Source organism: Cololabis saira, chromosome 5 (assembly GCF_033807715.1).
Source record: "Cololabis saira isolate AMF1-May2022 chromosome 5, fColSai1.1, whole genome shotgun sequence".
NCBI classification, from domain to species: Eukaryota; Metazoa; Chordata; class Actinopteri; order Beloniformes; family Belonidae; genus Cololabis; species Cololabis saira.
The window spans coordinates 36,596,721-36,668,809 of record NC_084591.1 but is presented as its reverse complement, the minus strand read 5'-3'; the positions used below and the strand labels follow the sequence as shown (position 1 = coordinate 36,668,809).

At 41.1% G+C, this 72,089-nt stretch overlaps 2 protein-coding genes across 2 annotated transcripts; both read left to right on the top strand.

Moving 5' to 3' along the window:
- Window positions 1–3,823: 3,823 nt before the first annotated feature.
- On the top strand, window positions 3,824–6,894 carry si:dkeyp-59c12.1 (Ras-related and estrogen-regulated growth inhibitor-like protein). The gene is made up of 4 exons (XM_061722648.1): window positions 3,824–3,937; window positions 4,022–4,075; window positions 4,176–4,252; window positions 5,654–6,894. Exons 1-4 carry the CDS (start codon window positions 3,889–3,891, stop codon window positions 6,077–6,079), a joined length of 606 nt encoding a protein of 201 aa, XP_061578632.1. The 5' UTR covers window positions 3,824–3,888; the 3' UTR covers window positions 6,080–6,894.
- Window positions 6,895–43,736: 36,842 nt separating this feature from the next.
- Window positions 43,737–62,056, top strand: gnrhr4 (gonadotropin releasing hormone receptor 4). Its single transcript, XM_061722646.1, has 3 exons — window positions 43,737–44,255; window positions 61,285–61,489; window positions 61,593–62,056. Exons 1-3 carry the CDS (start codon window positions 43,737–43,739, stop codon window positions 62,054–62,056), a joined length of 1,188 nt encoding a protein of 395 aa, XP_061578630.1.
- The last annotated feature ends 10,033 nt before the right edge of the window (window positions 62,057–72,089 follow it).

The window sequence follows — 72,089 nt, the reverse complement described above, 5'->3', positions numbered from 1 at the left end:
AGAAAAGCAAAATGCACACACGGTTTCTCCATTTTGCTTTTGATTTTGCCGTTTTTGTTAAATGAACAACAGCAAAGGGTAATATGTTATTTATTGTAGTGTCCTGAAACACGAATAAAAGAGCGTGCACTCTTTTTCCCACAGTAAAGTATCACATGCATGGTTCAATGAGCCACATTGTGACTTTAGTTGTGCAAAGCCTTCTGGGCAGAAAATTGAATTTTATTCGTAAATTCATAACAGAAAAAAAAACATTGCATTTATTTTAACATATGAATTCTTGTTGAAGCTTCAAGTCTTAGATTAAAGACATCAGATAAGACAGAAGAACCGTGCGTGATCTGTTTTCATTGTTGCAGCTTAACAAAGAGGCCATTGTCACTGCTTTAAAACATGTTTTTTTAACGTAATAAGAAGCAGAGGCTTCAAAATATGGTTAAATACTACATCCAGGTGTGATCAATTTGGCAGGGAGGGAGGCACTAACACTGTTGCAAAATGTTCACAAGAAATCAGGTTACAAGAAAGATAAGAGCAGGAAACTGTAACACCCAGGGGAGTAAGTAGAGCTGGATAAGATAAAGACAAATAACTCACACACATTAGGGCCTTTATCCCCCTCCCCTGACTATTACAGCTAAATCCCCAAACGTGGTTACAAAATGAAGTCTTTATTCTCAAGAAAGCTTTTGAAAGTGCATATATGGACAAATATGAACTAAATTCCCACATTTTAAAGCTTCAAACGAGTCCTCAGAAAAGTGTGGACCCAAACAAACAGGGAGGCGGGTGTTACACTAGTTCTGAGCCAATTAGACGAGGAACGTTTTCTGATCAACCAATCAACGCGTGTCCTTTCTCCCTTGCCTTTTCCGGCACAGGAAACAAAATAAAGCTGTTGTAGGAGGCATTCATGAACCTCTACCGCCATCTCGTGGTTGCTATGACTGAAGCAAATTAAATCTCCTATAACAAACGCAATGTTCTTAATGTAAAACCTCAAAGACTGATGGTGGAAAAACAAAAGGTCTTTGTCTCTTATTTGGAGTGTGCATTTTCAGTATTTAACAGCGTTTATGTGTCATTTATATGATTAATAACAGCAGCACGTTAGTGATTATGCGCCCCTCAGACAGTTATTTGTTTAAACTAAATGGTGAATCATAAAACAGATAAATCAGAACTTGGGAGTGATATACTTGAGTTTAATTGTCTTCACTGGGATATAACATACAGTGCTGCTGTGATGTATCCCAGTCTGATTAGTTGATAAGATGCAGTGTCTAATCAGTAACTGATATCACAGGGATATCATTTAAAATTTAAATTTAATGTTTTTTATGTGGTTTGACTGCTGTATTTTGAAACCTCCTTAACACAAAGTTCATGTCATTCAGGTGTGAGGATGGAAAGAAAGAAGAGAGGAAGAGAGAGAAAGAATCAGGACAGGCAGGGGAAGCCAACAGGTTGGTCTAATATTATGTGGAAGTGTAGGAACAGCCACTTGATACTAAGTGATTAATATCTAAATATGATTTAATAATAATAATAATAATAATAATAATAATAATAATAATAATAGTTATTATTATTATTATTATTATTATTATTATTATTATTATTATAATAATAATAATAATAATACATTTTATTTATAGGGCGCCTTTCAAGGCACTCAAGGTCGCCGTACAACATCAAATAAAATCAATAAAATAATTAAGACAGACTCATAGAATAAAAACAGACTGCACAGAACCCGTAGCAGTGGGATTTATATTGAAAAATTGCATAAGCAAGATGTGCAATTTATTCAAAGCTATTAAAAATGCCTGTTGCAAAAACCTAGATGCCCAGTATGGTTTGAATTTCTGCTGACCAACAACCTGTATCCTTTATCATGAAAAGGAACCTGAGAGGCACTTTAGGTGCATGCTTTTTAATATCATTGTCGACACAGTTCTGCAACAGTTGTCCGACAGGTTTTCCAATCTTCAGCTTGTGTGTGAGAAATTTAAATTCATCACTAAAATGGAGCACATGACAAAAGCTGAGCTGGAGGAATCAGTTACCAGATGCCCTGACTACCTGATGTTTCCAGAGATAGTACTCTAGAGGTATACCCAGAAAGCCGTCTACTGAAGGGTTACAAGGTTCTTGAGAAGTTTAATTTCCTCATACAGGACTAATGCCCCCCCACATCTGGCATCCTGGTAACACCACTGTCACAATGACAAAAACTACCCTTGACAACAGCCCGGTGCGTGGTGCTGCTGGACCAGCGGTACCGAGGTGTCGTCAAGGCTGATTTATGGTCCGCGTTACACAAACGCAGAACCTACGGCGTATTTGCGCGGCGCCGCGTACCCTGTAGCTCTGCGTCGATTTAACGCGGAACCATAATTCAGGCTTCACTCCAGACCACCTGAGTTTTTACTCCCAGTGTGAAGGTGAGTGTGTAGGGTTTTGTTTAACCACATCTAGCATTTAAATGTGACTTTCTTTTTTTTATTTTAAAGACCCCGATGAATATTCAAATGCAATAAGATTGTTTGCCTTTTTATCATGCCTCAGATGTCAAAACTTAATTATGTACCGGTAGCTATTATTTTTTTTTTTATAATTTGGGGATTTTCATAGTTTCTTTTTTCTTTTTGCTACATTATTTCAGTGTTAACAAAGCCTCCAAATAGCTACGCCATATCTTTACCAATATTTGTATGTCCAGCATTACAATTAAATATGCCAATTATTATTATTATTATTATTATTATTATTATTATTATTATTATTATTATTATTATTATTATTATTATTATTATTATTATTATTATTATAGATTTTAAACAAGTCCCCAAACAGGGGTCGAGATCAGTCCATTAAACACATTATATGAAAGATTGTAGGATTTTTGGCTGAATTAACTTTAACTTCACATAAACTGCATATTTAGCTAAAACTTAACATGGTTGAAACTTACTTATTTAACTTTAGTCTGCATTTCAAAGCCTCACAAAACCTCGTAAATGGGAATCTTACCAATCAGAACTTAATCTAGCTCTAATTACAAATCATCATATTATCCATCCATCCATTATCTATACCCGCTTTATCTTTGGCAGGGTCACGGGGGTCTGCTGGAGCCTATCCCAGCTAATTTCAGGCGAGAGGCAGGGGTACACCCTGGACAGGTCGCCAGTCTATCGCAATCCTCATATTATTCTGTTGCATTATCGCTTTTAATGGTGTATTTAGTGCTATAGATGGTTCATACATGGCAAATAATCCCCTCATCAGCTTTTATTTAACAACATAATACTGGATGCATTAACTGTAGAGAACTTTAATATAGTTTTCTGTATTTGTCAGATAAATTCAGACAAAGTGCAGGAAACAGTGTGTAGTGGTGTAGAACTGAGAAGCAGAAAGCTGAACTATATATATGTATATATATATATATATATATATATATATATATATATATATATATATATATATATATATATATATAAACATATATATATATATACATATATAAACCAGCTGTGGACACCACAGAAGGGAAGCCTTTATACAATATGGTATTAAAGGGGTGGTGCTGCTCTGCAGGAGCAGCAATGCCACAGGGAGAGCAAGTATGGACCTGATCCGTGACTTTTCTTCATCTACTGTGGCAGCTCTCCATGGTCCATCAGTCAGACGCCACGTGACAGAAACATGATGAAAGAGTGTGTTGCAGTTGTGGGTGTTGTGTGTTCAGCCCGCCCACCGACTCCGTGCTATAACAGCTCCCTGCAGCCGGCAGCACCCTCACAACAGCGGCTGCAGCCTCATCATCTTCCTCTCCACATGGAATTGAAAGACTCCACGCAAGTCTGCTACTAGATAAAAATGGATGCCAACATTGTCGTCTTGGGGACAGAGAGCGTTGGGAAATCAGGTAAAGGCTCCTTTAGAGAAGATCAAAGTTTCTTGTGACCTGTTTGCTCCCCTGCATGGGTAACTGACATTGACTCTGTTTCAGCTGTGACTGTGCGCCTCTTGACTCGGAGATTCATTGGAGAATACGGAGACATTGGTGAGGATACAGTTTTATTTAAGCAGGATGTCATTTTGCTTCACTCAGTATGTCAGAATTATGTAAAAATGTATTTTGTTTATTTATTTCTTCCTTCTAGAGTCCATCTACAGTCACAGTTTTATTGTAGACGGGAGGGATGTCACGTTCAATATCTGGGATTCACCTTACTCTCAGGTAATAACTTACAATAAGACCTTCAACAATGCTTTTAAAGCTGTTTTATTTAATCTTCATGCTTTTATACTGCCAGTAAAGATGTCAGACGAGGTTAACAGGTCCTTCGTCAGTTACATAATAGTTGATTGTACATAATGTAAACAGTAATTATCAGACTGGTCTCAATGATATAGCGGTTTATAAGGACTTACACCTTGGAAGTCAGAACCCAGCTGGATATATTTGATTTACCACAACATGATAATGTCGGAAAAGCAAGATGGATGCATTTAGGAAACCTCCTGTTGTTCTGCATTATGTAGTATTTTCATGGATCGGTGCGGAATGAAAACTATTATGCACAGAAACATGCTAGAATAACATTAAAACACAGTTGTTAGTTACAGTTGTTGTTCTGCCAGCGTTTATACGTGGGTTGCAAAAGGCGTTCTCTCTTCTAATGTGGTGCACATGTTGCTAAAACTATATGGGACCCACAAAATGTGCCCTTTTCTTAGCCAATACTCGCTTGTATCCCTCTTGAGCCCAATATATTTAGCCCACATAGACTTCCCATCTGGGACCTCACAATGCGGGAACCATATGAGACCCATGCCATCGACCCATTTTAAGCCCAATCACACTCTGGACCCCCCCCCCCCCCCCCAAAAAAAAAAGAAATCGTGCTTTCAATCCAGATAGGAACCTACGACGGAGTATTAGGGCCAAACCAAGACAAAAAAAAAGGAGTCATAATAATATGAGAATAAAGTTGTATAATTACGAGAATAAAGCCGTAATATTTTGAGAATAAAGTCATAATATTACGAGAATAAAGTTGTAATATTAAATATATTATAAATATATAAATATAACTTCACAGGATGCTCAATATTCCTAATTTTAACACAGGGAGAAGACTGCTCTTCCTGTTAGGAAGTTCTCATAAATGATATTTTCACAATATTACGACTTTATTCTCATAAATTACGACTTTATTCTCGTAATGTTACGACTTTATTCTCGGAATTTTACGAGTTTATTCTCGTAATATTACGACTTTATTCTCATAATATTACGACTTTATTCTCGTAATGTTACGACTTTATTCTCGTAATTTTACGACTTTATTCTCGTAATATTACGACTTTATTCTCATAATATTATGACTTTATTCTATTACGACTTTATTCTCACAACATTACGACTTTATTCTCGTAATTTTACGACTTTATTCTCATTATGTTATGACTTTATTCTCGTAATTTCCAATTTTTTTTTGTCTTGGTTTGGCCCTAATACTCCGTCGTAGGAACCACATGGACATGCTGGGACAAAACTGAGTGTCTCATATTTGTAGTTAAGTAAATGTATTGTTTCTTGTTACCAATGCATGAATGCAAATGTCTGATTTCACAGGATTTTTCGGGGGAGACGTCACTCTTCCATAAGAAGGTCCAGTGGGCCGACGCCTACGTCCTGGTCTACAGCATCTGCGACAGGGCCAGCTTCAACGCCGTCAGCAGGCTCATCCAGAGCATCAAGTCCTCTAAAGACTACCACGGTGCAGAAAAGGTGCCCATAGTGATCGTGGGTAACAAGCGGGACCTGCACCACAGACGGACAGTGCTGAGCGAGGAGGCCCAGCTGCTGGCTCTCAACACGAACTGCCTTTTCTACGAGGTGTCGGCGGCTGAGAACTACCACAGCGTGATCACTGTGCTTCACGGTCTGGTGGACAGAATGAAGGACGCCAAGCTGACCACAAAGAGGCCTCTGAGGTTCAAGGGCATAGTGAAAAGCATGTCCGCCGTGTTCGCCAGGAGACGGACAGACTCGCTTTAGTACGAGCATTCGATCGGATGGATATTACAATCTTTCAATGAAAGTGAAGAGATGGATCTGCTTTCACAAAGAAAGCAAATACGTTTAACGTGAACAGAAAACTATTTCCCAGAAGATGCAGACGTTCCTCGCACTTCAAGCTACACAAGTACCCGATAATCTAATTCCACACACTGGTGTATAAAAACAACACAATGCGGTAAATCACAAGGTTTGCTATGTATTCATTTTGAATGTGTAACAGACGTGGCACCAGATTGGAAAGTATGCTGCTTGTACTTCATTAAAGATGCATACGCCAAGGATATTGTCCTATGAATAAAATAAATATTTTCAATCAGTCAATCATTGACTGTCAAGGGTTCAGCCTAAGGATTCTGGAAAACTGACAGAAACACGTTAAAAATTGAAAACAAAACCTTGATAGCGAAGACAAATCAAGAAATCTTTTTTCTTTTTTGCTGCATTTTCTTTTTTTTTAAATAACGTCCCTCTTTTATGTATTCAGAGCTGTGAAATTCTGTGAAACTGTAGCGCTGCTTTGGTTTTGTGTTGTTCTGTAAGTCACTATTTGATGATATTGCAGTGAAGGTTTCAGAGAGGAGAGAGGAACATTTATGTTTATTTATGTCAATATGGATCTTGTAGTCTGAAATAAAGATTGATTGATTATGTCAAGCTGAGGGGTCGAATCGACCTCAAAAAACTTTTGCCTCGTAGAAGCAAAATAACTGAAACGTTTCCTGCTGAAATCTCCAAAGGTTCACGGAAGTGAAACATGCAGGATGTTTGTACTTATTAAAGTATAAAGCTGAAACCACTGCACTTGTTTTCCTGCTCTGTTTTATCTTTTGTCACATCAAAAGGAAACTTGTATTAAATCTTATGGCTTGTGAGGTTTCTGAGTAAAGTTTGCTGAGACCTGAATGAAGGATGGTTTCCTTTCTGCTGGCAGGATCCTAGAACGTGCCTCTGAACCCTACAGCCCATCAGTGCTTCAAAAACACGCCAGAGATGCTCACAAGTAATATCAAGCAAAATCAAAGTCAAGTCTAAAGCCTTTGATGGCTGTAATGATGTCATCCAGATGCTGTATTGGTATGTCAAAGAAATTCAGCAGTGTTAACGTCACGTATGGCATGCTGTGATCTGATTTATATTCCCGTCTCCTCTGAACCAGCGTTACAATAAGCTGACGAGGTCATGATGTCGACTGGGTCGACAGTAAATGGGTAGGTCAACCTGCCAACCCACTCAAACTAAGGTAGCTGTTGTCTTACAGGCTGCTGAAAGTCCACAGGTTTCCGAGAATGACGCAACCAATGCATTCAGATGGAGGTTTTAGGATGAGTTCAAACTAAACATGACTAATGCAGTATCTTTGATCCTGAAGCCACAGATTATGTGGGTAAAAAAGTATTGACGACTGGACATGAGACTCAAATCAAGGGTCACTGGTGAGTGCAGCTCGGGCTGACCTCACGCGTTATTGGCTATTCAAAGATCATATAGCAGTAAATATAATGTAAAGCAGCTGGGAGTTCAGTGGCCCTGATGCATTCTGGGAGTTTATTCCACAGGTGAGAAGCATGAAAGTTGAGCGTTGCCTCGTCCCCTTTGGTTCTAACCAAGCGCCAACCATCTCATGCGGAACTAAGTTTCGTTGCAGTTCCTTGACTGACCGCTGGCTGCAAAAGTGAGTCAATCTTCATTGACCTCCTTCTATGCTAAAAATTCCGACTTTAGAGCAGAAATAAACATATTTACAGCGTGGTTCAAAAACCATTTTGGTCTCAATCGTTTGAGTTGACACCCATGACAACTCTGAGGGGGTGAATTTTTGATGGTCGTTATCACTTCCTCATCCATAATTGTCGTGCTACAGTGCTCGCGAAGCAACCCCCCATTTGTATTAAGCCAATGTCGACTAAATGGAATGGTTATTTTGGATTTAGCGGTGGGCGTGTTCCCGTCGGCTTGCTGAGCAATATGGCTGTGCTCAGTGTTGGGGGTAACGCGTTACAAAAGTAACGCAATTACAGTAATGTATTACTATTTGCTGTAACGCAGTAATATAACGCATTACTAATACATTTTCGGTAATATTTTACTCGTTACAATCTAAGTAACGCGCGTTACAACGCATTTTAACCCGTTTAGCTGTTGTTTTTTAAAGAATTCACCAACACCGCGTCCGCGAGACATCCCGACAACAGAAAAAAGCGTTGGGAACGCGGCGCGGCGGAACGTAGCGCCGCTGGACACTGTTTGTGTGGGGACTGTTCAGTGAGCAGAGCCGGCAGGGAAAAGTCAACAGTGCGGCGTGTCCGCGTGTAACTTAAATCTACCATGGTCTCAGCGTTAGGGCTCGGCCAAGTGAGGCTTTATTAATATATGGGCTTTATACATTTATTAAATATATATGAGTGCGGAGTCGGCGAGGAGCTGCGCCCGGCGAGGAGCAGGAGCCGGGCTCACAGTGAGTCGCGCTGTGAGAGCGGATTTATGGTTCCGCGTTAAATCGACGCAGAGCTTTCGCCGTAGGGTACGCAGTAGTTCGCGTAACCCACGGCGTATGGCCTGCGTTGGTGTAACGCGGAACCATAAATCAGCCTTAAACCACACCTGCAGCCCATCAGGAGGAGAGGTTAAAACAGCCGCGAGTTGTTGATTGCTGGTTCGTTTGGTTAACTCTGAGAGCTTTATTGGTTTGTTTGTTAGCTTGCTGGTGTTTTTTTTCTCTCTGGGAGTTATTTATGAAGAAGTTCTGAGTTCCGTGTGAGCAGTCTTCGAGTTGAGGGGGGATGAGGGGTGATGTGATGGCACCCCCCCTGAAATTAAAACGGTCCAAATCACCCCCCCCCGAAATAAAAACGGTCCAAATCAACCCCCCTGAAATAAAAACAGTCCAAATCATCCCCCCTGAAATAAAAACGGTCCAAATCATCCCTGAAATAAAAACGGTCCAAATCATCCCCCCTGAAATAAAAACGGTCCAAATCATCCCCCCCTGAAATAAAAACAGTCAAAATCATCCCCCCTGTAAAACTGCCATCCCTCCTTTCCATCCCTTATGTCATTTCATCAATGAATGTGGTTTTACTGCTATTTCAACATTTAGAGTCATCACCAGAAAAATAACACCAGAAAAATAACTTATTTGACAATTTTCACCTGTTTCAAGTAAATTTTCACTTGAAATAAGTAGAAAAATCTGCCAGTGGGACAAGATTTATCTTTTTTTTGCTATTTTGTTGAAAGTAACTCAAAAGTAATACACAAGTAGTGTAACGCATTACAATTCAGATATAGTAATATTGTAATGTAACTAATTACTTTCAAATGACAGTAACTAGTAATATATAATGTATTATATTTTGGATGTAACTTGCCCAACACTGGCTGTGCTTCAAAACCGGTCTTCAGAAACCAATGGGTCACGTGACCGAATGCTTCATACCTTGCTATATACAGTCTTTGGATCCTATGACTGAGGATTCTGGTTGGTTCATAAGAGACCAAGAGGTCAGAGATGTATTTTGGCTCTACACCATTCAGATACTTATAAATCAGGTATAAGGTGGCAATTGGAGCGAATCAGATCAATCTGTTCCATGTCTATGTAGTTTAAACATGTAATGTAATGTGTTGTGTCATGATGCAGTTTGTGTCAACAACCAGTTAGAAGTATTGTCCTTTGGTTGCAGTTATGTAAGTACTGACAATGCAACAGCTCCAATCTTTGCAAAATCTCTGCACGGTCTTGAAACTCCTCCTGCAGATTTTGTAACATTGTCTAGTTAGTTTTATATAGTGCTGTGGAACAACAGTTTACACAAGGAAAGACTACACTCTTACAATTACATTGAGCACGCTTAATTTTGTCCAAATGTCAAAAAAAGGATAAGATTGCCACTGATTTGCTCCGAATTCAATCCCCATACAGATTGTTGAAAAGTAAGGTAAGGTCTCCATGTCTGCAACATACAGCCTGAAGGGAGGCTTTACGTAAGAGAGCTGGGGCCGCACCAGTCTTCTAATTCTTGTTCATTTATCATGCATTAGTGTTAACCTCCATGAATTTAAACAGAGATTCTTGGGAAAAACCTGCAAAGAGTAGCATCTGCATGTCTTTGTTCTACGACGGAGTATTAGGGCCAAACTAAGACAAAAGAAAATTGGAAATTACGAGAATAAAGTCATAATATAATGAGAATAAAGTCGTAAAATTACGAGAATAAAGTCATAATGGTGCGAGAATAAAGTCGTAATAGAATAAAGTCGTAATATTACGAGAATAAAGTCGTAATATTACGAGAATAAAGTCGTAACATTACAAGAATAAAGTGTTAATTTATGAGAATAAAGTGTTAATTTATGAGAATAAAGTCGTACTATTACGAGAATAAAGTGTTAATTTATGAGAACTCTAACAGGAAGAGCATCTTCTCCCTGTGTTAAAATGAAGAATATTGAGCATCTTGTGAAGTTATATTTATATATTTATAATATATTTAATATTACGACTTTATTCTCGTAATATTACGACTTTATTCTCAAAATATTACGACTTTATTCTCGTAATATTACGACTTTATTCTCGTAATATTGCGACTTTATTCTCACAACATTATGACTTTATTCTGGTAATTTTACGACTTTATTCTCATATTATTATGACTTTATTTTCGTAATTTCCATTTTTTTTGTCTTAGTTTGGCCCTAATACTCCGTCGTATTGTTTCGGCTTTAAATCAGATTAAAAATGTCCTCTTGATTGCCTCTTTTTTCTGTAGCTTGAGTAATTACATCTGCTCTAATAGGGTAAAAACGATATGATATAAAGAAAAAAAAATAAGTGAATGAATAGATAGTTACAAGGATTGTATATAGTGATTATGTTGCTATGAAAGAATCAAAAATCGTGAGTTCACGTCTCCAGTTTCCTCCCGATCTTCAGTTGAACTTAAGACTTTCCACCTATGCTCTTTTACACTGAGGGGCCTGCGATTTCCACTCAGCAACCACGAGACTGTTAGCCCAGATAAAAGCCCTCTAATTTGCCTCAGGTCTCCCCTGGTTAGCCAGATCTGTCCCTGGAGATTAAGCAGAGGAGATGTCTGTTAGTCCTTCTTTCCCTCCAGTTTCTGTCGTCAAGCGCCGGGAACACGTGAAGCTCCCCGGCTGCCGACAGAGGCAGAGGAGGGCAAATGGCAGGTAAACCGGTGCCGCTCGTCTTCCCTTCTCATTGGGTACGAAGAAATCTGACAGGAACAAGGCAGGGGTCAACAAAGCCAGACTCCGGCTGTCTGGCCCCAGCAGATCATTGTCACAATCTGTGACCCCTGAAGATTTTCACAACGAGGCTCGTACCAAACACCAGCCCGAGTAACACGTTTCACCTGCGAGAGCTGCATTCAGCTTCACTGAAGCTGAAATAATCCCACTCCACATGGTGCCACAATTATTTTTAAAAGGAAAATCTTTTTGAAAATGAACATACAGCAAAGGATGTACAGGGTTGCAGCTGCTCATGCTGTGGACATGAATTGAGAGTCATTATAACAAAACTGTTATGAAGTAGAAAAGGCTTTTTGCAACTTGGAGAGCATTTTTGCGACACAAAAGACACAAAAAAAAACAGCATAATATTCATTTTGTGTACAAGAAGCTCTTTTATCAAATATTCAGGGCATTTGGATATTTTTGGTATCTAAAAAGTATTTTGGGTATATCAATTTGGTAAGTGTAATTTATAACCCATAATAAATGTGAATATAAGAGCATGTTGAATGCAACACATAAAATACCCCCTGAAAGCTTCAAAGCTTCAACATAGAAACAAGAACCGTCCTGAATAAATTGCCTTTGAGTTTTCTTCAAAACTTTCATGCTTATTTCTCCAAAATCTGAAACAGTCTTCCATGACACAAATAAATCCTGCTGGAGGAGATGTTGCGCTGCCACCTCGGTTCGTGGTTCACCTGATGGTGTCCAATCAGCTGCAGAAAACAGGAACCCGACGCCTTAAAGGTCAGACGGGTCAGCAGAGAAAGAAAAGGCTAAAAATAATTCAAGTTTTTGTGTAATTATGCACTTCTTGAAGAGAAACAGTTAAAGGAGCATGAGGCAGGATTGAGGCAGGATTTATGAAAAAAATTCGTATACATTTTAAGTTTTCTAGTAATAATGTCAGATGAAGCGTTCCAAACCAAAAAGAAGGAGCCCTCTAGTGTATCTCTCCGTCGCCTTGAACAGGCTGTGTGCTGCAAAATGTGCTGCAATTGTGGGGCAGAATTTCCTGCGCTGTCCTGCGGATGTGACGTCACATGACGCTGCATGCGCGTTTCCCTGTTCTCCCGTGCCGGCTTCACTGTTGGCTGCAGTACCCCCGACGGCCGTCGTGGTGAAGGGTGGCGCTAGAGAGTCTCATTTCTTAAAAGGAGCCTCATGCTCCTTTAACACTGAAGACTAAATGTCTTGTTCCTGAGCTCAATTACAAAAGGGTGCAGTAAAGCGTACACAAAGTTTAATTTACTAATTCTACCACTGACGCTGGGTTAAGTTTGTTTGCAGCAGAGTCTGAATTTGCTTTCGGCAGGTTGTAACACCAACTACAGTATGATTCATTTTAGTTCCTTCACAGCAGGGTTGTTAAAAGACAGCTGGAAACCAATTTGCTGTGGAAAAAGCAGTTCAAGACTTGAGGAAAATGCTTCTTCTTGGACATTCATCTGGATGTCACTGGCATCCGGTGGATGTCCGACTGGCTGTCATCGAGTTCACCTCAAACGGCTTTTATCTGTAAAAGCCTGTTCCCTCACTACATTTCCGCTGGATGTGTTTGTTTGCAACAGCATTTTAGGAAATTGAAACCCAGAACTGTGGCAGGTGATGCTCTGATCGCTCTGCACTGCAACTTGCTGAAAATTCTCAAATGCCACTTTGACTCTTATCTTTTAGCATTTTGTCAAACAGTAACCAAACCGCTGAAGCCTGACTGAATACGTTAGGAGTAAGTCATACAAGAAGCTCCGAGGGGGAGATGTGAGTTCACCTACAAGGTATGTGCCAATTAAACAGTAGGGTTACCAGCGGGGACCTTTAACTGCCCGGCGTTTTTTGCTGCAGAGATTTAAGGGAACGCAAAGCTTTCAGGGGATCAGACCGTCTCTGTCAACTGTGACTCCAGCAAAATAAAACCTTTGAGAACATAAACTGTAAATCAAATCTCAACGTTCAAGAGACATAAGTGATCAATGTAAAATGCACTTTACTTTTAGGTAATTAAATGGAAACCGGTCTTATTTCATTACAGGGCTGCTAAACAACTTATATGGGCTTAAGAAGGTCAGCAGGTTCAGTCACCCAGTAAAAAAGGAAAAAAAAGGATGGGAAGACTCTGGAACTCAGCACCCTACGTACATTTCGAGGGTAGGATGATGAACCTTTTTACATTTCCTTCACAAATAGCAGGCAGTCAGTTCTGATTGAATCTTTCCAAGACAGAGAAAAGTTCTTTGATCAAAAATGACCATGTTACATTGCATGGATGTGGTTTTTATATAAATGTGTTTTGTTGCCTTTGAAAACAGGATGCTGCATTCTACTGGCAGGATCCAAACATAATCACAGAGACAACACTCATCCTCGTATGAATCGTTCATGCTACTAAGCTTACCCAGCAATCAGCCGTTTGTAGTTACCCAGCGGTGGCTAAACGCAGCGGTAACTTTTGATTTCACCATCAAATCAACACATGAAATGGTATAATTATCTGTAAATGTCTGCTGGCAGCTATTTCAGCAGGGATCAGCTGAAGGAGCTGGTTGCCACAGCTAACTCTGAGTGACATACTGTAGACATAATCTGCTGGGTTTCCGGGCAACAGGGGTGTGCACAGTACAAGGCAAAAGAGGCTTCAAAACCACTCGTCAGTAACCTATGGGTCACGTGACTAATAGAGATGTGAGAACGGCTGACCGGACAGGGATTTTCAGCTTGACCGATGACCGGCAGGTTGGCCTCACTGTTTTACAGATTACATTGCAGTCCATTTTACACATGCAGCATATAATGTACGCAGCACATTAAACTTAGTAGGAGCAACATGGTCATGTGGACATGTTTACTGCCCATGGACTAAAATACTGAAAAAATGGGCAAACAGGCAAATGAAGCCAACTCAAACGCACCCACCTTTTTTTTTTTTTCCAATCAATGTTCACTGTTTTGGTGGAGTAATCATATATCCATATCGAAATATCTAAATATCTCTCTCTCTCTCTCTCTCTCTCTCTCTCTATCTCTCTCTCTCTCTATATATATATATATATATATATATATATATATATATATATATATATATATGGGAGTAAAACTGTGGAACTCTCTACAGAATGATTTAAAGGAATGCACAAATTTACTTGTATAAAAATATATATATAAATATATAAATGTATAAAGATAAAATATTTAAGTTATATGATCATGAATAGGCTGGGACTTAAACAGTACTATTGATATATGTGGTTGGTTTCTATTTAAGTGTATATTTTTGTAAATATTGGTTACATTGACTGTTCTTTTTGTTTTGGTATTGAATAAGGGGCAGGTAAAATAAGACTTGTCTTAATCCTGCTCCTTTTCGGTCATGGGTGTGTAGATTGAAGTGTACAAATGTACTACTGAAGTATTGTCAAACTATGCACTACCATGCACGAAATAAACAAATAAACATAAACAAACTTAAACAGATTAATATATATATATATATATATATATATATATATATATATATATATATATATATATATATATATATATGTATGTCTAATACTTACTTGATGTGCATAAACACTAGGAACTCAATGTCCCCATTTTCAGCTGACTCAGGTTCACCTGGATTCTTGCATTCTTACCTTGTAGCATTAAAACCTGTGCCAACCTTACTTTTCTCTTGCTAATTAAGTATTTACGCAGGGGGGTATGGAATGTGTGGACTGTAAAACAAACTGCATGTCCACAATGAGCTTTTTGTTGCCAAGATTATTAAATAAAAAATGTGTCAACCGTCCAAAAATGTCAACTATTCCTCTACCCGTGGCCTTTTGTCTCTGTTATGCTCTCCCACAACGACTTATCAGACCCCCTGCAGCGCTGCGCCGCTCTGCAGCTTTTCAAATAAGGACTCGATGTGTACACAGTAACCACGACTGACCCCCAGCAGTGAATGCAGTGTAAGTGCAAAGTCCAGCAGCACTTGTGCTTTTCCATGTTAAGACTGAGTATGTGTTGCATTTGAGCACTTTTTGAACACATGACATTTCTTGATATAAATAACCTCTGCGTGTTGCTTTCAGCATACATTAACAATGGTCTGAAACTTGATTGAAAAGGTTTATAGTTTTCTGTTGTTCTACAGATCAAGAAAATGATAGCCTCTCTGAACCTTGAATAACCCAAAACTCCATACTAATCAGTTCTGAAGGGTTCAGCTGATAATTTGATCCAATAGAAAAAGTGAATGGGTTAGAAAAACATTTCCTTTCACCTGGGGGGATCACATGGAGGGTGAATGACGCTGTTTGTAACACGTGAGCGACTAAATGACATCAGGCATATAGGCAATTTACTCTGTGTTGCTCTGTGGGAAACAATGCCCTCTGTGACCGTCCATAAGTGGCTTTTTGGAGCTGCAGCCAACTCGTTAAAATGAAAATTAAACACCTCCCTATATTTTATGATGGGCAGTGTTTCTATGTGAAGGGCAAAAAATTCTAAGAAAACCAGCTGGTGCTGGCCTGGATAGGCACCCACGTTCTCCCCACAGACCGTTGACCGTTGACAGTATATACAGTACTGGAGTTGAGGGGGGATGAGGGGGGATGGCATCCCCCCTGAAATAAAAACGGTCAAAATCATCCCCCCTGTAAAACTGCCATCCCCCCTTTCCATCCCTTATGTCATTTCATCAATGAATGTGGTTTTACTGCTATTTCAACATTTAGAGTCATCACCAGAAAAATAACACCAGGAAAATAACTTATTGGACTATTTTTACCTGTTTCAAGTAAATTTTCACTTGAAATAAGTAAAAAAATCTGCCAGTGGGACAAGATTTATCTTCTTATTACAAGCAAAAAAATCTTGTTCCACTGGCAGATTTTTTTTACTTATTTCAAGTGAAAATCTACTTGAAACAGGTGGAAATTATTGTTTTTTTTCAGTGATGAGTCTTGTTTTAAGTGTAATAAGATCTTTTTACTAAAATGAGACATTTTAACTAGAAATATGACAAATATTCTTATTTTGAGTTTTTGCAGTGATCCATTTTACTTATCCTGTGAAGGACAGAGTCATATTGATAAATTCAGAAAAGTGTTTTTTATTGTTGTGTTTTGATGTATTTGATGTAAGTCCAGTGGATATTTAAAGCTTACAGAAGGCTGCATTTAACTGCTGCTATGTCATTCCTGCAGTATTTCTGCAGGTGTTTTGGTCACTGCTATTTGTAATATATTATATTATTTGTAATCAGCACAGATTATCTGTCCCCATATGATAAAATCCACCATCCCCCCTGATTGTTTTTTACAACTCGAGTACTGAGTATATATATATATGTGTAAAGGACCATATTGAGTCAATTTGTTTAGTTGATACATTTTTCTTTATGATACCATTGGATTTGTTATGAGTATAATTTCAGTTGGTTATACTTTATATGATTTATATTCTTAATATGATTTGTATTGACCGGAAATCCGCCCACATTATTTAAAAGGTCCGGTGGGCGGCCCCGGCGGTTTTTGATGATCAGCTGGCTTCATGGCAGCCGGGTACACCTTAAAACTTCCCTGGGCCTTTCATACAGGATTGGGTCTTTTTTGTCATCTGTGGCTCTGTCCCGGTCAGTCCATACATTTTTGTGGTGTTGATGGTGACAAACGGACAATCACCTTTTGATGGTCTGCTTTGTTTGTGTGAGAGGAAAGGAGTTCCTTTGTTTCGCATTCCTAGGAGAGCGCAGCGAGGTATAATGTTTTCTTGTTGTTTTTTTTTAACCTGTAAAGGAACAAACTGACTCAATATGGTCCTTTACAATATGTATAGAGAGAGAGAGAGAAAGAGAGGGAGAGAGAGAGGGAGCGAGGTGGAAGTCGCTGACATCAAGACAATGAAGCTCCTCACAATGAGACTCTACATGAAGCAGAAAGAGGGAGAATGCAGATTAGTTAGCGTCAAAACCGCCATCCAGGATGAAGCAACAAAGATCCAGGAGTGCATCAAGAACAGGGCCCCTAAGGATAAGCTGCTGAGTGAATATCTCAGACACCAGAAATCTAGTGCAGAAGAAGATGTGGAGGAGGAACCATCTTGGACAGAGAAGCCATTCCAAGTCATGTACCATCGACAGATTAAAGAAGTGGTTGACATTGAGAAATCCTACCAGTGGCCAGGAAAAGGCTGGACTGAAGGACATCACTGAGGCAAAAATCATGGGAGCTCAAGAACAGGCTTTGAGGTAAAAAAAGCAATAAAGGCCAGGGTCTACCACAGAGATGACATCCTCTGCCCCAAAAGCGATCACCTGACTGTGCAAAGATGCCCCAGAAACAATCCAGCACATAAAAGCGGGATGCAAGATGCTGGCAGGCATAGCATACATGGAACGGCACAATCAGGTGGCAGTTATAGTGTAGAGAAACATCTGCACTGAATATAGGATGGAAGTCCCAAAGTCAAGGTTGGAAACGCGGGTGGTGGAGAATGAAAAGTCAGACCAATAAACTGGTGATGGATAAACAACCAGACATAGTGGTGGTTAACAAACTCCTCATGCGGTAACTTAGTCAAAGTCGCGATGAGAGATTCATGTGAAGGATGCGGAGTGAAGTGATTGGCCACAGCCACTGGAGGGAGAGTTTTCACCATATGACCGCTACACGGTCCCTCATACAAACAAATATCAATATAATACGGCTCAATAGGCTGAATGTCAGTCGAGACTTTGTCAGTTTTACCTCCGACAGCGTGAGAAATAGCAACAATGCGTGAGATTTGACAACTTTGTGTATATTTGGTTGTGAAAACGCAATAAACACTTTCCAGATTTAGCTGGACTGCTAGAGCTAAAGCTCTAGTTGTCCCAAACAGAGACATCAGTGTGTTAAAGTATTAAAGGTAAGCAATTTTAGACAAAAATGGCTGGAAATTGACATCTGATGTCCGCTTTAGAAACCTTTTTAATTTCCTTCCTGCTGCCCAAAGTTTGAGTTGACACTAAAAAGAGTTAAATGGAAGAAAAGGACATGTGGCAAAGTTGCAATTTATAACAATCAAGAGAAACGTAGCAACCGAAAAATATTCATTCAGAAGAATGAAGATACTTTTAGCTTAAGCATTTTCATGCCAGGGTTTCATGCCAGGGTTAGAGATGCTGATTTTGAGTTATTAAAGTTATTAAAACAAACAACAAACTGCAGCATGACCTTCTATGTCATGTTTGAAACAAAATTTTATGATAACTGTTTTTAGTTTCATTGTTATTCTAACTTTATACTACTGGAAGTAGCAAAAAAATTGATTTCTAACAATAACCACAGGAGGGCACCTGCGTCCAAAAAAACCCTCTCACCCTTGAATTGAACAAACCTGGAAGTCCTTTTGTGTTCATCATTTTACCTACTTGCACCCAGAAAATCAACAATAATTAAATCCAATTAAATTATAATTAATGGCAACATATGAAAACATCACTTCACTTTAAATATTTAGTGTCAATCATTGAGACACGATTTAGACCATGTGAACATATGGACACACTAACAGCGTGATCTGAGAGTGGGGAAACAATTATTTACAACAAAGGTTATTATTAAAAAGCACATGTTTGAGTTTTGTTCTTATTTTAAAGGGACACAAATTAGCCTTGACGTGGTTCATTGGTCAAGTGTCAGCGTAGCTGTCCAAGGTGCTGCCTTTGACGCAGGATACCAGCCGGCTGATAACTGCACACCCCTGGGAAGCTGGCAGAAATTCACAAGTGGCAGCAGAGGGCAATTTCAGGGAAAGAGATTGGTTCTCCGTGCATAGATGTTGAACTGCTGCTTTTCCATTCCTCTGAGTGAGCAGCGCTCCGTGTGATAGCTCAATCCACCGCATGTCCTGTGACATTCGGATAGCGTACCAGGGAGTTGAAGTGTTGAAGCCACTTAGCAAACCTGGCCATGCTTCCTAGGGACATTTTTACCTGGAGGGTGAACCTACTTTCTGTGAAAGTTCACAACCGAAGAATGTCTGAAAATAGTCAAAGGTCACCTGCCGAGGCATCCAGGCGGATGACAGTCAACCTGTCATTCTGGTTGATGTCCTGGATAGGATAAAGGCGGACCAGGTCAAATACTCACTTAAACCCCATTTGTCTTGTAGCCTAGATTATGCATCTCTTTTTTTCATTTCAGGCCTGCGACACATTCATAAAAGGTTGAGACAGTAAAACCTTCTCACAACACTTAAAGTGTTCCAGCATTGATGATACCAACCACTGAGACATTGCAGTTGTGTCTTTCTGGTGCAACATTATAGGGGTCATAGTTGTTGAAATTATCCTTTCAAAATCCTCCACAGATTGTCTGTAGTGGGCAGTTTAGTACAAGTACCCTCTACTTATCTAGTCTTACCTTGCAGTGGGTGCAGAATACTAATTTCTTCCACAGAAGATCTGGAGTATTGATCCGTCCTATAAAAACACACATTTTCACTGCATCCATCCCAGACTCCTTTGAGCCCAGAGATTTAGACACCATCTTTGAATAAAGTGAATAGAAGGTTCATCGTTAAGATTTATTGGGATCTGTGAATGAAGCTCAGTATTAGAATGCTGGACAAAGTATTCCCACAGTAATCAATTGCCTTCCTTGATACAGAGCCATTTAAGGTGTACAGTTTATACTTATACATTATATACTTATGGGAAAATGTAATTCCCCCAAACTCCTTCAACTGTTTAATGATATTAAAAAAGCATAAAGAATGCAAATCCCTTCTCATCCATCTTTAAGGAACATTGTTTTAAAGATTTCAATGATTTTCTCAATGATTCACAAACTGGGGATCCAAGCATTTTTTTTCTCTCCTCCATATGGTTCATTCCAATTACATTGGTTGCCATGCCAACCACGGCACAACTGTCAAGCTTTCTGCTGCTTAAAACCCCCTCCTCACTATCCGACTGCACGCTCCAGTTCCAAGGATAAGAACTTGATTAAGTTTGCTGTTCTTGACTCCTAACAACCTAATGCAGATATGAGCTGAGGGAGTGAAGAGGCCAGAGCCTCGACACCAAACTATCAGTATAACAATAAAAACAAAAGACTTACTTGGAAGTGAGTATATTGTGTATATTAGTCTCGAGCTAAAGCAGCCACAGGAGCGCCAGCAGTAGATAAATGCCTATATGTGGCAAAATAAAGTATGTTACAATATTGTCTTTTGGCAATTACAGAAGAAAATACATTACCCAAAACTCGCTGGATAAAGTGACAGTTTCTGACGTACTTACTTCAATATAAAACTAACTAAACTAAAACTAAAGTCTTAGCAAAATCTATTAAACCTTGTATTACTGTCATTTTTGACCAAAGTGTGAATCATGTATCGTCATCGTAGCGTACCATGAGTCAACTGACTGAACTGTGGTTATAAATTCACCAGTCTCACACTATTCCAGATAGCTGATTCTGTTTGACATTTGGGACATTTGGCTTTGACTGTCACCATTAACAACGTTGACGTTGCGACTTGTTGCCTGAACTCGTTCACATATTTACCAGACACGGCCCGACTCTTCATTGTCTTTGGGCCACACTTTGCTGTCACAAAACTTATCCTAAAAATGTGGGCATCTGGCCCACATATCACCTGGCAGAACCCACATTTTGACAAGTTCATGAACTTTAGGACACATCTGGACCACATAGTAAATGCTGCTTCAGTAACTAAGCTGTAATTGCCAACAGTAGCCTAGATTAGGTCCAAATGTATCTGGGGTAACGTCAGTTCTGTCACCGGCGTAGCCGCATCACTTACACACAGCACAAAGCTTTTCAAAAATTATGCAGATATTTGAAGGTATGAAATAGGAATTATTGTCACGGAGTGGTTTGTTGAGGACCCAAACGCAGGAGAGCAGGAGGCAGGAGTTGGAAAAAAACTTATAAAACCTGAAAATTTATTTGCAAAAGCAAAAGCAAAAACGCTGCTGAGCAGGATCAAAAGGCAGACCAAAAACATGAATCTGAAAACTTGACGAGGAGAACATGGAGGGAGGGAACAGTACGGACCAGCGAGGAGCTTGGAGAAGACAAGACTAGATATACACAGAGGATAACGAGACACAGGTGCACAATCAGGGCAGATGGGGAACAGGAGGGACAGAACTGAAACTGGGGGAAATGTCAAATCCTGACAATTATTAGCTGGAACTAAATCATAAACCAAGAAATAAAAGTCCAGCTGCCTTCTGATAAAGCTTGACTCCTGAATGATTGAGGATCTACACCAGCACATCAGTTCAGTCTTTCAGACTACAAAAACAACACTCTGATTAATTCATGGTGATCTCGGCATATTTAAACATTTTCTCTCTCAGCTAGACATCAAGCTTTCCAACAGTCGAAACAAATATAACTGAAATATTCCATGCTGATATTAGATATACGGTATGTATAGCTCCTTTCCCCAGCAGATCATAATCTCCAACTTCACGCTCTTTGTTCAGAGGTGCTCTTCAACCACAAGATTTATGACACATGGTCACAGGAAACTGTTGAAATTGTGCTACAATACTTTTACAAAGTGCATCCCAGCCTGTAGCCTCAGTCAATGACGGCTGCTGTTATGAACTACATTAACTTCGGTGTGGAGAACCCCGTCCCCACGAAGACAATAAAATGCTTTCCCCGCTAACAAACCCAGGATCATCAGTTACCTGCAGGAGCTTCTGCACAGCCAGAAGAAAGTGAGAAAGTGAGAGAAATGGGGAAAAATGAAAACTGTGCAGAGTGAGAGACTAAAAAGTAGTTTAGAGAGATGAAGGAGGAACTCAGAAACAGCATGCATGATGCATGATACACGGAGAAAAATATCATAGGCTTCAAGGTGAATGGGGGAATCAGACTGACAGAGAGCTGACGGACAGGTGAACATGATTTTTCAAGGGGAACCTCAATATTCTCCTCCTTACATTGAATTTAAACAATTTCTTCAAATCTCGTCTGGAAAAAATAATGTCGCAATTTTCCAGTATCTGAAACAAAAAGCCACAAATAACATAACATAATGAAAGTCCTGGAGAGGGACTTTCAGGACCCACTGCTGCTTAAGGTGCTCGGGTACGAGATGAGAGCTCACTCTCACGTCAACCCATTCAACTCAACCTATCCAACCTAGCTGCACTGCTACGTCAAAAATAAAGGTGGAAGCTCGCGCAAATGATTAGATTACTGATCATCTGATGAGCAAATGGCAGTTCATGGTTTCTTTACACATCTCTGTGTCCTAGAATTCATGTTTTCTCCACACGATTCACTTGTGAGGCGTGTCAGCGGTGGGAACGTGGCTCAGGACAAAGAACTGGTGGACCCGGCTTTGCAGGACGGCTTTGGAAAAATCATCTCATACTCAATTTAAACAAATCGGAGGTGATGAAAGTGGATCTTAGAAGGACCAGGAACAGCTACATGCAGCTTACATGCAGAGAGAAGAAGTGAAGGATGGGCGGTGGTGGAGGACTATAAATACCTCGGTGTTCATGTTCACAACAGTCTGGACAGGAGATGCAATCCTGATGCTGTTTACAAGAAAGACTATACTTCTTGAGGAGCTACAATATTTGCGGTAAGATGTTGTCTATCTTCTGTAAGTCTGTGGTGGGGTGTGCACTTTTATTTGCAGTCAGAAACAAAGCTTTGCAGGTAGCATTGCTTGCTAAGTTCATTTCCAAGAAGATATGTCTGCTGATTGTGGGCAGAGAGGAGCGCTACTCCAGACTGGACATATGTGATCTCTCTGAGTGGGGTTATGGTATCGTGTCAGGGAAACCTGCTCCGTAGAGTTGAGATCACATGTTTCCGGTCTGGATAAGAGCCCCACGGATTGCTACTGAACTTCCTACCCTTTGCTACCTCATTCTGCAACCTTACACTACCATCTACTGGTCAAGCACCATGAACCACTTATTGGCACACCAGTGAGTAGGAAAACTAGAGGGCTGGTTCTGTACTGGGCTCTGCACAAAGCAAAACCCTCCAAGACAACAAGGACCAGTACAGGAAATCATTCCTGTCCAGAGCTATAACCTCCTACAATAAGTCTTTAATGTTAATGTTAATATAGGGGGTAAATTACCCGGCTAATGGTCCTAAGCCTCTGACAGGACACAGAAATGTCATTCAAATGTCATATTACTGATAGTATTGATAGAGTCCCTGAAAACAAACTTTTAACCAAGTATGTGTACAAAATGTGTATAAAATGGGCTGTTAGTGCAGTCATCTCCATCTTGTTATTGTTGTCTTGTCACAAGTCAATAACAAATGTTCTGCATACAGATTTCATACAATCTGCTTCAAACACTTTCCTATTTTAATGTCTTTGATATATAAACATCAATAAAAGGAAGCCATGAATTCTCCTCCTTTTCCATGTATTCACAGTTTGAGTGAAATTTGTTTTTAACTTGCACGGACGGGAGCGACTCGTCCTTATCACACACAAGTTAAAGTTTCCTCTGTTTATCTGTAGACACCCTATAGCAATTTATTTTGACATAACGGTTGCCTCCTGTGGTCACATTAGTTGCCATTTTGCTGCAAACATATTCAGTTCAAACGTACAACATCTTTAATTCACAATGTTTTAACCCCTCAGGAACATTTACACTTCTTACATCTCACAGCAGACCTGAAATATTCCTTTATGTACAAATAATTTGAGCATGTAGGGTAGATTTTCTTGCTTCTATGTTGCAATATCTGCGCTGAGAAATATCACAGATAGTAGAGGAAAAGCTTAAATTAAAGGGGGAAATGGCAATTATTAAAAAAGGAATTAATTTCACAGGTATCAGTAAAGTTAGTATTGCAGGTATAATAGGAATGGGTGATATTTTACCGTTCACGATAAACCGTCAAAAAAATTCCTCACGATAAGAATTTGTCATCTAGCGGTAAAAATGATAAATTCCCGTTGATGACGTTTTTGTGTAAAGCTGATTTATGGTTTTGCGTTAAATCCACGCACAAAGTACTGGAAGGAAGGAAGGAAGGAAGGAAGGAAGGAAGGAAGGAAGGAAGGAAGGAAGGAAGGAAGGAAGGAAGGAAGGAAGGAAGGAAGGAGAGAGAGAGAGAGCAGGAGGAAGGGAGAAAGGGAAAAAAGAAGGAAGGAAGGAAGGAAGGAAGGAAGGAAGGAAGGAAGGAAGGAAGGAAGGAAGGAAGGAAGGAAGGAAGGAAGGAAGGAAGGAAGGAAGGAGGGGAGGGAGGGAGAAAACAGGAAGAGAAGAAGGAAGGAGAGAGCAGGAAGAAGGAAGGAAGGAAGGAAGGGAAAAAAGGAAGGAAGGAAGGAAGGAAAGGGGAGAAGGAAGGGAGAAAAGAGGAAGGGAAGAAGGAAGGAGAGAGCAGGAAGAAGGAATGAAGGGAAAAAGGAAGGAAGGAAATTAGCCTGAAAGAAAGAAAGAAAGAAAGAAAGAAAGAAAGAAATGACTTGAGCCAGAAAGAAAGAAAGAAAGAAAGAAAGAAAGAAAGAAAGAAAGAAAGAAAGAAAGAAAGAAAGAAAGAAAGAAAGAAAGAAAGAAAGAAAGAAAGAAAGAAAGAAAGAAAGAAAGAAAGAAAGAAAGATAAATTCCCGTTGATGAGGTTTTTGTGTAACAAACATGGCGGATCTGAGAGCGAGATAGATTTATATAAAGATGGAGTTGAATTGGTATTTTTTTTAATCGTCATTTTTATCGTTATCGGGATAAATGCCAGAAATTATCGTGATACATTTTTTAGTCCACACCGCCCATCCCTAAGGTATAAACAACATCACAGTTGGACCCAAGATGTTTCATGTTTTTAGTCTCAGGGTCACGTAGAAGACATTTTGGCGTCGAGGACAGGAGGCTTCGGCATGTTTCTGGAGTTATTTTGCCCCATTCTTCCGTCAAACACAGGTGAAAGCGTGCAGCTGTACAGGAATGTCATTGTTCCAGTTGTTCGTCTCAAAATGCTCTGCGTGCCTCTCTGTTGGTGACAGCTCAGGCCTTGAGGCGGACTCAGCTTCACAGAGCGATGCGATGTGAAAAGAGTGCGGTCGTTTCGCTCTCTTTAGCGAGGTCACCCTCGCTGACCTGGGAAACGTCTCCTTGGAGGGGAGATGATGCTCCACGTTCATCTGAAACGACGGTGCCGGGATTTCAGCGCTGTCAAAACCGAAGCGGAGCTTCTCAAGCAGGTGTTTGATATGCAGTTTTGTTAACAGGAGGGGTCTGTATATATTTTGTGAGGCAGTCAGAACATCTGATGGCTCCTACACGCATAGAGTTGACAGCTGTGACCTGATTAAACATCCAGAAAGAAAACTCTCTTCGTACCTTCATTTTCTGCTTGAACGTTACCCTGCAAGTGTCAAAATAAATGTACGGATCTCATGGAACGTGTTTTTCAGAGCCACATTAACGTTGTTGGCTGCAGCCACGACTCCCGTCCTACATTTCCAGGAAAACAGGGTCAACCTGTGAAGCAGCGTTATTCATTTTTCATCTGAAACGTCCTCCTGACCTGGCACAGCATCACATTCAAAGACGGGACCATCAATGAATATGATCAGACAGCTGGCCTGCCTCATTTCCTTCAAGTATTAGAGTCGTCCCCTCCGTCCCTTGTTTTCATGGAGGAGGATCTCATTTCTAATTTGTATTCAGTCAAAGCAACAATAGCACGGGATGGAGCGGTCATTTTAATTCTAAATGTCATCATCATTTAATTAGATTTATTACCTTCTGTGTTTCTATGAGGACCTGAGTTTCCTCCTCTTCCACTGTGGAAATGTGAAATATGTGTCTGCGTCACTCCTGGCTGTGCCTTTCAAGATCAATAAACTGCCCACTGAACCCACAGAGAAATCCTTTGAAAGCTAACAATGGAAAAATCTGGCTGTTTGTATTTTATTTTGTGTATTTAATTATTTATTTTTTGTGCTGGATTTCCTGGATATAGACTGGTGTGTGATTTCAGACCTCACGTCAGGCCGACGGTGCGTCAGCTCTGCTCGATTCGGTGTTGGGAGATCTTCAAATTCAAACCAGTGGCTTTGTAATTGTTTCCCGTTTAACAATTTAAAGCCAGAAATCCCTGCATGGCATTCTTGATGGGGTACTTTCATTGAGTCAATACCTAAAAAACTAAAGCTGAGATGGAAACTAAACTAAAACGAACCACTTTTTCAAAACTAAAACTAAGTGCTTGTTAAACTGAATTAAACTAAACTGAAATGATCTAATGAAATGAAAATAAAAGGATTCAAAACTATTCTGACTCTGATTTGCATATATGTTGTTACATGGGTTTATGTTTTACTTGAACCTAAAAGTAATAGAAAAACAAAATACTCATAAATTCATAAATTCGGTCTGATCATCTGTTCTCCTGCTCTGAACATCATCAAGCTGAGACAGAATCCAGACCCTTGCAAGTTTACCACACGTTTTCATGTTTCATGCTCATTTCTGATACGCGTTCAGTTAATTTTTAATGATAACTTTGCCAGTCTATTAGAAATAAAGGACTAAAATATCCCAACGTAAGGGATGCACTGTAATCTGTCTATTCTCTCGGAGCATGTGTGGGTTTCCTCTGAGTCCTCCGGCTGCATCACTCAGTCCAAGGCTGGTGATTCAAAACTGGCAGCAGGACTGATTGTGTATGTGTGCGTGTGCGTGTGTGTGTGTGTGTGTGTGTGTGTGCGCGCGTGTGTGTATGTGTGTGTGTATGGCCCGTCCAGACCACGCCCCGTCTCACACCTGTTGATAGCTGGGAGAAGCTCCAGCACCCTACGGCGAGGAACCGCATGAAACATGAATAGGAAGCAGTTGGACTGATCCCAAAGTATTCAGACCCTTTCCCCCGAGAAATTAAGGCACTTACTGGATTTGGAAGCAGCGCAAACCTCAAGCGTTCTCATGAATTATCCTCCACACTTGGCAAGCCCTTCCTCCCAAAGTTGCTTCTGTCTTTCTTCCAAGAATCTTTCGAGCTGACCCGGGCTGGGATTTATGGGATTAATGGGGCCTCGTAGAAATGCTCTGCTGGACTGGGGTCTTGCCTCTGGGTGGCTAACGATGTTGCTATGTTGGTTGTTGTGTTAAATGCTGGCTTTCACCTCGGCCAGACGTTTCCTTCCACCTTTCACCCTACATCTAGTGTGGCAGGTTTGTTTTTCCATTGCCAAGACTTTAATGGTTTTGCAACCAATAGTTATCAATCTTCAGACGTCAAACCATGTTTTGATTACTGTTTTCTACAGTTTGCCAATTTTAGTTTGTCTGTCTTTTGATACTTGAGGTCTCCTTTTTTATTGCTTCCATGTGGCCTGTTGAAGCTCAAAAGGGGGTCTGGTGGTGCAACCAGATAGCGACGCACCTTGTCCTTGGAGTTAATTAAGCCTTTTCTTTTAAATGATTTTTATAATATTTTCCTCGCTACCATCTGCTGTCCTTCTGATCAGCCTTGGGTTGCGTTTCTCTTCACATTCTGGGAGAGCGGCTGCAGTCCCATCGATTTTATCCTTCTTAACAAGTAAAACGTTATTCACAGGAGCATGAATCACCTTGGAGATGGTTTTATAGCTTTCACCTTTAACCCTGTTGTCCGCAGCTCCATCTTTCCTCAGACAATCCTCTTCACGTTCACTTCACCTGCAGTGCGGGACTTACAATGATACCGGTACTTAAAAAGAAATATTTAACCTTTTAAGGGATTAACAAGTTATTTGGTATGTGTCTATTATAGCAGTGGTTCTCAAATGGGGGTACGCGTACCCCTGGGGGTACGTGAAGGCACTCCAGGGGTACGTGAGATTTTAAAATATACATATATTTAAAAAGTAGCATCCATGCAAAAATCCTTTAAAAATAAATATTTCATAAATAATTGAGGAAAATATAAGTCTAAATTCATAAAATTAATTCTATCTTCAGGAGTAGGCTATTCAACTTATTATCCTAAAACCCCAGAGTATCCCCCACACCAGGATGGTTCCACCTAACCTGTCAATCACCTGGCTTCACCTGTCAATCACTTGGACCAACGATGGAGTCGTGGTTGAAGCATAGCAGCAATATTTTTATGTTTCATAAATCAGTTACTGATGGCACAGTGCTCTGTTTTAGGTCTTTTTTTTACAACCAGCTTTGCGCTGGTTAGGGGGTACTTGGCTGAAAAAATATTTCACAGGGGGTACATCACTGAAAAAAGGTTGAGGACCACTGTATTATAATATTATATCAAGAGTCTTGATTGACCTCTCTAGCGTAATATTATGACTAGGGGTGTCAAATTAGCGCATTAATTGCGATAAATTAATTACAGGCATATTTAGCTTTATTTTGAAATCTGTGTTTGTGCGGTTGGCTTCTTGTGCTTGAGTTGTGGGTGGAAAACAACGGTCAGTCACACCTTGAAGTGGACATTGATTGGCTGTCCCTGTGTGTGGGCGTGTTTAGCATACGCTTGTAGGCTCCTATTGTAGCTGGACAGGCCTGTGGGGGAAACGGTGAGTAGCGGAGAAGAGAAAATGGAGGAGCATGTGAAAGTTGTCCATCAAGTGAATCTGGAATTTATATTTCTAAAACGCCCCGACGGCACCATTGATAAAGGTAGAGTGATATGTGTTCTTAGTGGAAAGGTATCTGATTACCACCAAAACAGCTCAAGTTTAGCCACATAACGCAAAGCACCCGGTCGTGAGCGCAGCCACAGCTAACGTTAGCAGCAACGATGTTGCCACAGCAACGCTCTTCCTCAAACTAATTCACAATGTTTTAACCCCTCAGGAACATTTACACTTCTTACATCTCACAGCAGACCTGAAATATTCCTTTATGTACAAATAATTTGAGCATGTAGGGTAGATTTTCTTGCTTCTATGTTGCAATATCTGCGCTGAGAAACATCACAGATAGTAGAGGAAAAGCTTAAATTAAAGGGGGAAATGGCAATTATTAAAAAAGGAATTAGACTCGAGGAGAGCACCGCGTGCATGCGCACGTTTGCGACCGAGAGGCTGGCGAATGTTCTTGCCAAGTGGATGTAAATGGCTAGGACTGCATCTGTTCAAGTCTGTTAAAAAATAAATAAATTGCTTTATAAAGCCACTTTTTTTGTTATATATCAATGTTTTGATCTGCCAAAATAATGTGATGAATTTATTGGAAAACACCTCAAGTTTAGGGGTTTTCTCTGCAATTTTTAGGTCCGATTAAAACAGAGATTCATCAGATTAATTAATTACAGATCTTAATGAATTAATCGCAAAAAAAATGTAATCGCTTGACAGCACTGACTATGACTGCCAGGACTGTGGGAGTGGGACGCTATTAGGAACCCAGTACAATGATTAATCAAACAAAGCCCTTTTTTTTAAAAACAAAAACAGGGAGAAAAAAAAACTATTTCCAGACAATGTATAAGAGAAATGCAAGACTGACAAAATAAACTAACCAAGGAGGAAAGAAGGAATGAAAGGCAGGACAACAGACACAAGAACAGATAATCAGGTGAGACAATGAGACACAGTTGACAATAATCAGGGGAGACATCAGGAGGAAAACGTAAACAGAGAGGGGAGCAATTAAGGACGCAGTTATGCAACATAAAGCAGTAACTGCTGTTAGAACAAAAAGAGAGAGAAGGAGGAGAGAAGAGGTGGAATTGAACTTGAACTTAAAATGTGTCATAACTGATGGTATCTAGCACGGGAGTCAGTGACGGAAGGTTAAAAAATAACCCCACCCCGTAGTAAGCAGTGGTTGAAAAGAAGAAAGAATGAAACATGGAGGGGACAGAGATGAATCCTGTTTTCTTTTTAGTGTCAATCAATGACACTGTGTTAGTGATCGAGATTGAAAGAACTGAACTTGAAGATGGACTTATAGCAAAATGTTTCCGTTCCAAACGGTTCAAATTAGTTTTGCTCACATGACTGATGTTCACATAAGAGGGGTGAACATAACTTCCTGCTAGTAGAATACCGCATCGGCAGAGACCTCACTGGGTAGCTCTTCTAAGCTGATCGGAGAACCTCTAGTACAGGAATGCTTTTGCCCTGCAAAAAGGTTCCTGCAGGGCAGGCCTCTTTTGAAGGACCACTTCTGGTAAGGGAGACATGTCATGTGACTTCTACGAGCCGTTCAGATTTGCGCATTTTCGTTACGTCACCAAAATGCAAACCACGCATCTGTCTCCTCTCGCTGCTGAAACCACGCCCACAACTAACTCCAACGGTTGGAGCGTCCGCCATTGTTCAGAAGCGGCGGCTGTTTGAACAACGAGGGACAGTACAAATTAGGTTTTGCATCAACACATACCCTCATAAAAGGATCCGTGCCAACAATACGGACCCGGCAACTGCACACGAGTCAGCGGTAAGTGACGTTAATGTTTTATGTTATTATTATTTGTCTACAAGTATGATCTTTGCATGGGCTAAGTATTTAGCTTAGCTCCGGTGTTAACACCGGAGCTCTATTAGTCATTTTTTTCTGTTTATGGTTTCAGATCTTCCAAGCACCTGAAGCTGTTCAACGACACCTTCAGAAGACGCACGGTCCTTCCTTGAGCCAGCAATAGTGCATAAATGTTATTTTATTTTTTTAACAATAAAGTTTCCGTTTGTGAAAATTCAGTGTTGTGATTTCTTTACAGTTAACATGATTCATTTGTCTTGTAACTTGTAAATGATGAGGAATCGGAGTAAAGAACTGTTAGTGTGAAGACGAGGTAACTAAAGGCTGATTTATGGTTCCGCGTTACACCAACGCAGAGCCTACGGCGTAGGGTACGCGTCAATTTAACGCAGAACCGTAATTCAGGCTTTAAGATCCCAGGGAGTCGTTTACATCGTGTCATAAATGCATGCGAGCGTCCGACTATCGCGTCGAGCTGCGTGACATCGGACGCTCTCTGTCCACACTGAAATCGGTTAGGACAGTTCAATAGAAAATAAAGCAATGGAATTGATTTTGTCGCCGAAGCTCGCTCACATGGGACACGCTTGTACGGAGCCGCTGCTCTTCTCCCCGAAGCGAAGCTTTGTTCCCTCCCCTGCTACACGTCATTCAGGCAGCCAATCAGTACAGAGCCTCATTATCATAGCCTCCCCTCCCCTCAGAATCCAGCACAGAAAATGAGGTTAGAAGCGGTAAAACTAGAGACATGGCCTACAGGCTGAATTTCTGATTTATGTAGAAAAAACAAGCTTTAGATTGTTTTTAAGACATTTAAGGCCTGTTTAAAATATACATTAAATGCCATAATAGGTCTCCTTTAAGCAAGCGCCAGCCCTCTACCCTCTGAGGAACTGAGATTTGTTGCAGTTCCTCAGCTGGCCGCTAGAGGCTGCCTCCAAACGCCAGTCTTTTTTTTTTTTTTTACAATTTTTACAGCCTCTTTCAAAAACCCGCTTTGGTCTGGAGCATTCAATTTCACATCCTTGACATCTGATGGGATGAATTCACCATGCCAGGAGAATTTATATAAACACAAAAATAAAGGCCATCAACTCCCAGTTAACCCATAGAGATTTTAAAGAGGGGTCACAACGCCTTAAAAGTATATGAGCTCCAATTTCAGTGACTGAGTTTATGACAGCAAGATGTCAAACAGGTCAAGGATCTTATCTTATCAGCTGTAAAATTGCAGAAAATGGTATTGGTAATTGTGAGACTCACAGGAGGAAATTCCTCCCAAACATCAGTCATTTTTGTGAAAAATGTCTTTGAAATCAAAAAGATGGATGGGACTGTTACAAATGCCTCCGTGGCTTCTGCTAAAGCCTGGTGGGTAATGGTCCCGAGGTGAGGCCGCCTGCGGTCTTTGGAATACAGAAATAGAAAAACTCACTTTCTGAGCCTCCATGTCCCTGGAGATGGCCCGTATATTCTTGGCGGTGCTCAGATCTGACAATTCTGATACAAGATCAGCACCAAATTGATGTGTTTTAAACAAACTGAAAGTTGGGTATTACTTTTTCTGATAATTTAACGTGAAGGAAAATAAGACGTTTAAGACACTTATAAGAGATTTCTCTCTTCTGTATCTGTGTTTCTTTTGTCATATTGCTGCAGTTGTCAAACCACTTTTATTCAGGAGAAAAAAACAATTAAGCACAAATAAACTCCCACTGAGCGTCATCAGAGAACTGAATGCTGAAAGTGTTTTGGTGAAACAAAGAAGATCCAGTGTGTCAGTATTGATGACCACTTTCATTGCTATTATATGTCGAGTGGGAATAAAGGGCGCACTAAAACGATGAATGCCGTCTAACAGTCTCTTCATGCACTCAAGGTTGTACCTAATATTGTGAACCCGGGAGTACTAAAGCCTAACAGCGTCATACAAGTACACAACATCAGCCTATGTAGCACAAGTAGTGATTCATCAAGAGAAACACTGGCGTTCGCCGTTCCTGCACAACCACACACTCCCTGTTCGTTGCATTTCACTGACTTCCATTCATGTTTTTTAGAAAGTGCCCTTTCAGTTGGGGGATTTTCAATACACATACATGGACAAATGTGTTGCACCCTTCCATTGATCAGTCGTGCTTTTGCGAGCTGTAGAAAACTTTAGCTTTCACATATGAAGACAGTGTCCCAATATTTTAACACTGCCTGCTATATGGCTGTTTTCTAGTGGTTGGACCGGTGACATGATGCAGAAACAAAAGCTGTCCATAAACGGACACTGGTGCATTAAATCATTAGCTGATGTCTGGAAATAAGTTCTTGGCCTGAAGATGCACAAGACTTTGATGCACCCAAATAACTGACATTCAAGATAATAATTCATCATTGAGTCCAAAAACATGGGGAAACTTTAACAATAGTGAGTGCGTTTCTGTAGGGGATAATACCAAAATCTGGGGCTCAAAGAGCACCGGAGAGCTTGATGGTAGAAACAAACAAATACTTCAAATAGCTGAAGTTAGATTTCAGTATAGGTTTTCGAAATACTGAAATTTTAAGCAGATAAGTATACACGTTGATGAGTGAATCCCAAAATCTTGGGTAGGTGGGGGGATTCGGGGAGGGCCCTCTATTTAAGTTCGAGCAACAACCCCTAGACATGTGTTTGTATGTCCCTGCCTCTGGGTCGTTGTAACATGTAAAGGAATCCATGCAATGTATTTCATTTAGACATATCTGCCATAGAAAAACATGAAAAGGGACCTGTTTAACAGCTGTACAGTCACTCTTTGATGTTCCACTAACTTGCACATAAAAAATTGCAGCCTGAAGACATTAAAGTGAAGAGCCTCAAGTCCTCTCAATTTACATATTAAAAAACTCTTTATTTGCTCCAGACTAAAAGCCATTCATGAATTTGAATTCATACCGACAATATATACTTCCTCAATAGAACAGTTTACAAGCAGCTGGCAATCAAAGTCTGGCAAACGCTTCCCTCACATGGCTCATTGAACGTGAGCAAATGAAATCGCTATCCACACCTGACATTGCTGCATCAGTGATCACAAGTGGAAAGCTTTATGAGTGTCAGAACGCATCTGGATAAGTGTCTCGAGTGCCCGTGTATGGTTGCATCCACTTCCATAACCATGAGTGCTCCTGTGGACCTCCTGCTATCACTGTTGGAAAACATCTTATTGAATTAAATGTGCCAGTCTGTCATCTGCAGAGGCCAGATAATGACCAGTCATTTAAACAGATGTGATGTTGCAGAGGGATATCTAAAGCAGCCAGAACATACCCCCCCCCCCCCCCCCCCCCCCCCAGCTGTTGTTTTTTTAAATCAGGGTCTTGTCTGACAGAAGAGAAGAAGAGGATTTCAACGGGGGCCAAAGAACACCTTCGTATGACAGCATCCTCCAAGTGTTTCCTGACAATCCCTGAAATGCCAGTGATTGAAAGTAATAAATGCTTTAACTTGAATTTAGCATTATGGGAGACAACTTTGATTATTATTGAAACAGATACGTAGATTTGTAACTGTCGCTATCAATACGTTGTGCATCCATCAAAGTCCATCAGCAAGGTCTGTCCCAGGCAAAGATTTCCGAGCAGTGAGGGATCCCAAGCTCTTTTGAAGGAATACAAAGAAACTGTCAACGTTGAGGGCCACAGAGACAATGGTTGCAGAAAGGGATTAAGTGCAGCAGATTAAACACATACTGTATTATGCTCGCTTCCTTTTGAAATCCGGAGATTTCCATCAGTGCAATCAGCTCAGAATTAGCAGAAAGCAGAGCACCCAGATACACCCGTCTCCTGGCCAGGAGTTTTCTTCATGGGAGTCCGACCATTTGGCCATTCTCTTTACAATATCAACAGAAAATGCAAGATGCTGACTCTTGAACCTAAATATATAAAGATATCCTATTCAATCACATCGGCAACATCAGTTCTTAAAAAGAGGAACGATTGCCGGGTCACACCAAATACTAGCTTTTTTCTGGTAGTCATGTTGTTCACAGCAGCACGGTGGGTTAGTGGTTAGCACTGTTGCCTCACAGCGAAAAGGTTCCCGGTTTGACTCCCTGGCCCGGCGGAGGTCTTTCTGTGTGGAGTTTCATGTTCTCCCCGTGCTTGCGGGTACTCCGGTTTCCTCCCACAGTCCAAAAACATGCATTTGAGGTTAACTGATGATTCTAAATTGCCCGTAGGTGTGAGTATGTCTGGTTGTTTGTATGTATGTGGCCCTGCGACAGACTGGCAACCTGTCCAGGGTGTATCCCTGCCTCTCGCCTGTAATGAGCTGGGATAGACTCCAGCAGACCCCCATGACCCTGCAAAGGATAAAGTAGGTATAGAAGATGGATGGATGTTGTTCACAACGTTGAGGCGTTATAGTTTGTGTACTTCAGAGCCCCTTAGGGAGATTTTTCTCTTTGGCGTTCCCTCGTAATGGTTTTTGCGTCCCGTTCAAAGAAACATCTCCTGGATGCACTGGGACGCATCTTCAGTGATGTATCCTAGGGTCATCGGGTGTTTCGGTCTCGCAACATCAGACACCCTCTCCTAGGCGACCCACCCGGGGGTGATCAGCTCCCGGCTTGCGTCCCAGTAGCAACCCACGGATCTGCCCTCTTTAGCCACAACCACCTTATGGCTTTCTCTGCAGTTTCGCTTGCGGATTTGATGGCCCTCTTTTTTGCTGCTCCTGTTACGCCCAAGCAACCTTGGGCTTTGCAGAGCGAGCGTCCCGCGAAGCCTCGACAGCCGACTCATAGAATGTCCCCTCAGAATAATGGTGCGGAATATTTATATGTTAGTTCATTATTCATTGGTGCCGCCACCTTCGACGCAATAATGGAGCATGCGCGCCCTCTGGAGAGGGTTATAGAGTTTTATTTTGAGGTCAGTCTGCAATACAAAGATACTCAAACTGCACTCGCCAAAAGCGCAGGTTTGTTATCAGTTTTAGACATTAGAAAAGAGAACTAAAATTAAGCAATGACTGCTCAGACCTTGCGGTACTAGAATGACAGACCTGCATGACCTTCCAATGTCCCCTTGGGGTCTCCGTAGCACAGATGTTATGTTGAGGTTGAATAATGTGGGTTTTTTTTGTAACTGATGCCAATTATTAAGTCCAATAATTAGCAACCTCCACATCTAATTATATCAATAACTTGTGTTTGTTTCTTGATACAAGACACTGAAAAATACATGTTTTCTGGCCCATTCACAGTCAGTTCTTTCCCACCTCTTCAGCACCTTTAATCTGCCATGCTGTTTGAGTGGCATGGAGGCGGTCCTGCTCTTTTATACCCCTGATCCACCTTAGCAGGTAGTAATATAATTGGGGTGAAATTAGCGCTGTGGAAACGTGTCACACCGACCCAAGCCGATCCAAAGTTGCGGAGGCGCTGGCGCTGCGAAGGCCAAGCAGGGCTGGGCTCGGTTTTGCTGTTGTTTAACATCCAGCACCGGCTGATTAAAGTATTCAGCTGCAGATTCAATTCAATTCAATTTTATTTGCATAGCGTCTAATACAACAGATGTTGTCTCTAGACGCTTTCCAGAGACCCAGAACATGACCCCCGAGCAATTATTACATAAACAATGGCAGGTAAAAACTCCCCTAGTGGGAGAAAAGCCTTAAGCCAAACAGTGGCAGGAAAAACTCTCTGATCTTTGATTGAAATCTTTATTTCGAGCATACAAAACAAAAAACAAAAAAACAATTTCACAAAACAAAAAAGAATACAAATAAACAGTCATTAAAGAAAAGCAAAGGGAAATAAACATTCATGCCTGAAAAGGAGTAGGAAGAAGTAAAAAACCTATTGGGTCCTACCCCTTATTTCTATTTTAATTTTGCTTGAAAATAAAAATAAGAAAAAATAAAACAGCAAGCTTTACTTTATCAAAAAATTATACCTGTTATTACCAGAGCAATTATAAATAATATACATATACAACATATATATATATATATATATATATATATATATATACATATACATATATATATATATATATATATATATATATATATATATATATATATATATATATATATATATATGTATATATACACATCTTAGCATAAACAATATAATAATTAATCTATATACCATTTTATATACATACATTATGCTGAATCCCCACACAATCACTACCTCATGTCTTCTCTTCTCTGTATTTGGCAAAAATAATTTATTTGTATTTGCTTTTGAATCTGTAGATGGTTGGACATTGTTTCAGCTCCTTACTCAGACTGTTCCATAGCCTCACTCCACTGTTTGAAATGCAGATGAAATAAAGACAGGCTCTAGAGTGCATCTTTGATATATTGCCATTTATTTACTCATTTTTTATTTTATTTTATCTGTTTTATTCGTCCACAATGTACCACTCAAACCCTCGAACAGCCGGTGTGTTTGACATATAGATCTGATTTATAAGTGTATGTGCATCCATTAGCTTCATTGACTTCAATTTGAAGCTGCTTTGGAGTAAAAGCACTTACATGTGGGCTCAAAAACCATCCCCGTTTCCATGGAGAATATCAATACATTGGTGCTGAAAGGTCCAAAACAGGTTTCAATTTTCCAAGGCTTCTGCCCTATCTGTGTCGACAGCTGACCGCAGCCGCGGCTTCTCTGTGTAAACCGGGTGTGTGCCAGAAGAGTGAACATTTTAACTCGCTCTCCTAAATCTGTCAAGCACAGTGGTCAAATATGTGAGTTTTGCCAGACGATTCTTGAAATCTTCCAAACGTGTAATAATTCATACTTAAGCCCCATATTCTTAGATTTGTTTTGCTATTTCTTTTAAAATAAGGGGAAGATATTGGAGAAAAAAAAATAAAAAAGTTAAAAGAATTTCCAGTTTTTTACCATGACATTCACGTCAATAATGAATGCAATTTAAATTCTGAATGCATTTTTTTGTTTAGCTTTTACTGGCTGTTATTCATTCTGTTTTCAGACGGACTTGCTGTCAGTCAAATGTTGCCTTTTAACCCACAATATTCAATGCCATCTGTTTATCAATGCCTTGAATCCATAATAGTGTGGGCAGCCAGCCTTGTGGTCGTCATTAGCTGTGATATTTATTCTGCTTGGCTGCAGCTGCGACGACTCTCTGCTGGAGGATTATTCTTCACGGTGGCCCAGCACCACAGAAGCATATTCGTACTATCTTATGTATAATCAAAAACAGTCGCACAGTCTCCCATTTCACGGCCGACGATATGTGTGAAGCGGTAAAAGAGGCTGAAATTGTTGAGGTTTTACATCATAAGAGCACTGCAAAGCCAAAGAAAATCAGCAAACGATCGAAGTGTTTAACAAAAAACAAGTTCAAAAGGACAACAGATTCATTCGTGAAGAGAAAATTTATTTAATCTGGCAGAAATGTGTGCTCTCTGTAGTCAAAGTGGAATATGACAGTTTGCTTTCAACAGAAGTCGTGAGTATTAAGAGTAGACAGAGAAAAAAAAAGCTACACACCATCCTGCTGTAAATATTAATGGAGCCGCAATTCACCTCCAGCTGAAAAGAGTTACGATATGGTTTAATAAACTTACTGGCAGTTATGGATTTTTATAACCTTACAGAAACTTCGGCATAATCAGCTTGTGAACTCCATCCTGAGAGGAGGTGAGAGACGTGTTTCTACATCTGCAAGGCCGTGTAATGTGTCAATCAGATATTTCTTGCTGGTGCTTTTCCAGAGAACTACCTGAAATCTCAATATTATTGCTTAAATCACTAAGAGTCATAGTGTCTCCAGTCACTTTCCTGTCTTGCTGTATGGATGTGACTCCTTTGTATGCAAAGGAAGCAAATCTGACCCAGTCAGAGTCAAATGTTTCTTTTTCTGTCTTGCTGAGAGACAGAAAGTCAAAGCGTATGTTTTTTTCCCCTCAGTTTTCATCAGATGCAGAACTTGAGATTGTGACTATTATCAAAATTGCTGTTGTCAAATTTCTTGGTGCTGTGTTTGCAACCAATTTCAAGATTTTCACCGCCAATGAAAGCACTGTAGCATGAATTGTTTTTATTTATTTTCGCTCTCATTCTTACACATTCATTCATGTCATCTTTACAATCTCAGCATGTAGTGGGATCAACGGAGATTAGTACCTCGAATCACACTGTGCCCATTCACGCTAAATGTGCATCCCATCGCCTGTGTAAACATATAAATATTCACTTCTCCATATGGATCTGGGCTTTTGCTGATTTGAGAGCGTAAGATGGGGCCTATTGTGGATGAGAAATGTGAAATGCTTGAATTGTGGGTAATTTTCCACCAAGTGTAACCACCCACCCGCACACCCCCTCCTACAATCCATCACCATCTCCTTCTTCTTGTGTGTGCACATGCAAAAAGTTGTATTGATCAGTCATGTTCTGAGATCCACTTTAATGGTGCAGCTTCAGTGTTGCAGCTTTGAACTTCAGAAAAGTAGGCTGTTTTCTTGATGAGAGTAATAAGGATTTCTCTCATGTAACATCGACATTGGTTGCAACTTAATATCATGAAGCTGTGACTTGTGATAACAATAATCATGATAAATACCCCACACATTATTTCTCAGAGTCCTTTCCCTGAACCTGAGAGGTATAAAGACTGCACGCATCATATATATCCTTGGATGATTCAGGCTTTTACTCACAATACACCCTCTGCTAAGGGATGGGTGTATGTCCCTGACCTCTTGGGGCCCAGCTGGGGTCGCACTGGCTGCAGTGTTCAGAAGGCCCTGATGCCTCTTTGGTGGTACGACATATGACTAGAGCGTGGATCTCCTCGTCTTTAAGGATATTCTAATGAAACGTTGACCGCCAGGCAGGGCCGCCGCAAGGGGTGTGCCAAGGGGCCTCGCGCTATGGGCCGTTTTTTCCTTTATAAATATCAACAGTCATGTTCCATTACAGACCTAAATGTGTACTAGTCTGTGCATATCAATAAATATATGTGCAATGATGCGCGTGTCTGTTCAATACAACTGCGTCAGACCAAGCGCAGACACAAGCTGCTCTGATCCAGACGGGTGGAGTTGGAACAAACTGTCACACATTGTCGAGAGTACGAGACAGATTCAGGAAATTTCCATAAGGGGATGAAAAAAGAAAAAAAAACTAAAGAAAATGGAAGAGTTTAATGCCTCTTCGAAAGGCTCGTTTGATAAATTTGTTACAAAAATCACCAATCCGACCGGGTCTCAAGCAGCCGTGGGGCCCCGCGTCTAGGCAAGTCAAATGATGATGATGCAGGGGAAGGTATCCAGTATTTTGCTAATTGGAGAGTTAAAATTGCGCATATAGACACCCGATCCGACCCGAAAAACACAAACATTTCTGGGTTTTTGGGTTTTTCGAAAAACCCAAAAATTTCGCGAGGGCCCCCCCCGGCCATTTCGCACAGGGCCTCGCAAATCTCCCAGACGGCTCTGCCGCCAGGTTCCACTGGGAAGCCTCTAGTTGTCCAGCCTCCCTGTTCTTTCCTCCTTCAGTTCAGCATCCTGCAGTTTCTGGTTTCAAGGTGAAGCAATCAGCTTCTGCTGGTACTGTGAGCCGTTGTCCTACATTGGCCCTTCATTTCCCTGCACGTCCTATGCTTTATCCAGTTGGTCACTCCTGGTCTGTGACAGAGGCTTTCTTTGTTGTTTTTTCCTGTGAAAGATAGCCTGGGAGGAGTGGGGTTTGGTGGTTGCTGGAGGTTTTTATCACTTGTTTGTAGCTCCATATGTATCTCCCATGAGAGAGTCGAGCCTTGCAGGATGTTTTTGCACTCACAGTCAGCAAGTAAACCCGACCAAAACAAACTTCTCTAACTGCCTCAGGTGTAAAGGATGTTTTCAGCACACTACCATTTTCACATCTTTTCTACTGATATTTGACAGGATTAATATAAATGCTCACTGAGGAATATTCCGTTTTTTTTCCTTTCCTTTTCTTTATTTTTAAATTAACTATTCTTGGGTGTTCTCCTTTTCGTGTTTTGGATCATTATGCTGCTGACCCATGATCTGCAAACGAGGCTGGGATTCTTGACACTGGGCAGCATGCTTCACTCCAGGACCCAATGGAAATCTTGAGACTTCATAACTTCATAATTTAATGACCCCCTGTTGAAGAAACTCTAAAACATAACAGAAGCCCTCCATGTTTCACAGCAGGTGTTATTTTCTTTGAAAGTTACCTCCCTCCCCATCTATGAAGAAAGAGCTGATCTACCTTGACATGAAGCCCCAGTTTCGTCTCATCTGCCCAAAGGTCATTTTCTCAGAAACTTCATGGCTTTTCAACATGTGTTTGATCAAATTGTAGTTTATTTTTCTTTTAGTGTTTTGGTCTTCTTTCATGTAGCCCATTGTTGTTCAAAAGACATCAGATGGCGCAATTAGAGAGTGATGCTCCGTGACATTGGAGAATAGCTGGAATATTTATAATGTTTTCTTTGTCTCTTTCTCTACCCTCCTTATACCTCTTGATATTTGTAGCTTTATTCAAAAGGGACATGAAACAGCTTGGTGTTGATTTCTATAAATTTAATTAAGAGCGCCTCAGACAGCTCTCTCTACTGCATCTGGTCCATGTTCAGCATCACAGTGATATTTTAAATGGCTGATCAAAAATCTGAACAACATCTGTGACGCTAATTAAAGGTGAATATTTAAAATGCGATATGTCTATAATGCAAAAAAAATTAGATCAAATTAACGGTACCAATAAATACACCAATACACTGAACAAAAAGCAATGCCAAGGGCAGGATATTCCAACTAAAACCAAACTGGATATTACAGCCCTAATGTACTGGCCAATGGGCACAGACAGCTGCCCAAAACAAAGTAGTGCACAAAAGCACCCTCTTTCATAACTCCACATAACTCCATCTTCCTCCATTCTGGTTGTTTTACATCCCTTTAATGCCCGCAGGTTACCATAGCAACCGGGTGGGTCAGCAAGGACGCACAGATCATATTTGACCACTCGCAAAATACAATGTAAATGGCCCGTCAGACAGATTACACTCTGATTGGATATCAGATTTGGGTATAAATCCAATTTGGGCTGGCGGCATGAACACACAACAGACGTAATCAACAGCAAAAGAAAAATCAAAAACTCTTAGTTAAGAAGATCATGGAAACATAAAACCTGAAATCATAACCATAAAATTAATAAACAAGGAGCAGGTCATCAGTTGCTGCTAAAAGAGCTCTGATCAATAAGTGGAAGTATCTGGTACCATGATGTTAGCTACAGCTGCTCTGGGTGTCTGTGGGCTGTGGGGTAAGACCTCTGTGGATTGGGACTGCTTCCCACCGTTATGCCATTAGACACCAATAGATTGGTATCTGGGGAATTTCCAGACAAACACTGCATACTCTAGGTTGTGTTCTTTGATCACTTCCTAAATATGTGTCAAAGGTCCTGCTGTTGATGCAGCGAGGGCTGCAGCGGCTGTAGGACAGTGGTAGCATCAACTCACCCCACCTCCTTGAGCTGGGGTGAGGTGAGGGTCTGTCTGAAAATCTTAGGTAAGTGGCATACATCATATTTCTGTGAATTTCAGGACCATAGTTTATTCCTATTATGTAAAATATGTTTAAAATAAACAATTATTGACTTATTTTCATACTTTTATTGATTTATTCTGTCTCACATTAAGGCATTGTTTTATAAATGAATGGAAGGTTTTTCATACATTTAGGAGAAATTAAATTAAGTTTAGCAATCAATCAATCTATATTTCTTTATTGCTTTTCGCAGAAAAAATCAGAAAGTGCTTTCCAATAAAATGCGGAGTAAGCTTAAATGACATTAGTTAAAACACAAAGACTAAGATGAATGTAAAAAATGACAATAAAAGAAATGTATGCACACAAAACTATTAAGATGACAGGTTGCACAGTCAACTAAAAGTGTATTTAAATAAAAAGTGGCTTAGCAGCTGTATAACACCTCTGATCACTTCTCCAGCTGGTTTTTTCTGTAACAAGCCGCAGCTGAAAAGACCTAATAGGTGAAACTTTTCTTTTCCTTCATTACTGAGTCTGCTTAGAGACGGAACTACATGTCTGAGAGCATTAAAAGGCGCATATTATCCTGTCCCCCTCCCTCTCTCCATCGTCTTTCTTTGTGAAACTGCACTGAATGTGTTTCACCTGCAGCCAGCGGACAGCAGCCCTCTTTGGTTCATTAATGGACCAAACCCGAGCCAGTGCTGGCGGTGCGCGTCATTTTGCGCGTCAAAGCGGATGAATGGAGCGGACTGAAGCAACAGCTGCAGAGACTGCAGGGAAACTGAGCTCGATGTGATCCCGGCTCCTGATTCTAGGTGAGAGGTTGGATTAATTTGTTAATTAGTGTTTTCCTGTCTTGCTCGTTTCTTAGAAGATGGAGTTGTGACGCGAGGATGCTTTATTACAGGATAAAGGTGACATGCAGAGGGTCATCAGGGGGATGAGGATTACCAGTTCGTTTAACTTTTTATGTGTTGATTGGGATATTAATTCATTTTTATGAGATGATTGTATCTTGTTTTACGTTTTATCTCTGTAATGATCCAAAATGTCAGTCAGGAGCGGCAGTTACGGTCGCTTTACGCGCGTCTGACTGACTGTGGTGGTGTTGAGATGGAAAGACTGATTTGCTCTAATTATATGAGGTCTTTTCGGTTTCTGCTTCTGACACCCATCCAGTCTAAAGAAATGTGAAAATAAATCATTTCCCCTTTCTTTTTCAATGTTCACAGTTTGAGTTCCAGTTTGAGATGGAGAAGAAAGACAGTGTGTAGGTGTCTCCGGAGATTTCTTTCTCCCCCCCCTCCCCTCATTCTTTTATTTATTTATATTTATTTTTATTTTGTTGCTTTTATTCCCACGTCCCGTCAGCGTGAATGTCCATCATGTTCCACCACCTGACGGATCAGACGGTGAACGGCAGCTGTCTGCTGGGAGCCGGCTCGGAGTGCAACCAGAGCGCAGACGGAGACGCGCTCCAGTTGCCCACTTTCTCCACGGCGGCCAAAGTCAGAGTCATCATCACCTTCGCGCTGTGCGCGGTGTCGGCCGTGTGCAACCTGGTCGTGCTGTGGGCCGCCGGCAAAGGGGGCAAGCGCAAGTCTCACGTCAGGATCCTCATCATGAACCTGACGGTGGCCGACCTGCTGGTGACTTTCATCGTGATGCCCGTGGACGCAGCGTGGAACATCACGGTGCAGTGGCAGGCGGGGGACGTCGCCTGCAGGCTGCTGATGTTCATGAAACTGGTGGCCATGTACTCCTGCGCTTTTGTGACGGTGGTCATAAGCCTGGACAGACAGTCGGCCATCCTCAATCCTTTGGGAATCAGCGAGGCCAAACGGAAAAGCAAAATCATGTTGACTGTGGCCTGGACGATGAGCGTGGTCCTCTCGCTCCCTCAGGTGAGTGGAAACAGATTTTAATGCTCTGCCACTCGCGGGGCTTAACATCAAATACTCCTGCGCACTATACTCTGCCCTCCTGCTGCACTTTAGCAACTTGCATGTCTCCCACATCAGCATGAAGCCACAAAGAACATCACTTTCGTGCATAAAGCACCTAAATAAAACATTTAAACGAGCACAAAGTTTCAAAAAGCCTGAAGGTTGCAGATCAATTGTCCTTGAATTATTCTGAGATGCTGAGCACAACAAAGGGAGCAAGTCACCTACAATATGAATTCAACTGCATATCTGATCAGGTGCTGCATAGTTTTCAAATATCAGGAATGCAGTACATTTTTAAATCCTCCAGAGCGCTTCTAAAGTCACCTGAATTAGCTGATGTATGCCTGCAGTTATGTTGAGCAGCCGCAATGACAACATGACCTTGAACCATTAGATCCAGAAGTATTTGGACAATATCAGAGTTTTATAACTTTGCTTTTATACCAGGATGCACTGGGGGAAAAAAACAAACAACCAAGATGTGATAAATGTGCAGACTTTCAGAGGTTTCACAGAGATATGGCATTTACCGTCCAGGAGTTACAGCCACTTTAAGCAAAGTATCTCTATTATTCCAATTCTGAGTTTCCTCCCTGTGCCTTCAGTTTTGCCTTGAGTAAGTGAATCACATGGTCTGTTATGTTGAGATAAGGTGACTGAAGAGTTGAAGACTATTGCATTTTCTGTTACCTTCAGAATCAGAATAAGAAAATATTTATTGTCAGTCACAATAAAAAGCATTTTACAGTACTAGGAATTTGTCGCAGCCTAAACACAGCGTAAAAAGCGAAAAGTGAAAAGAGCGCAAAAGTCAGAAAATTGCAGCAGGGACGTCTTGAGCTGTTTTCACTGTATTTTTAGGGTCATAATCCATCTGGGTTGTGAAGCATCACTATTGGCCCTTTTCCACTAGTACCTGCTCAGCTTGGTTCTACCCGCCACGCCCCCCACGCGCTTTTCCACTACGGGCCAAGCGGGGGCCGAGCCGCGCCAATCAGATACTTTTTCTGTAACCATTCTGCCGAGGTTCTATCCGGGCTGAGCCGGGACTATATCTGACGTCACCACCCTCCACGCCACTGATTGGTCGGGGGGCGGGGCCGTCAGACGTTTGAATCAGGAAGCGGGAGTCAGCGTGAGAGCGACTCGCGGCTCGCAGCGATTTTATTATAAAGCGCAAAACGTCTGTTTGGTGATCCAACTCTGAGGTGCAGATGTTCATAAACCTGGTGACTGACGAGAGAATTAAAAAAGGGATGTAGACGGGCTGTTTTACTCTCAGCCGCTCGCGGCTCCAGCCAATTTCTGATCAGCGCCGACACGAACAAAGCGGTTGCCCAATCGAGTACGTCACAGCAGCTTCACCCCAACCCCCCCACTTCTCCCCTGGCTGTGGAAAAACAAACAGGGACAAAACGGGTAGAGGCATGACGAGCCGAGTCGGGCTGAGTAAGTACTAGTGGAAAAGCGCCATAATGTTCCGTGGCAGCCATACATGGCCATACCATAACACTCCCTCCACCATGTTTGATTCCTGATCTGGAATGGGAGGGAGCCTTAGACCTCCCTCTCCATGGGGACTAGCTCTTCTGAGGGAATATCAAGGCCAGTCTCACCAGTGTGTCCTGGGTCTTCCTCCTCCTGGACATGCCCAAAACACAGAGAGGGACATTGGGGGGGTATCCTCAATGGGTGCCCAAACCACATCAACTGGCTCCTCTTGATGTGGAGGAACAGCAACTCTACTCCGAGTTCCTCTGAGTCCCAAGTCAGATGACTGAAGTTCTCACCCTATCTCTAAGGGAGTCCAGCCATCCTACGGGTGAAACTCAAGTCAACTGCTTGCGCCTGTGGTCTTATTCTTTTGGTCACTACCCACAGCTTGTGAGCACAGCTGAGGGGTAGGAACGTAGATCAACTGATCAGAAGGAACCCTTGCCTTTTGGCCCAGCTCTCTCTTTACTGTTACATTACAGAAGAACATACTGAACACTTCCGCTTGAGGCAGAGCCTCCTTCTTTATCCACAGACAGTATTCCCCCCCTTTTCCCACAGAGAGCTAAGGTCTCACATTTGGACGTGCTAATTCTGCTCCCTTCAACTTCAAATTGGACTGCTTAGCAAACTGCTCAATGAACTGTCCTGTGGCTTCAATCATTTGCGGTTCAATGAAACCAACAGGACTACATTATTTGCAAAAAGCAGAGATCCAATCCTTTGGCAACCAAACCAAACCCCTTTCGCCCCCTTGGCTGCACCTAGCATCTATGACAAAACGCAGCCCTTACGGAGACCAACTCCTCCCTTGAACAACATGACACAGACTCTCATATAGGGACTGATTGGCCTGGAGTAATGGACCCAGTACCAAATACCCTTAGGGCCCCCCCCACAAAACACATTGCTTCCTTCAGGAACCTACCAAGGGTATAGAGCTGGTCCAGGGCTTGACTGGGACAAAACCCACATTGTTTCTCCTGAATCTGAGGTTCAATGACCATTCGGATCATTTTGTCCTGCACCCTTGGATATACCTCACCAGGAAGGCTAAGCAGTGGGAACACACCTGATCCCCAGAGTTGAAATCAACTCCTGATTATGTTTCATTTGTCTTCAAGTCATACGGAAATGGACCTCACCTGAATTAACTTGTTTAAGTCAATTGTTCAAACACTTTCAAGCCCCTGAAAATGGATATACTATGCTTAAACTGGCTTTAATTCCTAAATGGTACATGCCATTTTTTTTTATTTTTTGGTAAAACCTCTTAAATCCAAGCATTTTGGTTGTTTTATTACGAATCAGTTGAAATAATCATATACCATTCTTTGAAACTCGTAGTTGTCAAAATACATCTGGTCTCAACTGTGCATGTCTTGCAGAGTTCTGATTTTGTTAATTTCACCTTGGTTTTTTTCTCATTTGCTCGCATTTGCACAGTGAAACTTCAGTGTTGGCCTTTGTTTCTTGTTGTGTATTTTAGTCTGCTTTAATGTCAAAATTGTGTGGGAGGTGGAGGACCTATAGGTAGATTGATGTTTAACTTAACATACTTTAACTTATAATGAAAAAGACAAGTAATTAAAAACATTAGAGAGGTAATCAGAAGAAGAAAAAAAATAAAACCAAGTAGCCTACGAGAACAGCAAACAAAACAGGAAGGAAAATCAAAATATATTGGACCCAAGATAAAGAGAAGATCTCACAGTGAAAGAAACCTGTGAATATCAATGCTGGGAGCTAATAAAGCAATGCAGGGGTGTCAATCACCAAAATAAGGTGTTAAGACTGACAGGAAGCTAAATTAAAATACATAGAAGGAAGCAAGTTCGAGAAAGTGACACAAACGTGTGTGTGTGTGTGTGTGTGTGTGTGTATGTATGTATGTATGTATATATATATATTTATATATACTGTATATATATATATATATATATATATATATATATATATATATATATATATATATATATATATATATATATATATATATATATGTATATAGGATGCCACGAGTCCCAAAGGCAATTAAAAGCAAGACAAATCTATTAAAAACAAAAGAACCATGGTCTTTTTTCTTTTTTTCCAAAACCTGGGGTGGCAGACAGATGACTGGGAGTCCAGGTGGAGGCCAGTAGATACAACGGTAATGGCTGGCAGGAAGGAACAGGTCGTCTGACAGATACCCGGCAGGTGAAGTGGCACACAGACAACAGGGAATCCAGGTGGAGGCTGGTAGACACGACAGTAATGGCGGGCACAATGGAACGGCGTTCTCAGGATCCCAAAATAGAGAGAAAAATATGTAAATACAAGCCAACAAGTGTAAGCACACAACACAAGGTATTAGTTGGCCAAAGGTTCTGACCTGCTCAGTCTGACAATGAGAGCAGCCATCTATGATTGGCTCGATTAATGGACCTGCGACAGATGTGAGAGGAACCATGACACAGAACTGAGCGCAGACGAGGACACGACATGGAAGAGCAGGTCAAAAACAGGGCAAGAGAACACTTAACCCTGACAATATTATTAAAGATTTTACACAGATACAAGGCTTTTTTTAGTTTTAGTAGTAACAGCACAATCTGAATACTCATTTCTCAAGAGGATAATTTCAGGAACAAAAATAAATCCTGGTTTTTCACACGTGCAGGTGCTCCGAGTTATCTCGTTGTAAAATCTGCAAATACAACTAAATACTGAGGCCCCGTTTACACATAGCCGGGTATTTACAAAAACAGATTTTTCCCCCACGTGTAACTTCCAGTTAAGGCTGTTCTATTTCGTCCCTACTGACCGCCAGGCGGTGCTGTAAGCACTGGATATCTCCCCTCGCGCATGCGCATGTCGAGTACAATACCAACAATGTCACGTCACCCGTGACCCCTGCATGACCCCCGGAAGGGGTATATCTTCCGGGGTCAAGCATGGGATCGGCTCCTAGAATCTTCTTGCGAGCACGAGGATTCGGAGTGACCGGCAGGCCTGGCGGTCATCCGGGACTCATAGAACCGTAGTTACAGGCGTAACTTTCGATTTATGGTTCCGCGTTACACCAACGCAGAGGCTACGGCATGGGGTACGCGGCGACGCACACCGTACGGCGCGTGTACCGCGTACCCTACGCCGTAGGCTCTGCGTCGATTTAACGCGGGACCATAATTCAGGCTTTACTTCCAAGACGGAACGAGAGTCTTTCGTTTGGAGTGACAGAGAAGTGGAGTTACTTTTAAGTGTGACTTTAGAATATAAAACAGGTAAAATACAAGAAAATATTGACGGTGGCCAAACTAATTGTAAACACAGGTCGCACACATGACGCTGGTGACATTTCTGGTGCATAATGTGACGTTCTGAAGCCTAAATCTCCGTTTTCCTCTGTTTAGACGCTGTGGCAGGGTGGAGGAGCTGCAGCCACTCAGGCTGATTAGGGCACAGGTGGGCCCAATCAGCCTCTCCACTCTGCCAGCCTTCATAAGGCACAACTGGACAGCAGCAAAGGGGCCGATGGAGCTGCTGTCCAGTTGTGCCTTATGAAGGCTGGCAGAGTGGAGAGGCTGATTGGGCCCACCTGTGCCCTAATCAGCCTGAGTGGCTGCAGCTCCTCCACCCTGCCACAGACGCAAACGTGAAAACAGAGTTTTTGAAAATCTCCACTTTGGCCGGAGTTTTCAGAAATGATCGTTTTTGGTGGCTTTGAGCTGCGTTTTCGTGTAAACGAACGGCCAAAACGCATGAAAACGCCTCAGTTTTTGCTCCGTGTAAACGGGGCCTGAGACACACATTGATCATTACTTCCTTATATTTTTTTAAAGTGAAGCCACCCAGCGTAAATTTAAGTAATATGTTTCAGCGAGAGTTTTGTTCCATGTCTGTGTGTTTACCTGAGGAGCATTGAACTCACCTCCCAGTTTTTAAGAATGATCTAACTTAGCTATGTCGTTTTTAATGACTCGACTTACTTGGAGTATGTAAAGACTCACACAGAAAGATTGTATTCTGATCAGACAGATTTAACACAGACACAATAAAGATGCTCATAGCTGCAGCCCGCGGAGCATGTGGAGCGTCTCTTTAGACTGTAAACATGTGACCTCTGCTATCAAGTGGTTGACATTGGGTCCTAACTCTAACTCAATTGTAGCTGCCTTTTTCTTGTCTGCAGCCAGACCAATCTCAATGCAACATGGATGATCCAAGAATGAGGATGAATGTGAGGCAGAATCATAAGCTTATCTGAGGAGGTGGTAACCGAGTTAAATTGGGCGTGCTCCATCTACATCATCTCAACTACCAGGCATTTTGTTCTGCCCATTTGCCCCATTTTTGGATTAAGTAAGGTTAGGCAACGTCATTTAGAGTCATAGTCAGTTTGCCACCACGGCATCCCCATAGCTCTAAAACTCTGGCTTCAAAACTGCTCTTCAGAAACTTGTGGGCAACGTCACAGATGGTTTGTTCAGTTCTCTCTAGGCAGTCGGTGGTTGATACAGAGTTTAGGGAACTGTAAGACTTGACAGCAGGGCTGGTTGTTGTTATGGGCACAGGAGGCAAGCGCTCATGGTGCAATCAAGTACAAGGGAGCATGGAGGAAAGAAAAAAGAAAAAACTCCAATTTGCCTTAATTGTTTATTCAAAGGTGTGATTCAAATGTTAGATAATACAGGGTGCTTGCGCAAGTCTTGAAAGTCTTAATAAGTATGGGATTTTGAAACACTGGTTTCCAGACCTTGAAAAGTCTTGAATTTTGTATGAAAGTCTTAATAAAGTATGGGGGAAAACATGTATGGTAGAATTTTACAGTATGCTCAAAGGCATTGTGAAATGAGAAATAGAAAGGTAGGCTATAAAACTTATAATAAATAGTTTATTTAACTATAAACTATAAAAATAGTTTATTTTTTGTTCTTACCAAGTGAGCTAGGTCAAATATGCACTTTTATGTCTTGTGATACAGCTTGTTCAGAAGTTAAAATTAGTTAACATGTCAAGGACAGAAAAAATAAGATGCGAGTGAAGAGACGGAATTCTACATACATTCATCCATCCATTCATGTGTTTTTATAGATAGTCTTTGTGACACTTGTTTGATGTGAAATTCATGTACTTGTGATTTTCATGTTTTGAAACGTTTTCATCAGTAAAAACATAATTTACTGTGAATAATGCATTCGTTCATTGAATACTAGCCTATAAAAAATTCTAACAAACATTTCTAATAAACACAATACGTACAATCTCAACCAATGAAGTGGGCAGTAGGCACACAAGTATACAAGTACGTAAAGTTAAGGTCTTGGGAAAAATCTGGGATCAGTTTTAAAAAAGTCTGGGAAAAGTCTGGAATTTTAATTTGGAAAAAGAGCAAGCACCCTGTAATAGCAACTGCCCCATTTCTGAAGCAAAAAGCACAAGAATAAGGTTTTTTATGAAAGCACACAAAAATAAGTGTTTGCTATCACATAAAACATTCACAATGGCTAAAATGAAGCTAAAATATAAGACTCAGATTAATACTAAATGAAGAGGGCCACAAAAGATTACTCTTGCAAGGGCACCAAGCCAAAAGAGTGATCTTTGAAAAGCGCCCAACCTCCATCACTAGAAAGAGCGGTTGTGTTGGAAGAAGAGCGGGAGGAGGAGGGGTGGAGGGGGCTACATCCAATTCTGGGCCTCTGATGCAAAGTCCTTGTAACTTTCCCTGGACTTTTGTTAAACATGTGCTGGGCAATGTAAAGGGAAGGGACGTTATTGCCTCCACAGTGCCTGAGGCCTGAAGAGTCAGGAGGCTTTGTCGAGCGGCGGTGTGTAACATGAAAACCCCACTGTGTGTTTGATTGGCCTCACCACCACCGGAAGAGCTAGCTGACGTGGTGCTGGGTGCAGGAGATGGAGTGGGTGCCAGATCCACATTACCCTGAATAACAACTGGATTTGGGGAGTGGCTTCTCCTTCGAAGGGATTTGAGCCTTCATTAGGGCACAGATCGAAATACAGGGAGTCCAGTCTTCCTCTGCCCCTCCTACCACGTAGAAAGCTTTCTTATGCTATTCATTTGTCAATGACCTGAGCTTTGTTTCTTGCAAAAAAATGTCTACGTAATATGTCGCCTATGGCATCGTACGAGGAACTCGCAGGGTCAACTTCTTTTGCTTCTTTTATGAGACTTAGTTGAATCACCATGGTGACTTCTTTCATCCACCTCCATCATCTGACGCTGACACTGCACTGCCCTACACTAAATAGCTTAGTTAGAGGTTTTCTTTTGTCTCTGTATCTTGAAAGGGCACATGATAATGCAGCCTGAGACGTTTCTTAGTCATAATACTCAGAAATCCTGGTTTCTCCAATCAACACGCACAAAATACTGCTTGTATTAATTAGAAAAATGTTGATACCCAATCAACACGATAAGTCTTGCGGAAAATAAGTGATGGATTCAGCCATCGCGGCGAATCAACCCTGCCTCCTTGCAATGCAGTTTGTGAAAAGCCACCTGAAGCTAGTTTGCTTTTAACCCCAAACATCAAAATGCCTTCATCCGCTGCATTCAAAGTGTTGGGTGTGACTTGCTCCGACGCAGACAGCCCAGGTGTCAACCGCATAGTTCCTGAGAGTACGTTTAAAATTCATAAGAGACCATGAATTTGAGTGACAATACAAATGAGGGCGCTTCATATGTTAATCGAGTTGGATTCGTGCTCAGGGGCAGCGTGTCCGTGGTTCCTTTAACAGACTAACTTTCAGAAGAACTACAGATATCAAGAGTGCTTCCAAGTACACTTTTAAGTATAAAATCATCTTTTTATTTTCTTCAGTCTCATGCTGTGGGAGGGTAATCTTCAAGGGGGACAGAGGTCTCAGTGTAATTCATACATTTCTATTATTAACTCAGTGAATGTGATAATAAAGTCATCACTGGAAATGCAGAGATTGGATTTAAGCGGGAAGAAAGTGGACCATATATCGCTTTATTTACACACAGACGGCTTATAAATGGTGATTCAAACACAGTATTAGAGGTATAATGGAGGTATGTGGACAATTTCTTTTGCAATTTTGCCTTCATATGCCACAGGAGATTTGAAATAAAACAGCTGAGACGTGATCAAAGTGTAGATTTTCAGCTTTAACTGAAAAGGTGTCACGAAAAAATGGCCATTTTAAGCTAGGTAGCCTACCTCAGTTGACCAGAGCTCTGGCGGAGTTCACGGGCCCGGTGCCGTCCTTTCCCTTGTTACCCCAAGAGAAATGAAAGAAGAAGAAAAAAAGGTCTGCAGTGGATTTCTGCTGATGATTGATGAAGTCCAAGAAGATTTCAATACAAGTGAAGACTAGTATTAGGAAAAAAAACAACATGAATCCATGAGAAAGAGACAGCAAAATCTGATGAGCTCAACAACATCAACAGACCTGGAAGAGCACAGAAGATAACTGAAGTGGTTGATAACAGAGAATCAAGAATAACCTAGAGAAGGTTAATTCATCATCGTCCAAAACTCGTCGCAATCATACCCTTCATCTGTCAAACACAGTGGAGGCTGTGTTATGGTATGGGCATTCATGGTTGCTCAGTCCAGTCCAGATGGATTTCGACCCCAAACATACACGTGAAAGTGGCTCAAGACGTTACGTAGTCAATAAAAGGGGGATACTGTTCAATGGGCCACTCAGTTACCTGAACGCCACATAATATAAAAACTTAAAGTCTTTACTCTGATCACATTTTGATCTTTTTTTCAAATCTATTTACACGGTCATAAAACATAATTCTTTATTGAGCGGATCATCAATAATGCTGGAGATGAAAACAGCACTTCCTTGTACGGTTTCTCTGACTCGTAGTCAGAGTTTGGTGCTTTTAAAAGTGATTAACTGTTGTTTTCTCCTAACATCTGACCTCTATCCGTCCCTGATCCTTTGATTACGAACTGAGTCAAGGGCTTGAACAATCATCCTTGCAGTCTGTATCTGAAACAATTCAGTAAATTGGTGTGTGCGGGAAAAAAAACATCCAAGACTTACTTAAAGCCCCTTTTTATTTGAACTGTCAGTTATTGTGGACGCTAGGTTTTTTTTCCACGTTTCTTTCACTGCATGGTCGAGCCGAAAAACTGCCGAGACATGTATTACAGCTCGGCGAGACCAGAGCTTTGAACGATCCCTGGTTCCGATCGTCAAGAGCTGCTGCCGCTGCGTGCTTTAGACGTTTCCCTGCTCCAGCACACCCGGTCCAAATGGATCGATTTTCATCAGCTTGTCATTGAAGGTCTCCACAAGTCTGTTAACAATCCATTCGTTTGAATTATGTGTGTTTGGGGTGCTGAAACACTAGCTCTTAGTCTCACCAAAACGTTTTTGTGTCATTTTGTTTTATCCCTTGAAAGGTCAAAGGGGAACAAGGCACAACAAACTATTTAACACACTGATGTAACACAACAGCTACTGGGTTTTAAGAATTCATCTCACAACTATCAAAACAAAACAAACGCCAAGGCTTTGGATGAATACATTTACATAAATTAGATTTCTGGACAGGGTTTAGTTTAATGTTTGTATGTTTTTAATACTTGCTGGCTTAATAGAAAAGAAGCAGGATGACATTTATCCACCTTTATGATGAACACGTTTATTAGACATCCCGGACTGAATATGAGGATCTTATCACACATCAGTGTTTCTGCTGCAGAAGGTCAGATGATCACATCACATTTTAAAAACACAATCAGGCAACATACTGGAAAAGGTCAAGAGATAACACTAATATTCAACGCCGCTGCTAATAGGGTCTCCAGTACACGTATAGGTGCTGCTCCTATTCAAAAAGATCTCTTCTCTTTAATCACACAGCAGCATGATAAACATTAGAAAAACCCTATTTTAATGCTATGTTTTTGTGTACAGTAATACTACAACTTCTGATGTACAACATAATATTTGACACTATAAAAATGTAGCACCCTCTCCAAAGCCATAAGAAAAGTAATGCGGGCAATGCTAAGTACCCCCATTAGTCAATCATTTGTAAATGTCAATTAGCTGTGTGTCTTGTGATCCAGTTTCCAGCACTTTTTAGCCGTCGGCATGGGGCCTCTAGGGTAGTCTGGTTCAGCAAAGGAGTTCATGATCCATTTAAATCACTTACTTATTAAAAAAACCCACCAAACTCTGAATTCACAAGTGCTGTGTCGAGCTTGGGATTGATGGTTTGAACGTGTGTATGTTCACGAATGCCAACAAACATCAAGCTGGCAGAGCGCTGCTGCTTCTCTTTTTTCTTTTTTTTTGCCATCAGCTTCTCATTAATAAGGTTAAATCTCCAGCCAGGGACGACCACGTAAGGACGTGCATCCGTACCCTGCATCTTCGTCTACCTGTGGACATGATGCACGGTAACAAAGATGAGAAGAAACATTTTTCAGAAGCAGCAATGAACTGGAGAAAAGAAATGATTTATTTTGCTTTGTGATGTCATGATGGAGAACAACAAGGCACACGCCTGGAAAGTGGTGACTAATGCAGCTGATGACGTGTCTTCTGACCACTGAAGCATTCAAGAGATGAAGAATAAATATGGACATTGGATGAAAAAACTAACTTTCCTGCAGCTGGATGGAGACAGTCCAGAGTAAGCTGTCCTCTGCAGACACCTGTGTTCCCTTCATAACTGCAGAGAGCTCCTCAGCAGGAGTCGTAGCTGCCTCAACAGGGTTGAGCAGCAGACTCCACGGATAAGCTTTTACTTGCGTGTTAAAAACGTGTTGTGTTAGAGTGTCAGAATTGAACAATATTTATGTGCACTCAGGATTACACACATCAGCTTCACTCTGCCAACGGTCGAATCACAAGTTTGTTCTGGTCCTTTTCTTGAATGATGCTCGGGGGCTGCGAGATGCCTGGGTTCTCTGTCTGCAGAGCAGCCGTGAACTGCCATCACTCCCCCTCTGGTCTCAGTAGCGGGTGAGGCGCTTCTGCTGAAATGCTTAACACGATGTTGGGGATTTAGGCTGCATAACAACACTTTGGTCTCATCTCTCCGTAGGAGATTGTTCCACAAGTGTTTTGTTTTTGTTCAGATGCTGCTTGGCATTCAGCCGCGTTTCCACGCTGTTTTTTGTTTTTAGAGAGAACAGACTTTATCCTCGCGACCCCGCCGAAGAAACTGTGCTCATTCACTCTTCTTCGAACTGTATTGTCATTTTTAGCATACATGTGATTGTGTTCTTCATGCAAAGGCAGATGCAGAAATTCCCTCTGGCGACAGTCGTGGACTTACACGTCTAACATGCTCGTTGAGACGTGTAGGCTCTGACATCTGGGTCTAGTTTTTTGTTATTTCTGTTTTACACTGTCTGACTGGCGCATTACTCGTCCAAACTCCTGGGAAGACTGACAGCTGTCTTGAATGTTTTCCCAGAGTGAGTGATTGTTTCCGCAGTCAAATGATAGACTTTAGCTTTCCTCAGATTGAAAATCGGCGGGAATTGCTTTGGTGGACAACATACTTCATGAGTCATGTTCCAGATAAACGTAACCATTTAAATGTAAATGTGTCTCCTGTTCAAAACACTGCATATCCACATTCACGCTTTAACATTTCAAAAATACACAATTTCAAAAATGCCATATCTCAGTTGTGGTGTTTTGAAAAAAACTCATAAAAGCAGAAGCAGTCGAACTGACCTCCACAGATTCGGCCCACTCGTCTTTATTTATAGCGGCCCAGAGGTTGTTCATTTCCTGTTTTTGTGAGCACCTCAGAAAATCAGCGCTAATCTATGTTGATAAAACAGCCTCCAGGAATGCCGCTGCTGTCTCTATTTTTTCTTCTCAGAGGCTGCCAGGTATATGTATTCAGCTCACATTTCTCGTGAATCAACTTACCCTCAAGACTGTTGTAATAACTGGCCTAAGTTCAATTTAATGTAATTTCATCAAGAATCCTCGCAGTAGTGTGATTGATTAGAAAATCCGACCCGTGTAGGTTGTGGCAATGTTGTGTTTGGCTTAAATAAGGAACTTATTTAGTTTGGCAATTTAGTTTGCCTTTCCTGATTTAGATCTGCACAGCCAAAGGCTTGCTGAGTTCACCAGAAAATATAAAATATAGAATTTGTTAAATCAGTCTCCAGCGCTAGAAGCCAGTTTGCTAAATGTGACTCATTCCCTTGTAAACAAAGATGAAAAACACACAGCCTCCTGAAGTGATGTGTCTAGAGAAGCTAAAAAAAAGGAACCCAGATGACATCTACTCCAACCCTGCTGTAGAAGGCTCCAACTGGGAATCTGGCATTCCTGTTTTGAAGTTTACATGCTCTTCCTGCGCCTGTGTGGGTTTCCTCTGGGTATTTCGGCTTCCTCCCACAGTCCAAAAATACAAATAACAGGTTAATTGGTGCTTTTGAATTGTTTGTAGGATGAGGGTGCATGCTGTCTGTGTGGCGTCTACTGGGAACCGGTCCAGCGTGTACTCCAGCTCTTGTACCATAAATGATGGATAAGGCGCAGCCTCCTGGTGACTCTGAACAAAATAAAAACGGGTGTTTTTGTTTCCAAAAAAATCTGTGCAGCATCTTAAGCTCCTGAAACCACTTAATTATGTTACATAATTGGTACAAAATTCAGTTGCCTTCTTTTCTTTTTTTTAAATATTTTTTTATCCCTGATTTTTTTCCCCATTATATCACCCAGTGCTCCTACTTAAGTAACAGTCCTGGGCATTGCCATCCTCTACCAACCCCAGAAGGGCCCACACTGAGCTCAGGTTGGCCAGAGGGGGCATGTGTAGCCCAGGACGTTGTGCATGTTTTTGTGAGGGTAGCTCACATTAGCTACCCAAGGGAACACGGGGAGAACATGCAAACTCCACACAGAAAGATCCTTTCGCCAACCCCACCCAGGGTGTGGGCTCCATAGTCATGGGGGAACTAACATGCACTTCAGCGCCCACAGCGTCCCCGGCGGGAATCGAACCCAGGACCTTCTTGCTGTGAGACAGCTGCGCCACCGTGCCCCTTAAAATTCAGTTGCCCTCTTTATAATTCAGGGAATCTGGTCAATTTAAAGTCTATACACACAGTTCTTGACTACATATGCAAGATTAAACTGATGCAAGTGCTACAGTATTAGAGGCAATAATCACATATGACTGTTGAACAGCCTTTAAAATCATACATTTCCAAATACCGTTATGATTTTTATATTTAAAGACACATTCTGACTCATGTTTGACATGAGTCGGCATGATGATCAGCAATCAAGTCATTTGCTATGACTTTGATAAGAAAAATCTGGAAGCAAACCAAGGTTTGACGCTTCTTTTTCTTCTCGTGAGAGGAGGGTGAATGAGGGAGAGAGTGGGAATGAAAGTTATTGGATAATTTTTCCCATATTTCAGACCTTTTTCTTCTTATTTTTTGTTTGTAGTCACTGTGGAGGTGGCGCTGGCAGCGGGGCACAGCTCCATCAAATCCGCAGCCCGCCTGAATAAGTCTGTCGTGTTGTTTCTGGTGAAGGTGGAACAAGCAAACTGGCTTGTGGAGACCGGGATAGTGGTGAATGGCTTGTTTGAGCAAGTGCTGCCGCTAACGCAGTTCACAAGCCGGATCACGCTACCTAATGTACTGCCGTTGATCAGTGACGCTTTTCTGATTAATGAGCTCTCTCGTCACGGGAAAGTTGTCTCTTCCATGAAAAAGATGCTGTCTGGGTGTAAATCACCTTTTATTAAAACACGTTGTATCGCAACGGAGCCTAGTCTTGATGATACTAAACAACAGGACGGACGAGTTCAATTGTGTTTTTAAAGTGCAGGTGGAGGGGTTTGATTATGTACTGTACGCCACCTCCTCCCTGCTGAAGTGCTTTGGCTGCGGGGAGGAGGGACACCAAGCCCGGGCCTGCTCCAAACGGGCCGGCTCGGCCAAGGAAGGTAGGCAGGGTAGCCCGTACCTGTGGCCTGGCGCCGGACTCCTGACACAACACAGCGGGGAGGGGGAAGGAGGAGAGAGAGAGAGAGAGAGAGAGAGAGAGAGAGAGAGAGAGAGGCAGAGAGAGAGAGAGAGAGAGAGAGAGAGAGAGAGAGAGAGAGAGGCAGGAGGAGCAGAGCGGACACAAGGAGGTGAGGGAGGAGGGGAAGCGTGAGGCTGAGAGGAGAGGTGGCCCGGCTGAGGTGCAGCTCTGCCTCATGGTCACAGGTTCTTGGATAGTTCATCCAAAAACTTGTCCTTATCTCTAAATGTGAAATCGTCTTTATAGATATTCGGATGGATACCATCCAGATTTGCCCCTAAATGGTTTCCAGTTATATGAAGCCTGCATTTTTTGCTGGACTGGCTAGAGCTGAATTTGTGAGCACGTGTATCAAAGGTTCAGAGAAAATTATTGGTAGGAGCCCAACTGCACAAAGGTACAAACTTTACCAGATTCATTATCAGTGCTGTGAACATCAATAACCATTTTATACCTATGTTAATCCTTAACCAGCAGTTTTTAAGATCTTCAACCCTGGATCCAGGATATAAGATAAGATAAGATAAGATAAGATAAGATAAGATAAGATAAGATAAGATAATCCTTTATTTCTCCCTCAATGGGGAAACTCACTTTGTTTAGCAGCAGTAAACTTAACACACACAGGCAGGGGAGGGGTAAAAAAAAGTAAAAAGTAAAAAAATATATATATATTTACGAAATATAAACAGTATATACGGTACATTGCAATGGAAGTAGAGGTAGTGCAAAAGAAAAAACAGGTAAAATGTGTGTGAGGTAGACAGACAGATATTGCACATATGTAATTGCACATCTTGTTATTGTTATTATTGCACGTGTTATTGTCCGTTAACTACTGAGAGCAGGCCTGGTTGTGTAGTCTGACGGCAGCGGGGAGGAAGGACCTGCGATGCCTCTCAGTGACGCATCGCGGGTGACGAAGCCGGTCACTGATGGAGCTCTCCAGGGCTCTGACAGTCTCATGAAGGGAGACACTGTCCATGATGGAGGACAGCTTAGCCACCATCCTCCTCTCCCCCACCACCTCCACAGGATGGAGACTGCAGCCCAGGACAGAGCCGGCTTTCCTCAACACCTTGTCCAGTCTCTTCCTCTCTGCTGCTGTGATGATCACTGGTGATGCTAATGTCACATTTATCAGGGTTTCAGGCCGGCTGTGAAGCCTCGTACTCCACTTGTATTTTTCTTCTACTTCAAGGGATGACCCGTCTAAACCTTCCAAATGACTCATTATCACACAAGGACATAAGTGAACCTTCCAGTTGAGAGTGAAGAAAAGAGCGCTAATAGTTGTATAAAACTAAAACACTTTAAAGAAACTGATATAAGATGAAGACGTGTCAAAACATCAATGTCTATGGGTCTAAATCTCAACCTATAGTAGGGCAGAGGAAGGGTGTGTTGCAGAATGTGAAGTTTTTGGTGAAAATTGTCTCCAGAAGAGGAACATAAGTAATTTAGCGAGCAAAGAGGAGATGGCTCAAGTAAGGTAAACAGAAAGTGGAACAACCGGTTCAATTCCAATCTAGACTTCCTTATATAATTCACGGGGTTACAAACATCAAACAAACCTTTCTGTATTTCGCCTGGTTTCAACATACTTAAAAATAGATTTCTCCATCCTGTCCATTTAGTTGGAGTTGTCACTTAGTAGTCAAGGGGCAACTTTAGAAAAGAGCCTCCATTAAGACTTTTGCTCACATGTGTGGGTAAAGTTTGACAACCTATTTTTTTTGTTAGAACAAATCTATAGAAGGAATTTTAGGGGTGTTGTCATCTTGAATTTTTTTGCTGGTGACCACTAGAGGCGCTAGAATATTCAAGTTCTCAATTCAGGCATATGGTCAGTTTTGGTCAAAGTGTACGATATTGGATACAAAATATCACTTTTTTATAGACGTTTTTGACACAGGATTTCATAGAAAATGTGTTTCATTGTAAAAAAAAAAAAAAAAAGAAAAAAAGATGCTTATTATGTGTGTGTTAAAAACGCCTATAAAAAAAGTCATATTTTTTAACCAATATTGGAGAAAATATAGCAACACAATTAAAAAAAAAAAATTTCAATTGATGTTTTATCCATTTCCCTAAATACAAAATCTAGAACATTGAAGATTTTGCATATAAACTGTACATTTTGACCATTATTGTGACCATATGCATGTATTAATATAATATAATTATATAATATATATTAATATAATACATCCATGGAGTGCACGGACACGGCTGTGACGTCACGCCCAGAAAGAGACTTTTCTTTGACTTTTCTGGCCGTTATTTGAATGTTACAGCGCCTCCAGTGGTCATCAGCAAAAAAATCCAAGATGTCAACACCCCTATTATTCCTCCTAGGGGTTCCTTCTAACAAAAAAATAAGGTTGTCAAACTTTACCCAGAAGCGTGAGCAGAGTTATCAATCTTAGGGTTTGCCCCCTGACTATAGCTTCTTTTCTTTTCCTTGCAGATGTTTATATTTCACAACGTGACCATCACAGTCCCGGAGAACTTCACCCAGTGCACCACCCATGGCAGCTTCGTCCAGCGCTGGCAGGAGACCCTCTACAACATGTTCACGTTTGTGTGCCTCTTCCTCCTGCCTCTGGTCATCATGGTTTTCTGCTACACGCGCATCCTCGTTGAGATATCCAGCCGCATGGCTCGTGGTAACAGTAAGTCCTGCGCGCGTTTTCAATTATTCATTTGATTTTATTTCCAGATCTCTAGAATATGGAGCTGTGTGTGATAAAAGTGTTTTTCCCCCTGCTGTTCTAGTGATGTCTAAAGATATTCATCTTCGACGCTCACACAACAATATCCCCAGAGCTCGCATGAGGACTCTTAAGATGAGTATCGTGATTGTCACCTCATTCATCATCTGCTGGACGCCGTACTACCTGCTCGGCCTGTGGTATTGGTTGTTTCCTGAAAAAATGGAGGAGACAGTCTCTCATTCACTCACTCATATGTTATTTATTTTTGGCCTCTTCAATGCATGTCTCGACCCCATCACCTATGGTTTGTTCACGGTTCACCTTAATCACGGTTTAAGGAGATGCCGGCATATGTCGCAACCACGCACCGAATTAGAAAATAACTCTTGTCTCATGCAAATGTCTTGCTTGTCGTCTCAAAGGCAGATCGAACCAGGTGTCCTCAGCAAGCACGCAGAAGGGGCGATTGACAACAGCAGCACGAAAAATACCTCCAGCCCAAGCATTTCAGTCAGCAGGATATAACGGAAATAAAACACTTCACAATTCTGTAAGTCCTTAACAAATAGTCATTTGTGAGATTAATCAAAATTCTAACTCTTCTCTAAACACTTAAGACCTACCGTCAACAATGTACTAAAGAAAAGAAAATCAGTTACTTAGATTACCCCACAGATGCTTAGAAGCTGTTTGTTTTGAGATTATTTTAACGTTTGTCTCACACACCCCAAGCAAGTATTACGTATCTGACCATCACACGTGGTAGTTTACAATTGCATCCTTGTCATCTTTGGAAAACATCAGACACTCGTGTGAGAATAAGCCCATAAAGCAGAATAGACGAGTTGCTGTTATGCTTGAACCCTCTTTTTTTTTTAAAGCATGGAAAAAAAAAACCTAGAAAAACAAACCTGCACCTCCGTGGAAACAACATTTCAGAGTATTTTATCACGTAACTAAAGCAAAGATATTTATTTAAAAAAATAAAAATAAAAAACAAAAAAAAATAATTAATACAATTAATAGATTTTGAAAACATATCACTATTAACTATTAAATATTTATTTCAATATGCCTTTCAAACCATGTGCATGACGAAATAAGTACGAAATCGCCTGAACGGCATTTGTTTAAAACTCACTCAAAGACACGATGTGTCAAAAGTGCAAAATGAACTCATGAGCTTAATTTTTGAATCCGCTAAAGAATTTTGTCCCAATAAAAACTAATCTATATCAAATGTAGACGACATGAGTGCAATGATATACTTTTATCTTTAGGACAGAAGGTGCCTATAGTCTGTGCTGCCACAGTCCTGCAACACGTGCCGTGCTTGACTATTACCTGTACTTCTGACATGAGGCTGCTAAATTTACGAAGGGTAACAATGTAACCCCTTGAGATAAGCAGGATAAAACACAGCGCGGGTTGTGATTATGAACTTTTTATCTGTCTCTATTTCTGCTCGTTGGATTTAAAAACGCATCAGGGGACTTTGATCACACTTGGTGAGATTTAAACTTTGGATTGAAAGAGTACACCGACTGTGACTGATGATGTCTCAAAAGTACACAGGAAAACAAGTACAAATACCTGGAGACAACGCCTGGAGTGTTTAGCTAACAACCAGACTCAGACATGAGTTAAATTCACTCTCTAATGACCAAACCAGCCACAAAAGTCAGCCAACTTTACTGGTCTCTGTCCCTGTGCCAGCCGGTAAACCTCATTTCTCCTCCTACGGTCCTGATCCTCAACAAGACAATACGGGCGGTGAGAATAGATGGAGGCTTTTCAAACAAGACCCCTTGTAAGTTAAAGGCAGGGTAAGCGATTCTACATGATTTGAAACCCAAAACGACTTTGACAGCATCCACTGGCTGGTCATCTTGTGAATACATCGTACAATGAAACAAAACAGTTAAAAGAAGACAGCGTGGGCCCAGCGTGTCCCACAAATCAAAAACAAGTATTGCTCCAGCCAAGACAGAAGGCGGGGTCGGCATTTGCGCTCATGAAAAGGGGGAGGAGCAAGAGGCTTACGAGAGATCATGATGGGGCACTTTTTTCTCAGGGAGCACCGGAGAGATTTGTGTTGTTTCAAACACAATAGATGTGAAATCTTCCAAAAATCACTTACCCTGGCTTTAAGTGGTAGCTCATTTCCTTAGCCATGTTGTTGATGAAGTGTATGTAAATTATTGATCATGATATCCTTGTAAGTGAAGCACACAGTTTTATGTGTTGAATGTACCTGTGCTACCTGGTGAATGTACCTGGTCTCATGGTGAATCATGAAATAAGCATGAAATAACTTGACTTAATTAACTGTTTTAATTCAAAATAATGTATTTCGGTGCAGTGGTTGCTTTGTTATTGCACCATGTTTGCTTTTGGAAGATGGACAACGGCATGTCATCTGGTAAAAACTCAAAAAAAGACTATTTCCTACATGTTGTGGATGATGAGGTGGAGAGACATGGTGGCGGAAGACTAGCCATAAAGGACTCTAACATCTTTTTTTCCCTTTTTCCCAGATAAACCAAGCAATCTCTCCTGTTAAGATCAGTTCATGAACTGCCATGAGAATGTAATGTGCTATCGACATGGTTTTAAGTTCCGCTCTGTGTTCCTTGTGTTGTGTGAAAAAACTCGGATGGACCTAACGCTCCCTGAGGTTTCCAGGATTTAGCATGCCGTTTTGATATTCTCACGTAGTATGGGTGTCGTTGGCTATTTATGTTGTGTATGTTGTTGCTTTTGATGTTTGAGAAAAAGCTTCAAATAAAAAAAGAAGATAAAAAAGAAGAAGAAAACCAATAACACTTGATTTTAAACTTTGTAATTGGCCAAAGTTATCTCAACTGTGTCATATGAAACTTTTATTTGCATGATCTTTATTTTTTCTGAAGTCTGAAAAAAATTGAAATGTATCATTATAATGTCTTTGTTTGCTTATTAAACATTTTTTCAGTGCTATAAGACTTAAGACTCTTGTTTCTCCAGAAGCTAATCAATAAGTTGTTAAAAAACAAAGTCCTGGCTTAGCAAGTGACCAGGATGTCCAACAAAAAAATGGTAAAATATAGTAAGTCATGTAACAGAATAATTCATGGATTAAAAAATGATATAAAAACTACAAAATAAAATAACCAGAGTCATAATCTGGATCATTGTTATTTTTTTATAATGTATGGATGGGTGAATTGTTATTTATTGTTAATCAATCCGTTCACAAGTTTCCATTTACTGAGCTATCTTTACGAGGCTGAATGGATCCTGGTAAAAGGGCCCTGGCGTATTTCCACTGCTTAGTCTAACTTTAATTTGCCTTATTTCCTTGGCTAGACAGAATTTAATATTGAATGAGCAGAGATATAATTACTTATTAGGAATACATGAGTTAATACAATTAATGTTGAGACAAAAAGCCAAGCTCAGTGTTCTCAGCAGCGTTTGTTGTATCTGTAAAAGTGACAGTGAGAGGAACACGCTCAAGTATTCACAAAGAAACGTTCGTCGGTCACCTGCAGCACAGACACAGCAATCAGGAGGGCATGAAAGCTGACACATCCTCCTCTGGAGAGTCTTACTGCTGAGTGTCACTTAAAAAAAAAAAAAAAAAGGTTGGAAATTTCTCCTGTCACAGGGACTATGTACTGTAGTCTCTCCTAGAGTGACTGGCCATGCTTAAAGATGTATCAGCTGGGAATGAATTTTAATCATGATATCAGCTACCTTTGTGGGCTGACATTCGATCGAAATGCTCCTAGTGGAGGCGACATTAGTGGTGACAGATTATTACAAGTACTCTAGCGAACTGTGACTTCATCTCAGAAGACACCCACGCACGCACGCACGCACGCACGCACACACACGGCTGACAAGACAGAGGTGGCAACAATCAAGGAAGACATGATAGGCAGAAAACACATAGAAGTACCTGAATATGAATTGAAGCATTAAATATCAGACTGTGACAGAAGATAAAACAGAGCAAAGCAAAAAATCATCTGGAATTTAAGACAGAAATCAGGACAAGGTCTTTATGTTGTTTTCCTTCACGTGGAAACACACAATAAAATTGAACTTAATCATTTAGTTCTGTGCTGTTATTGATAATATTGGGGGCAAAACCCAGATGCTTTTTATCTCCAGAGATTCTGTGTCCCCCATGAGCACAATTTATTTTTCAGCAAAGAGTTTGACGAAAGGGCCCTGTGATGGACTGGCGACTTGTCCAGGGTGTACCCATGCCTCTCACCTGAAATGAGCTGGGATAGGCTCCAGCAGACCCCCATGACCCTGCAATGGATAAAGTGGGTATAGAAAATTGATGGATGGATGGAGTTTGACGAAAGCTAGAATACACTTGACTGGTTTCTCAAGCCAGCTGCACAGAAAATGAAGAAAAAGTCAAAAATGAGAACTCCATATTTATGTGCATGTGCTGCTTTTTTTAATGCTACCTAGCCCAGTTTTGAAAGTTGTTTCTTTGAATGAGAGGTTTTTTTTTCCTGCATATTTTCTCCAAGAGGTCCTATTTGACATGGGGGTATCTATAATTGAGGAGATTCAATATTAAAGCATGTGTTTTAAAGCCAACCATGATGCTTTCATGACCCTAACGAAGCAGGGTGTGGAAACCACAAATGCAACCAAACGTGGCAAAAATAATTTTAACTATTGGGTCTGTCTCTGGCATTCATATATACATTTGGTCCTTTAGCATTACATATTCAATGCAGCTTTGATCTATGAATGTACGATGACAGACGCTCTCTTATGGTTAATCCACTCCCTCCTCTGATCCTTAGATGCGGGATGTGCACAAAAGGATTAGTTTGGATTATATGAAGGCAATTATAATAACACTTTCTATGCTATTCTTGGTGATGGCTAGTGCGTTTTGCTAACTTGTCATATTAAAGCACAACTTTGATATTTTGTGCTTTGCTATGTTAGGGCCCGTCTTGCTCAGCAGATAGAGGGACTTGCTGCCATTATAAAAGCTGCTAGCTGGCAGATGTACAAGTGTTCCTGGAAAGACATGAAACACCAGCATTGTCAACAGTATGATTGCCAGTCTGTATCGTAATCATACACAGAATGCAAACAGAAAAGGCTATTGTTCCCACATTTACTTAGACTTGTAATTATTTGCCATCAGCATGAGCCCCTCCCACCCTAATCAACCTCTACAAATGACATTTCAATATATTTCATTATTGTAGTATATTGTCCAACTGTTTTTTTTTCGAACCCCATACCCATACACTTTGCAAACATTCTCTCCCATGAAATGTGTCTGCTCCGTCTCCCATTCACAGCCATTTCCATCGGTGCAGAACACATCAGTCAAACAATGAGGAGGTGGACTTATATGCAATGACTAACATACTATTCACACTATTCAGCCACTATTCAAAACAATATGACTGTAGAATAGCTCAACACCTTAAATTTAATTCAATTCAATTTTCAATTACATTTTATTTATATAGCATCTATTACAACAGAAGCTGTCTCTAGGCACTTTAAAGGGACCCAGAACATAACCCCTGAGCAATTATTACATAAACATAAACACAAACAATGGCAGGTAAAAACTCCCCTAGTGGGAGAAAAACCTTAAAGGAGCATGAGGCCGGATTGAGGCAGGATTTATGAAAAGAATTCGTATACGTTTTAAGTTTTCTAGTAATAATGTCAGATGAAGCGTTCCAAACCCAAAAGAATGAGCCCTCTAGTGTATCTCTCCTTTGCCTTGAACAGGCTGTGTGCTGCAAAATGTGCTGCAATTCGGGCCCAAATTTCCCACGCTGGGCTGCGGATGTGACGTCACATGACGCTGCATGCACGTTCTCCCCGTTCTCCCGTGCCGGCTTCGCTGTTGGCTGCAGTACCCCCAACGGCCGTCGTGGCGAACGGTGGCGCTAGAGAGTCTCATTTCTTAAAAGGAGCCTCAAGCTCCTTTAAGCCAAACAGTGGCATGAAAAACCCCTTAAGAAGGGAAGAAACCTTGAGCAGGACCTGGATCATAAGGGGGGACCCTCCTGCTGGAGGCCAGCTGGACAGAGCAGGAAAAGAGAAAACAGACAGAGAGAACGAAGAACAGAGAAAGGAGAGACACAGACACAATGGCTAACTGGTGCACTACAGGGATGACCAGGGGCGATTTTAGCATCAGAGCTTTGGGGGGGCTCAGCCTACCAAAGTTCATGGACCACAGAACCCCTAGGGGGGTCCGGGGGCATGCCCCCCCGGAAGAAAAATTTGTAGATTTTAAGTAAAAATGGATCAATCTGGTGCACTTTGAGGTCAAAATGAAGAGACTAGATCTATGAAGACCTATACACATCAATATCTTCTTTACTGTTCTGTGGTTTTACAGCGATGAAAAAATAATTGTTTCCCTATATATATTCTGCATACAGGTTATGGTAGAATTTTGCTTGCATAAATAATACCAAAATCACTTCAGGGGAGACTCAAGTAAAGTAATATTTTGCTTTGTAGGCAAAAGTAAAATTAAATCAAATCAAATGGAACTTCCTAACTTATTGGCTGGAATAATATTCCGACAAGATAATAATATACTGTAAGCTAAAGCAGGAGTTTGCAGTCAACTAGTTGAAAAGCAGCCACTTGCGATTCTGAAGGGCTTAATTTCATTCAGAAGACAAGAGACCCGTCTGAAAATATGTTCTTCACTTATGCCCATATTGTTTCTCAAAAGACATTGCATCCATTTAGACCCGCTTTACTGCGAGCTAGCATGATGGCTGGCTGGCTTGGTGTGTCATGGTAGCCTTGCCAATCGTCACCTGTCTGGCAGGCACATGACAAGTTATTTTGTTTAGCTACTACAACGGTATGCGCTAATTTGCACATCAATATGCGCTAATTGAGTAACTAACGACTCTGACTGCTCAATGCTCACCTCACAGTCTCATCATGAGTGGGGACTGGGGAGAATGATTGTTGACTGTAAAAGGCTACTTCGTTGTGTGTGTGTGTGTGTGTGACCTGTGTGAAGTGAAGGGATTAGGCACATAGATGGAGGAGGGAGCGCCTGGCAGTAGCGGTTCTAGAAACTTTTCGGGTGGGCTGAGTCAGGGCCCCCTTGGTGGGATGAACCCCCCTAAATGTTTGTCAGCACACCCTAAGAACATAGAGGGGGGAACTCACACACAGCGCATTGAGTGGAATCAGAAACTGCTAGTAATGACCACCAGAGGGGAAAAAAAAAAAAAAAAAAAAACAAAAAAAAAAATTGTCTCTATTTTTTTGGGGGGGCTGAGACTTCTTTTGGGGGGGCTCAAGCCCCCCCAAAAAGGGCCTAGTGGCGCCCCTGGGGATGACTATACAAGAAGATGTAGAGAGCAGCACCAACAATAATAACCTCTGTTTTATCGGAATTTAGAAGCAAAAAATGAGTGGACTTCCAGTCCTTGATGTCCTTAAGACATGCCTGAAGTTTAGCTAATAGTTCTGTTTCATCTGGCTTCATAAAGAAATAGAGCTGCGTATCATCGCCATAGCAACTGCTCCAGTAACTGCAGCTAGCACTGAACCCTGCAGAACACCATAGCAGACCTTCCACTGTTCTGAAGAAACCTTCTGTACATGAACAAACTGGAACCTGTCAGATAGATATGATTTAAACCAACGTATAGCTTTAATCCCAACAGCATGCTCTAACCTGTTTAGTAAAATGCTGATCTACAGTGTCAAAAGCAGAACTGAGGTCCAGTAGAACCAGTATGGACACTAATCCCTTATCTGAGGCCATAAGAAGGTCATTCGTGACTCGAACCGTTGCTGTTTCTGTGCTATGACGCATTCTGAACCCTGACTGAAAAACTTCCAATAGATCATTTCTATACAAATGGTCACATAACTGGCTTGCAACTACCTTTTTCACAATTTTAGATACAAATGGAAGGTTGGAAATTGGTCTATAATTAGCTAAGGTGCATAAAAAAGGCATAAAGGCATAAAAAAATCAAATCACACACACACAAAGAAAAGAGCGCTGAAAGTTCACGACTGCTTCACGAACCGGAACCGGAAATGCGTTGCTACCAAGCAAACCAATCACAGCCCTCTCGGTCTGCGTTGGGTCTGCATCGCCTCGACGCGTAGTTACATTTTTTGGGAGGTGCACGTCAGGCGTAGCCGCGTACCTTACGGCATAGGCTCTGCATTGATTTAACGTAGAACCATAATTCAGCCTTTAGAACCTCGGCAGAGTAGTTACAGAAAAAGTATCAACTCGGCACGCCTCCACCCGCCTCGACCTCTAGTGGAAAAGCGCAAAACCGAGGCGTGGCGAGTCGAGTCGGGCTGAGTAGGTACTAGTGTAAAAGCGCCATACAGTAAGTGTTTACCAGAAGGCCAAACTCAGTTTGCTGCTTACATCTCCTCAGTGGTTTATTTACAGATGTACATTTAGCAGGATTTTTTTTAAAACCCCTATCAGTAAAAGCCAAGGGGAATGTTTTCTCTTCGTATGCTCATCATTGGTTTGCTCGTAAACATGACACATAAAATATGAACAAATGGCATGTGGGCAACAAAAAATTGCAACAAATAATGGCAATGCATATAAAATTATATTAACTGTTAAATGTATTATATTGTATCATTGTTTGTATTAATTGGACTATTTTGGAACGAGTTGAGCTGTATTGTTGAAGCGCCTTGAGCTCACATTTGTCGTGATTTGGAACATTTTATATAAATAAAGCTGAATTGAATTGAATAAAATAAAAACAATCTGAGGCACAATCTCCCGTCTCTGATTAATGAATCCAAATGTAGTTAGTGCACGAGTCCAGGCCCATGTCAGTGCTAGTCCAGTCCAATTCAAGTCGCCAGTCCTTAAAGGGGACATATTATGGCATTTAATGTATATTTTAAACAGGCCTTAAATGTCTTAAAAACAATCTAAAGCTTGTTTTTCTACATAAATCAGAAAGTCAGCCTGTGGGCCATGTCTCTAGTTTTACCGCTTCTAACCTCATTATCTGTGAGTGATTCTGAGGGGAGGGGAGGTTATGATAATGAGGCTCTGTGCTGATTGGCTGCCTGAATGACGTGTAGCAGGGGAGGGAGCAAAGCCTCTCCGGGCAGAAGAGCAGCGGCTGCGTACACAAAGCGTGTCCCATGTGAGTGAGCTTCTGCGACAAAATAAATTTCATTGCTTTATTTTTTTTGTATTGGACTGTCCTAGCTGGCCGCGAGATTAACGGTTTCAGTGTGGACAGAGAGCGTCCGATCTTTACGTAAGGACGGGAGCAGAATCTGAATGGCTCGTAGAAGTCACATGACACTGGAAGATTCAGCCGGGCGGGGTGAACAGACCCTGCAGAATTTAGTTGCATTCCTCCTTCTCTGAGTTGTCAGGGTGAGGGGAGACCACTTTATATATGTTAAAGCAAGAAAAAACGTGTTTTTCATAATAGGTCCCCTTAAGGTTTTTACAAGCCCGAAGCCCATGCACTCCTCATATGTAATCACTACCTCATTGCAGCTATTTATAAGTGGAAATTAAACGTATTATACTACTAATGTGTGCAGCATACAACTAAAATGATTTCCTACAAAAGGTGAATGTCAGCATGATATGAAATACAATGGCCCCTTTATAACTAATATGTTGTCCATGTGTTGTTAAAGTCAATTATACAATGATAATATGATGTGCATGACTACCTGGTGACAAAGAAAAGTCCAAAACAGCCATTTATGGATATTATATAGATTAGGCAAAAAATCTCAGTAGTATTATTGGGATAGTTTAAGTATTAAGAAGGAACAAAAGCTAATCCGCAGTAGCAAATTACTTGTGAAAATGAGACCAGAATTATTGATGGGTATCAGCTTTTGTTTTGCATCAAATCCAAGGCCTCTCTGAATGCTGTAGGTAAAGGATGAGGCTGAAAAAAATAGATTTGAATCAACCTTCATTTACATATCATATACCAGAATCATTAGAAAAGGTCAGAATAAAAAAATCATCTTGTCAAATAGTAAAATGTTACAAACCAAAGTACCATTTTTTTGCAGTTCTCATGTTTAAATTAGGAGTGTCAAATTAGCGCGTTATTGCGATTAATGAATTACAAGCATATTTGGCACGTTTTGTTTTTTTAATCGCTTAATCTACTTTTTAATCTCTAACTTTACTCTTTCTGTTTGGGAGTTGCCTTTATTGTGAAATCTATGTTTGTGCAGTGGGCATGTTGTGGGGTGGAAAACAATGGTCAGTCCGACCTTGAAGTGAACATTGATTGGTTGTCAGTGTGTTTGGGCGTGTTAAGCAAATGCTGGTAGACTCCCATTGTAGCTGGACAGGCCTGGGGAGGAACGGTGAGTAGCGGAGAAGAGAGGTGAAAATGGAGGAGCAAATGAAAGTTGTCGGTACAGTGAATGGAGAATTTACATTTCTAAAACGCCCGGACGACACCATTGATAAAAGGTAGAGTGATATCTGTTCTTTGGGGAAAGGACTTTGCTCACCACCGAAGCAGCTAAAGTTTAGCCACATAAA

What these genes read in the sequence shown, in the direction of transcription:
- si:dkeyp-59c12.1 (XM_061722648.1), top strand. Translation starts at nt 3,889, where the DNA reads ATGGATGCCAACATTGTCGTCTTGGGGACAGAGAGCGTTGGGAAATCA. An exon ending in AGAGAGCGTTGGGAAATCAG is followed by an intron (nt 3,938 to 4,021) that starts GTAAAGGCTCCT and finishes ACTCTGTTTCAG; the next exon opens with CTGTGACTGTGCGCCTCTTG. An exon ending in TGGAGAATACGGAGACATTG is followed by an intron (nt 4,076 to 4,175) that starts GTGAGGATACAG and finishes TCTTCCTTCTAG; the next exon opens with AGTCCATCTACAGTCACAGT.
- gnrhr4 (XM_061722646.1), top strand. Translation starts at nt 43,737, where the DNA reads ATGTTCCACCACCTGACGGATCAGACGGTGAACGGCAGCTGTCTGCTG. An exon ending in TGGTCCTCTCGCTCCCTCAG is followed by an intron (nt 44,256 to 61,284) that starts GTGAGTGGAAAC and finishes TTTTCCTTGCAG; the next exon opens with ATGTTTATATTTCACAACGT. An exon ending in CCGCATGGCTCGTGGTAACA is followed by an intron (nt 61,490 to 61,592) that starts GTAAGTCCTGCG and finishes CTGCTGTTCTAG; the next exon opens with TGATGTCTAAAGATATTCAT.